The following is a 72,089-nucleotide window of genomic DNA, read 5'->3' as shown; positions in this document are numbered from 1 at the left end:
GATAACACAGCCAATGATTTCCGGTCTAACGAAATAACAATTCCGTCGTTAGCGAAGGCTGTGTACGTCAATCTAAAGACGCGAATAGATAAATTCACATTATTCCCACGATAGCTCATGGATGTAATTTCTGGTAATCTATCGCTCCCGTTAGTCGCCACAAGTAAGCGGACTCGATAAAGATACAACATACGAATGACTAAACATACCATCTGTGACTTCAGATCACTTTCACTTGAGTTATTCAGTCGCAAAGCGTTTATCACCACATAATATGATGTAAGTTGTTTGTCAGAACCAAAATTATTCATTCCTGTTTACAATATTACCGTTGAAATCAGAAACACAACAAAAAACCGTTCCTTAACGTTATACGATCGTGTGCCTCAGTACCGCAACTCCGCTTCCTTCAGTTCTAAACGAGACAGCTATCGTCGAGTTAATTAACATTAGAGGACGACAGGGAGTGGGAACCCTGTAGAGTGGGCCTATAAGAATGAAGAATTATTGACATCTGATACAGGTTCTAATCACAAGGGTCACAAACTTGCGGACGCTATGGACATCGGTTGCATTGTCTTGCACCACCTACATTTCAGTATAGCATTCATGGATAATCCTAATCCTAAAAAAAACGTTAAGTTCTTCTCAACCCGGAGGGTGGCTTGAACCTTTGAACTGACTTACCTAGTCATTTACGGGAGTGCCTACAGGTTGACGTGGACTTCGAACCATGGTGCAACTCGACATTTTTCACATTAATAAATAATAATTCACCGGAGATGGAAGTAGTGCTAAACGACATAAAAAATCCTTGGGACTGGGCTCAGGACATTTCTGTTTATAATTCGACCCTTACTAACTGGTTTTTCAACTTACATTTTATTAATTTTGGTACTTATACTTACACTGTTCCATTTTTATGACTAACTGTTAAAATACTGTTAAATTCGGTACCTAAAAATGTAGTGAGTAGATCCTTTTTACTAGTTTTGCAGCAGAAGGAAAAAGCTGACGCTTACAATATTTTGAATACATCAGGATACATCTTTAAGATGACACTGATTTCAAATGACTGAAAATAAGAACTGCCTATTAAGCTAAATGGTATGCAAAAACGTAATCGTGATTATTTCTGGGTACACAAAATAGAGAACTAAGATATTGCAGTGCCTGTATTGTTGAGAAGAATGATGCAGTTTTCATCGGACATGCATTCATGACATTGCATCATCCTCCTAACAACACTGGCACTTCAATATCGTATTTATCCGCCGATATCAGGTAGAGACTTTCAATTAAAATGTGCTCCCCTGTACGGGTATTACGCAATGTGTGTACGAGTGTAGGCTGCGACGCAGGAACGACGGCATATGGAAGTTTGGGTGTGGCCGTGAGACGTGCACGGATAGCGTAATGGCAAGGCAACTGACTGCTCGCGTAATCCGGGAAACTCTGGTTGGAGTCTTAGGGCACAAATTTCATTGTCGTTAATGCCTTATCCAGCTGATAGTTGTTCGTATTCGCAACGGCGAGTACATTTCATGAGCCAGAGCAATAGGACGTAGGCCTATGCCTTTTTTTCACAAAGCTATATGGAGAGTTCTTCTGGGATTACAGTTCATTTAATAAAGTACTTAGCAGCTCAGATATTTCTTACTACACAGTACAATGATCACCACACGTAGTGCCGGCCGCGGTGGTCTAGCGGTTCTAGGCGCTCAGTCCGGAATCGCTGGACTGCTACGGTCGCAGGTTCGAATCCTGCCTCGGGCATGGATGTGTGTGATGTCCTTAGGTTAGTTAGGTTTAAGTAGTTCTAAGTTCTAGGGGACTGGTGCCCACAGATGTTAAGTCCCATGGTGCTCAGAGCCATTTGAACCACACGTAGTTCTCGCACTTATCTGTCCTTGCTGTCTACAGTATTGTGTGGATGATGTTTTGTCGAAAATCTGATGATATGTCTCCTGACTCTTAGATTTTGCACTACATATGTAATAATCACTTGGATGCATTTTTTTCATTGATTTCAGATATTTTGAAGAAATGTTATCTGTCACTTCTGCCTTATTTGATTCTAACTCTTCCAAAGCTCTATTAAACTCTCACTTGATCCACACTTAAGCTATGCCAGTTGATATGACTTAATGGGTTTTCACTGTTAAGGGTCACAGTGATTGCCATTTTTCAAGGTCTGCTTTCCTCTCTTACGTGTCAATTTTTTTCTGCAAATACAACCGTACGTCGTCTTCCTGATGATAGTTCATTTCCAAATGCAGCCTCCTGCTCTTCTTCACTAGAATCATCCTTCAGACGCTTCTGACATCTGTCACATTCGTAACTCGTCTCCTTATTTCGAAAATGTAAAGAAAGATTGAATTTTTCATTGAAAATTTCTCTGTGAAACAGTTTCTTTGCTTTTTTGTCTGAAGTAACAGTATTTTCGTTACATTCTGTTACAAGCGCTCCGTACGCACACTGCCGGAAAACAGTTAGTATACCTGGAAAGACGACATCGATTTTGATCAGATGATAGCATATGCCACTTGGGGGATAGTACATGTGCTGGTAATGGTGTCAACGTCGTCCGCCCACAGATAGCGTAGTGACATAGCTGTCAGAGCACCATGTGTGTATACCTTTCAATAGGGAATGCTCACAGCCAAAGGCTCAGTGTGATGCAAAAGTGTAAAGCAACGAAGATGTATTCGTGCTTCCTATAGCCCACTGAGCGAGTTTGAAAGGGTTCAAATTGTTGTCCTTTCGGAGAATTGCCACACAAGCTCGACGTGCTGCGTCAGTTGCGCAACGATGCTGGTATCAGTGGTCACGTGAACATTCTCACACCCGTAGGCGAAGTTCTGAACGTCCACGCAGCACGGACCCCCACCAGGATCGTCGTATTGTAAGGGTAACAGTGGCAGATCGTACAGCTACCACAGTACAAGTAAGAGAGCTTGTGAGCCCAGACGTGTTAACATGAACTGTTGCGAACCAGTTATTATCACAGGTACTAAGGACACGAACACCTCTAGTCCGTCTTCAACTCACGCCACGGCATCGACATGCACGGCTGCACTGCTGCCATCAGAGGATCTCTTAGAAGGTGGAATGGCGCCCCGTGGTCTTCAGCGATGAAAGCAGATTCTGCCCGCACACAATTGATGGTCGTTTGTGCGTACGATGTAAACGTGGTGAGCGTTATCTCGTACAGTGCATTCGTTCATGACGCACTAGCCCCACTCCAGGTTTTACGGTCTGGAGTGCGATAGGCTACAACCCTCGTTCCCCTTTGAGGTGAGCCAACCAGCGCTCGGTACGTGCAGAATGTTGTTAGACCCGTTCTCTTGCCGTTCTTGCAAAAGGAAGGTGATATGTTGTTCCAGCAGGATAATGATGGCTTATACACTGCCCACGAAGCTCAATGTGCTCTGGAAGACGTGCAGCAACCATCCTGACCAGCACGATCTCAGGACTTGTCTTCAATCGAGGATGTGTGGAATATGATGGGACGATGAAACTTCCCCTTTGAATGCCAAGAAAGACTGTGCTGGTAAAACTTCTACGTTACTTGATTTTCAAACTCCAGAGTGAAACTGAACGTACTGAGACTTTTTTCTCTTTACTTATTCTGATCAACACTAAACTGACAAACAATATTTTTAGCGCAACGCTATCTGACTTTCAAAAATCTCTACAAATGAATGGTCCTGACTAACAATAACCTATGCCTTTCATGAATCACTTACCTCACAAAAATCTTAGTTACTCGAACTACTGCAATACAGCGAGCTCCAATACTGCCAGCTAAATAAAAGGCACAAACTACTGAAGACACTAACTACTGATAGGCATAGTTAGCAAATGAAAGATTTTTATAGAGAACAAACAATGTGTTTACCTTAATAGTGTTCAAAAGTCATAATATATATATATCAGTTCATGACATCCAGTCTTACAAATTTAATTTTTTTGATTGACACACGTCCAGATCATCCGCTCTAAAAACTCTGCCATCTCTCTCCCCACAACCACCACTGCTAGCGGCTCACCTACAACTGCCCAACACTACATTGGCGAATAAAGTTCCAACAACGAGTCCCACCAGCCACAGACTGCACACAGCGCAGTCAGCGATTTTAATAGAGAACGCTACGTGGCGTTACCAACATAAAAACGTAAACAGCCTACTTACATAGCCCCCATGCTCCCCACAAAAAATTTTACAAATTGTTTTGGGCAGTGGCCAATACTGATTTGATAAAATTTTTCGTATTAACAATAATAAACACATAAAATGCGCACACTCATTGATACACTGTTGGTCAAATTCAAAAATTGTCCTCATAGTCCATAAAGACAGTCCTGATCATTCATTACAGAAGTAATTACAGTTTTATGCACAAACTCTGAGCAGTAAAAGAAAATGCACATGGGAGTAGTGGATTTCCATGGAGTCTTGAAGAAGTAGTGTTGTCCTTCCAACGGAAAGACAGTGCTGACTCTTGACATGCAGATATGTAATGGGCCACAACAGAGCAAACCCACAGCAGAGTCATTTTAAGTTTTCAAGAATATTGGTAGGTAGATCATCACAGAGCAGCCCCACAGTATTTCTTGTAGAGATACTGTTATTAGTGGGCCACCACAGGTGCACACCCACTGTGGTCCTGGTAGAGATTATGGTATTGGTGGCCCACCAAAGGTGCAGACCCACTGTAGTCCTTGTAAAGATGGCCAACAGACATCCGTTGCGACTGTGCAGGTGCTCAATCACCACAGGAGAGTCTTGTGAATAATGTAGCAAGTCCATGAACCACCACTTATGCATTCACAAAAAAAGTATTTGAAATGTCCTTAGAACCAGCAATGCTGTAAACCAGTCCGTTGCTGAATTATCAACACACGTGCGAGCACTAACAGTGGTTTTTTTTTAGAGAACAAACAATGTATTTGCCTTAATAGTGTTCAAAATTCAGTTTAACAAATTTCCTTTTCCTGACGGACACACGTCCAGATCGTCCGCTCATATTCACATCTCAGAACTCTGGCATCTCTCTCCCCACATCCACCACTGCTGGCAGCTCACCTCCAACTGCCCAACACTGCACTGGCGAATGAACTTCCAACAACGAGTCCAACCAGCCACAGACTGCACATAGCGCAGTCAGCGATTTTAATAGAGAGCTCTACGTGGCGTTACCAACATAAAAGACTAAACAGTCTACTTACAACGAGAAGTGACTCGTGCGACTCGTCAGCCCATAACTCTTACAGAAACACGCGAAGAGGTCGAGCAGGCGTGGCATAACGTATCCCAGGACAGTATTCTCGCTATCTGTACGATCGACTGAATGCCAGAGTCAGCGCCTGCATTGTCGCCCGTGAAAGCTACAATACGTACTAATATGGATGTTTCAGACTGGGTTGATACCTGGTACCTCAAAACCGCTTGTGCAGTTGGTTTTTAGATGTAATCATCTCATATACTCCATATGCACTATCGTAACAGTAAATCTTCAGTGAAATGGAAACCTCTAAAAAGGGAATACTAAATTTTTTTCCAGGAGTGTAGTTTAGACGTTAAAGCTAAGGACCAATGTATCGTGCCATTTCTCTGGAATAGTGACTCTCATACTGTGGATCTTTTTAAATTTGAGATTTCGCGGACTCAGTTACTGATTTGGGTATTTTGTTACATGTTTCAGTTTTCCTCTTTGATCAAAGATTACAATATTTTGATGTTCTTTGTAAAACCAGTCTTGTGCAACGTATCAAATATGTTCAAAAACATTATTCTGCACACTCGAATCTACATCACACCTACATCAATAATCCGCAAGTCGCCTGACAGTGTCTGGCTGAGAGCACTTCTGTCGCCATTAACTGATCCCCCCTTCCCTGTTCCATTCGCCAATGTCGTATGGGAAGAATGATTGACGGCAAGCCTTTGTTCAAAAATGGTTCAAATGGCTCTGAGCACTACGGGACTTAACATCTGTGGTCGTCAGTCCCCTAGAACTTACAACTAATTAAACTTAACTAACATAAGGACATCACACACATCCATGCCCGAGGCAGCATTCGAACCTGCGACCGTAGCGGTCACGCGGTTCAGACTGAAGCGCCTAGAACCGCACGGCCACGGCGGCCGGCTAAGCCTTTGTATCGGCTGTAATTTCTCGAATGTTCTCGTGGCTGTTTCGCGAGATGTATGTGGGAGGAAGTAACATGTTGTACGACTCTTTACGGAAAGTGCTCTCTCGTAATTTCAATAGTAAACCTCCCTGCGATGCCGAACGCCTCTCTTGTAGCGTCTGCCATTGGAGTTGGTTGAGCATCTCTGAGACACTCTCGAGACAACAAAATGATTCCCTGACGAAACGCGTCACTCTTCGTTAGATCTTCTCTGTCTCCCTCTTTCTCTCTTTTCGCTCCCTTCCATCAGTCCTAACTGGTAAGAATCCCAGACTGATGAACAATACTCAAAAATCGGCCGAACAAGCGCCTTGTAAGGCACTTATTTCGTGGATGAGTTATATTTCCTTAAGATTCTTCCTATGGTTCCTGTAGGGTATCCGCTGCCGTTTCAAGATCAGCCCTGAGTGTGGGTAAGTTAGTCACTGTTCTTCACTCGTTGTTTTCCTTAGGCGGTTTTGTCTGTTTTTTAGTAATTCTTTTTCTGAGCTCACGATTACTTGACCGTTTGGTCTATACTTAATGAGATGTTGCAAAAATCATTAGCACAGACCTGTTTTTCATTTGCGGTTACCATGACACTACACTTCGTCCTAAATTCATCATGTAAGCACATGGAGCTGAGCAGGAAAGTGCCTCTATCTTTACTAGTGACTGGGAACTAGCACAGTCAGCGATGTGGTCTCTTATCTTTAGTATATTGTCGTTCCCGGCGGGATGGATTATAAATTCCTTCCCTTGACGTCTCCCATTATCTTCTTCTTAGCCTTTTGAGTAAATGTCGCAACACGCATCACTATGTAGCAACGAAGATAGCTAGTAGTGGTGTGTGTGTGTGTGTGTGTGTGTGTGTGTGTGTGTGTGTGTGTGTGTGTGTGTGAAGTATTATATCAGATCCGCAGCTAAGTAGTATAAGAAAAGGAGTAGCGGCTGTTTCCAAAAAAAATTAATAAATGTTTTTCTCCTAAACTCTACATATTATAAAAATTTATGGATGTATGTAGGTACGTTCAACATTTTCTAAACCACTGGATGTACTTCAGCGAAGCTTGGTATGCGTATCATGTGTTATCTGGAAAGAAGCGCCGCAGCTGTACCTCAAAGGGCTGGGGTTGGGGGTGAAAAGGATGTTAATGCACCGCGTGCAAGTACCCATACATCTCTCATCCTGTTTTTGAGAATGAGGGCACTTAACGACTTACAACAAACTTGAAACACATTTTCTAGACCTTTTCAATCTGCAGCTCGTGGTCTTGCGGTAGCGTTCTCGCTTCCCGAGCACGGGATCCCGGGTTCGATTCCCGGCAGGGTTAGGGATTTTTTCCTGCCTCGAGATGACTGGGTGTCATTCATCCCCGTTACGGTCGTAGGAAGGCAATGGCAAACCACCTCCACTAGGACCTTGCCTAGTACAGCGATGCAGGTCTCTCGCATTGTCCCCCTATGCTCCTCGGAATATGGGAGCTCATCATCATCATCTTACCTTTTCAAAAGTTTCTCTCACTAACATGCTTAATGTCAAATATTAACACATTACCTCATTTTCAAAGCAATTAGAAGTTCGATTCTTTAAAGAATCAGGGGCCTATTGGTAACTTACCATGTGGAAAGAAGCACTGTGGGGTTAAGTGCCACCCACATCCCATGGAGGTGGGACTGAAAAGAGGGATGACACTGAAGATGACGCAGCACTTGAAGCAATTTCATCCAAATCTGTTAGGTACATGACTATTATTTGTATAAAAATAGAGTAAAAGTAAGATTCCCCATTACCACTAGGGGTGAGGGTGGACAAGAAGGGGTGACTTAAAAATGTTCGAAAAAGACTCGATTGTATTTATTTCCTATATTTAGTTGACTTGGAATACTTTTAATGCTGTTCGATGTGTCTCCAGACGCGTCTTCGACCTGGAGTCTCATTGACTGGAGTAGAATTGTCTTCAGTGCTGAGTCCCGCTTCGAACTGAGCTCCTATGATCAGCGAAGTCATGTCTGGGGACGCCTCGGACAGAAATGGGATACCAATTTGATTGTCGCCCGCCATACGGCCCGACAACCAGGAGTGTTGGTCTGGGGTGCCACTTCATTTCACAGCAGGACCCCTTTGGTTGTCATACGTGTCACCCTTGTAGCGCAACGATACATCGACCATATTCTACGCCCTGTTTACTTGTCCTTGATGGCAAGCCCATCCTGGGCTTACATTTATGTAAGGTAATTCCCGCCCTCACACTGCGAGACTTTTTACTGCTTGGCTTCGTGTTTGTCAAATCCTAATTTGGTCAGCGAAGTCGGCTTATCTCTTCCCAACTGGGATCGTTTGGAGCATTATGGGCAAGGTCCCCCAACCAGCTATGGATTTTGATGATCTAACGCGCCAATTGGACAGAATTCGGCACGATATTCCTCAGGAAGACATCCAACAATTCTATCAATAGACGTCAAGCCGAATAACTTCTTGAATAAGGCCATAGGTGGACCAACACGTTACTGACTGCTCAATTTGAGAAGTTCTTTCTCCTTAATAAATCATCCAATTTTCCTGAAATTGTAATCATTTGTTTGTCTGTAGTGTACGTCACATCCCGAGTTCCGTCCTTTTCGGAATTTCCTTTGTGGTACGTCGTTTTTTTGTCTTGGAGTGCACCAGGGCAACACGGGGTTTCTCAGCTGATATATACGTACATAAAGTAATCCAGAAATATTTCCGAGAATTTTCAGGGTGAAATACTCTTATTGTTGTCAGTAACTTTAGAGAATTAGTCAGCAATGATTGACTCTGTCTGTTAATTTATAACTTTACTCTTTCCATATCCCTGAAGATTCTCCTTCATAATGAGATTTACAGAAAGTGGTGTGTGAAAGAATAAATGGAAGTCTGAATCAATATCTAACAGAGAAAGTGTATATCAAGTGATACATGCAGTTATTGTACGACGTAGATCTCTTTTAGGTGAATTCAATTTGTCTAACGCTCTTCGAATCATTAAAATATCATTTCTGATGTGCAGTTCTGGATGAACATGAATGTCTATTGTAATACTTAGGTTCGTACACGTGTCAGGTTGGTATCTGAAAAATGTGTAAAACTTATTTTGATGCCGAAATATTGAAATCCCAGTACAGGCAGCAGAATTATGTGAAAATTCAAACATTGTGGAATATTCCCGCTTCAGCCCTCATAGTTTCATGAAGCTCCGATAGGTGACGGCGCTATATGTAGCCTCCCAAATTGGGGTGCGTTCCAAGCACAGTGCTGTCATTGAATTTCTTTTGGTGGAAACCAGAGCATCGCCGATATTCATAGGTGCTTCCAGAATGTCTACGGATACCTGGGAATGAACAAAAGTACGGTGAGTCGTTGGGCGAGGCGTCTGTCATCATGGCAACAAGGTCGCGCAAACCTGTCCGGTCTCTCGCGCCCCTGCCGGCCGCACACAGCTGGGACTCTTGCAATGTTGGGACGTGCGGACACTCTCATTCGAGGTGTCTGCCTGCTTAGCACAGTGGTAACGTATTTTCCTACCACGCAGTGGGCTCGGGTCTGATTCCCAGCCGGGTTGTAGATTTTTCTCCGCTCGTGACTGGGTGTTGTGTTGTCCTTACCATCATCTCACTATCACCGACACGCGAGTCGCCAAACGTCGCATCACCTGAAATAAGACTTACAACCCGGCGGTCGAACTTCCTCGAAGGAGGCCTCCTGGCCATCAATGCCTCACTATCATTTAATTTCATTTTTTCTCACTGGAGGTGATCGACGGATCACAATCCAACCCGTCGCTCTCAACTGGACGTCTCTGTTGGCAGTGCTGACACACTCGGCCACCAGCTGGGGCGTTCAAAGATGTGTGCCCGCCGGGTTCCTCGCCGCATAACGGAAGACCGTAAGGAACAACGAAGGAGGATCTGCTTGCGTGTTACGAGGCTTGTCGAGACAGTTTTCTGTCGAAACATCGTCACAGGTGATGAAACATGGGTTAATCATTTCGAACCGGAAACAAAAGTGCAATTCATGTAGTGGCGCCACACCACTTCTCTGACTAGTGTCCTTGGCCGGTGAAGTCGTGGCGACGGCCTTCTGGAACTCTGAAGGGGTTATTCTGGTTGGTCTCCTCCCTAATGGAGCAACGGTCAACTCTGAAGTGAACTGTGCTATCCTCAGGAAATTAAAGAAACCACTTCAGCGTGTTCGTCGACACAAAAATGAAAATGAACTTCTTGTCTACGATAACGCAAGACCTCACACAAGTCTGCACACCCGATAGTTCACAATACTTCATTGCGCTATTTTCCTCACCCGCCCTACAGCCCAGATCTCGCACGTTCGGACTTCCGTCTGTTTGGCCCAATGAAAGAGCCCAATCAAAAATGTTTCAAATGGCTCTGAACACTATGGGACTTAACATCTGAGGTCATCAGTCCCCTAGAACTTAGAACTACTTAAACCTAACTAACCTCAGGACATCACACACATCCATGACCGAGGCAGGATTCGAACCTGCGACCATAGCGGTCGCGCGGTTCCAGACTGAAGCGCCTAGAACCGCTCGGCCACGACGGCCGGCGAAAGAGCCCAATCAAAGATGCACTCTACGGGAAGAAGCACGTGGGTGATAGGGAGGTTATTGATCAGTAGAGTGGTACTATGCGGGCAGGCCCTCGTAGTAAGGTAGCGTAAGGCCGTCACATTTAAATGTGATTATGTCGACAAATAGGGTTTTGTAGCCAAAAGAGTGAGAAATAATATGGCGTATTAGAATCATAAGCGAAACCAGGCTGCTTTCAGAAAAAAAAAATGTGTTGCGTTATTTATTGAATGAGCCTCGTACATTACGCCAGTGTGAGAACTGTCGCACTGTTTCATTTCCTCGTGTGTTTAGCTTTAGAAACACATTCCGGGAAGAGATGGGCAACATATTACTACCGCCCACATATATCTCGCGTAATGATCACAACGAAAAGATCCGAGAAATTAGAGCAAATACGGAGACTTACAAGCAGTCGTTCTTCCCACGCACAATTCGTGAATGGAACAGGGAAGGGGGGATCAGATAGTGGTACAATAAGTACCCTCCGCCACACACCGTAAGGTGGCTCGCGGAGTATAGATGTAGATGTAGATGTAGATGTAGAAACGCTCCAGACCTGCGTGACGGTTCTATAAGCGCTTCTTGTCACGCGCCTCTCCCTAGTGGAACTTTCCGTATAAAAATACCATTCTTCCCGGCCTTCACCTCATACCGCGCGGCCTCTGCTTCCCAGCGCCTGGTATTTTTGGCAGACCTATCCACCCAATCTGCAGCTGTCTCACTAGGTGTTCCATCAGTTTTCAGACAGAAAAACATTTTTACTACGTAATAATCATATTTGATGTGTTTGCTCCACACCTTTGTAAACTACTTAGAAACCGCACCTGATATTCAACCATGATTCAGTTTACTGTTTCCGAATCGAGACTTGGTCTTATTTCCATTGCAGACCACGTTCTCTGGTGTACTGTGTGTCCTGTAACTGGAGACTATCGATACTTTTACAGCAATAAATGTTAAATTCATAAGAAACATCAGTTTAGAAAACCTTTAAACCTCAGAAACATGTCCAGTCACAACTAGAGATCAACTTATCGTGATTATTTCTTATCATTACAGAATATTGCAGCCAGTTTTACTGCATACAGTTAGACTTAGCGAATAGCGTCACTGGCTGGCATGTTGTGGGTCGCCACTTCAAACCCGATCTGCACAAATATTTAGTAGTATTTATAGGTTCTCGAAGGTTCTTGAAATGTCTTATTCTCGAAATGTTTGTATATTATCAAATATTCGATTTATGTAAAAATAGCAGGAGTTCAGTTCTGTCCTGGCTAATGCTGGTGAACGTAATAAAAGTGCTAAGTGATATACTTCTTTGAGGACCCTGCTTTCGGACTTAGGCTTAAGTGTGGTTAACACGTGCCAATATTATTATTGTTTGGTTTGCAGAAAAAGCTTTACAAGCGTCATAGATTGCTTTTATGAAGTACGCCGTGTAATGTACTTTTTCTAGGGGATGTAGCGTTATCGGTAACTCCTACGCTATACCTGCCAACTGGGTACGGTGCTTCACACTTATCGCAGCCGTGAAGCTCTCTGCGACGAATGGATGAGGGCTCCTCGAAATCGGTTAAGAGACTCGTGTAGTCTTACTACTAGGCCTGTTACGAATACAATAACAAAATAAGCATTACTGGCTGAATAGACAAAAATCACCGACCTTGAAGAAAATTAATGAGAATTTTTTGTTAATCATTACGAACCTTTTTTACCTGGTAGCAAAGGCAGTAGGGCCATACTTGCTCAGTGATAAATATGAGGCCCTGAAGATTGACTAGCGCCGAGGATGCTAGCAACAACGGAAATGTGATTTTCTCCAGCTGCATACTGTCTCAGAGAGAGTTTTGTTGCATATGTAGCACCATTCCACAGGGAACGGCTCTCGCAAAACTTCATTAATAAAGGAAGAACTGACAATAAAAGAATGAAAGTCTTGTGAGTCGAAAATAATACTAAATACTGAATGAACGAAACTCGTTTTTCTTACAAAAAAGTTTAAAGAAACGTTAACTGCTATACAAAGAACTTTTTATAGTGTTTATGGACAAACAAATCGCGAGCCTCAGAAGATGGCAAATGAGTGTCGAAACAAGTTCGGGTAGATAGAAAAAAAGGATTGTACACTGAAAAGCCAAGGAAACTGGTACACCTGCCTAATATCGTGTGGGGCCCCCGCGAGCACGAAGAAGAGCCGCTAGACAACGTGGCATGGACTCAACGAATGTCTGAAGCAGTGCTGGAGGGAACTGACACCATGAATCCTGCAGGGCTGTTCATAAATCCGTAACAGTACGAGCGGGTGGAGATCTCTTCCGAGCAGCACGTTGCAAGGCATCCCAGATATGCTCAATAAAGTTCATGTCTAGGGAGTTTTGTGGCCAGCGGAAGTGTTTAAACACGGAATAGTGTTCCTGGGGCCACTCTGTAGCAATTCTGGACATGTGAGGTGTCACATTGTCCCGCTGGAATGCACAATGGACATTAATGGATGCAGGTGATCAGAGAGGTTGCTTACGTACGTGTCACCTGTCAGAGTCATATCTATACGTATCAGGGGTGCCACACCACTCCAACTGCTCACGCCCCACAGCATTACAGAGCCTCCACCAGCTTGAAGAGTCCACTGCTGACATGCAGGGTCGACGGATTCGTGAGGTTGTCTCCATACCCGTACACGTCCATCCGCTCGATGCAATTTGAAACGAGACTAGTCCGACAAGGCAACATCTTTCTAGTCACCGCCGGCCGGAGTGGCCGTGCGGTTCTAGGCGCTACAGTCTGGAGCCGAGCGACGGCCACGGTCGCAGGTTCGAATCCTGCCTCGGGCATGGATGTGTGTGATGTCCTTAGGTTAGTTAGGTTTAATTAGTTCTAAGTTCTAGGCGACTGATGACCTCAGAAGTTAAGTCGCATAGTGCTCAGAGCCATTTTTTCTAGTCACCAACAGTCCAATGTCGGTGTTGACGGGCCCAGGCGAGGCGTAAAGCTTTGTGTCCTGCAGTCAGCAAGGGTTCATGAGTGGGCCTTCGGCTCCGAAAGCCCATAGCGATGATGTTTCGTTGTATGGTTCACAGGCTGACACTTGTTGTTGGCCCAACATTTAAGTTTGCAGATATTTGCGGAAGGGTTGCACTTCCGTTACTTTGAATGATTCTTTTCAGTCGTCGTTGGTCCCCTTCTTGCACGATCTTTTTCCGTCCGCAGCGATTTCGGAGATTTGATGTTTTACCAGGTACCTGATATTCACGGAACAGTCGAGAAATGGTCTTACGGGAAAATCCCCACTGCATTGCTACCTTGCAGATGTGTGTCCCATCGCTCGTGCGCCGACAATGATACCACATTCAAATTCACTTAACCCTTCATTACCTGCCACGGTAGCAGCAGTGACCGATCTAACAACTGCGCCAGACGTTTGTTGTCCTAGATAGGCGTTGTTGACCGCAGCGCCGCATTCTGTCTCTTTGTATATCTCTGTATTTCAATACGCATGCCTACACCAGTTTCTTTGGCGCTTCAGTGTATACTGCTGGTGGTGGAGTTTAAAAACACAAATTCTCCCTATATCCCACTGTGCTTAAGCAAAAAATGTTGTATTCGACCTATAATACCTGAGTAATGCTCTGCTTACCACTCCTGTGACTAGTAACAATTAAAGGGTCACTTTTTCGAAACCCCGTAATTGTCTGCCACCGCGACATATCAATTTGAAATTTCGCTCGAAGGTGCCAAGAGCATTCCTGTGCAACGATCGCACCTCTTTGGAGCGCAGTGCGGCCGCAATTTATTGCTCTCGTGCACAGGTTTTCAGGGACCGTTCAAAACTATTCGGCGAAATTTAAACGTGATAACGTGATCCGAAGCAACAAAGGCTGTTTATACATTTTCAGCCATCCTGTGGCGTGACGACGGGGACGGAAGAGGAAGTCGTTAACACACGCGCGAATAAAATGGCAATGGGGCCCTCAGAGATCTCCCAATTCGACAACATATACGAGCCCACTTGCACACACTTATTGAGAACGAGTTTAGTGCCCGCTGCTTCACTCATGTAGACTGTATAGTCTGCTTTTTTATCGAATTTTTGTGTTGTACATAGACTGCAACATGTTGTAAACTTTTCATGCTAATTAAGGCCATAGAAGCATGGTCTTTTCAGAATGTACTTCTGATCAAAAAGCGGTTCTGGTACATGGAGTCTGAGGTCTTTATTAATCCTGCCTTTTGAGTTCATATTATGAGAATCCTGCTTGCATAGAAACTTTCGTCCCTCAGCACGTACAGTATTTCTTCAGAAGTCGAAAACCAGTTTTCGTAGACTTAGCTTGTAAGAGGTCCGAGCAGATGTAATTTCGATGTATTGCTCATGTGCTGCCTGCGATATGCAAGGTCTCTGACCAGAGAGCAGTGTTGACTACAGTAGGAACTGTGTAGCTGTAGCAGTAAGTTGTTGCTAGTCTGCAGTCTGCTCTGGTCTGGTGTATCGTGTTGGGTGGCCAGTCGCGGTGCAGCGATGCCGGAGCCTGAGTATTATTGTATAAGGTAAAAAGCAGCCTCGCGCATATGTAGTAATGCCATCTCAAGTCCCATGTAAATGTTTTAAAAATTTCGTAATAATAATCTTTCTCATAAAAAGTAACTTTTAACAACCATTCATTTCAATTTAAAGAATTTACTAATTTCTCCCATCCATGATCATCCCGATTGTTGCAAAAGAAAAATCAGTTGCTTCTTTCATAAATGACTGATAGGTCGGCCAGCATTGCACAGAGCTGGCCGGAAAAATTTATTGTAGGAGCAGATATATCCGGCGACTTCATTGAGGTAAGAATTTTTCCTTTTTTTATTCAGAATGATCTTTCAGGGCCATGACGCAGCACTGCTGTCGTCCAAAATTTACCAGGTTAAATTCACAGTGAATTACTGAAAAGTCGTAAGTGAGCGACAATTTAATTGAGAGGTTAGTTACATTGTTTTATTACCAGGTTACTGAATTTATTTTTTCATTGGGACGTTACACTGAATGTGAACGACATAATTATAATTTTTACTGTTGAGAGGTTTAGGAATTTTTCTGTTGTGAGGTTACGCTAAATGTGAATGAATTTTGAGCTTAGATTAAATCAGAAAGAATTTTGTGTGGAGGTTAAATGTGAATGAATTTCTGTAGGGAGGTTATAAATGGGAACGAATTTTGTGGGGAGGTTACACTGTGAAAGAATTTTGTTTTGAGGTTACACTAAATTAGAATCTTATTCATATTATTTATTTATTTATTTATTTATTTTGTGGGGAGGTTACAAGCTTCATAAATGTTTTAAGATAACGAAATATAAGAATTTTTAACATCGTGTAGCCCCATCAGCAACTGTGATAATTAAACACATAACACGTCAGCCTCAGTTGCAAATAGAAACCAATCTTTACCTAGGTTTTAGCCAAAATAATTTGGCCTTCTTCAGAAGCTATGCAATAGTTTAGTGTCAATGACTTCTGAAGAAGGCCAAATTATTCTGGCTGAAACCTAGGTAAAGATTGGTTTCTATTTGCAACTGAGGGTGACGTGTTATAGGTATAACGAAATATTTTCATAAAAGTTTTCATTCCCTATTTCACCACCCTTGGGGGTTTAATTTCCAAAAAAACTCTCAAAGATACATTTTTCATTTCTGACCGAAAAGTTAAATACCGATTTTCATAGCTGCAGCTTCAAAAACGTTTTAGCAGTACTTCAATAATGATTTGTTTTAAAAAAATTTCACTCGCTACTTTACCTCCTTAATGGCTGAATTTCCGAAAATGCAGAAGCACGTATTTTTTATTTCTGACTAAGAAACCAAATACCAGTTTTCGTAGTTCTACTACAAAATTGCCTTAATAGCTACATAGTCTTAAAAAAGATTTCGTCCCCTTCTTCACCCCGTTATTGGTGGAATTTCGTACAATCCCTTACTAAACGATGCCTATAGTATAAGATCAACACTGTCTTCAAATTTCAAGTCTCTGTCTTTAGCGGCTTGTCTTGGCGATTATGAGTTAGTCAGGACATTTTCTTTCATGTACAGAGATTTTAAAAATGTGACTGGGAGGGTTTCCAGGACGTTGCCTAGCGGTTCCAACATGTACACGAGAGCAATAATTGCGGTCGCGCTGCACTCCGTAGGGGCGCGATCACGTTCAATGGGGATGCGGTCCCACAGAGTCCTCAGAGAAGGGTTGAATCGTCGGCGGGTGTCCTCAGTGTCAAAGGCTGTCAAAACGCGGTCCTGTCGCCCATCGCAATGCGAACTGTCGGTTTCGACCGCGAAATGTGTGGAAATCAAGGCCCCAAGGAAAGGGGTATTTTTTAAAAAATGGTTCAAATGGCTCTGAGCACTATGGGACTTAACATCTAAGGTCATCAGTCCCCTAGAACTTAGAACTACTTAAACCTAACTAACCTAAGGACATCACACACATCCATGCCCGAGGCAGGAATCGAACCTGCGACCGTAGCAGTCGCGCGGTTCCGTACTGAAGCGCCTAGAACCACTCGGCCACCACGGCCGACGGGTATTTTATTTGACGCCCTTTATGTGTGCCCCTGAGGACTTTGCGTGTCGAACCCTTGCGGCGGTGCGTCTGAAATGTTTTTTTTTTTTCGGTCACGCTTAAGAAACCAGTGTGATTTCAACGCTGGGTGTCGCTGCTCTGACCTCCATCGCAGAGCCGTCAAAAGAAGAGGTGAACTGACGGTAACATGGGCTGAAACAATCTTCCCATCGTGTGTCACGTCGACGGTGGCGCTGGGCACAATCGTGGTGAAATCTGGTACCAATGTGACATCCTCAACCCACCTTACACCGCCAGGAACTTATGATTTCTGGCCTTTTCTTCGCTTGTGTCGGCACCTTGCTGTTTGAAGGTCATCGGGCCAGAGGGTGACGTCGCAGGACGCCACACTTTTGCACCGTTGCAGAACACTATTATAGGTACCTTTGAGGCAAATTTCACTCTGATGCTTCGCAGTGGGATACAGTTTTAGGGCTTAGAAAAAGTGATCTTATAGCTGTCTTGCACAGTGCCATTAACTCGTCTAGGTGTCGAGACTTCATTTGACATCTCGTAGTAATGGCAATGAGCGGATATAGTCAAAATACACACTTTCTCTAGAATCTGTCTGTAAATATAATTTGTTCCCCTAAATCCTTTGATCGCACAATATGGAGTACAGATTCCGTCTCTTGTATTCAAATACATTATCCACTATGGAATCTTGTTTAGTAAAATAATAATATTTTCTCAAATCTTTGGCCAGCCGCGGTGGTCTCGCGGTTCTAGGCGCTCAGTCCAGAACCGCGCGACTACTACGGTCGCAGGTTCGAATCCTGCCTCGGGCATGGATGTGTGTGATGTCCTTATGTTAGTTAGGTTTAAGTAGTTCTAAGTTCTAGGGGACTGATAACCACAGATGTTAAGTCCCATAGTGCATAATGTTTAACATGACTTTCCGTCTTAGGAAGCCTTTCCCTAAAGTGTTTGTCTGGAGTGTAGCATCGAATGAAAGTGAGACGTGGGCGATAAGCAGAAAAGACCAGAACAGAACAGGAGCTTTTGCAGTATTGTGCTACACTTGAGTCCTGAAGAACAGTTGGGTAACGAGGAGGAACTGGATCTAATTGTGTAGAAAAGAAATTAAGGCACAATTTGACTAAAAGAACGGATCTGTTGATAGGATTCATCGTGGATCGTGAAGCATCAAGTAAACGCCAATTCATCAATGGAGAGAACTGTAAAAACAAGAAAGGGGGGATAAGAATTGCAGAGGGAGATACAGGCGTGCTGGCATGGACGTAGTTTGCACTTTTTACACAGAGATGAAGAGGCTTGAATAGAACAGGCTAGTGTGGAGAGCTGCAGCATCCAGTCTTTGGGCTGAAAATATTTGCAAAATCGTCTTTACAGTGCGTAGACGGAATAATTCCAAAAAAAAATACTGCTCGTCTCGTGTTTCATGCGACGACCAGTTTCAATGGATAGCGCCGGTTTATTACTCGTTGCAAATAAAATGTTTCTCACATTGAAGTTTAATGTACCAATTCGATAGAGTGCACCCAGAATAATCTAGCGCAATGTTCAGTTCAACAGCGTGTGCAAGGACAGCAAAACGTGAAGAAAAATGCAAATTCCAGCAACAAATGAGTATCGCCCTCGAAAGCAGGCAGCGTGAGGTGTTCGGACGGGAAAATGTGGAAAATGAGAGAAATAATCAGCGGCCGTTGGCGGAGCAGCGATTCGTTGTATGAAGGTCAACTTACTGCGATCCTTGCGTAGTAACACGAGCAGTCTTTTCTCAAATATAGCTGCAATATATAATTATGATTTTTTTGTTTTGAGTAATCAGTCTTCTGACTGGTTTGATGCGGCCCACCACGAATTCCTCTCCTCCCCTAACCTCTTCATCTCAGAGTACGGCTTGCAACCCACACCCTCAATTATTTGTTGGATGTATTCCAGTCTCTGTCCTCCCGCACAGTTTTTACCCTCTAAAGCTCCCTCCAGTACCACGGAGTTTATTCTCTGATAACTCGTAAATAATGACAATTTCTGCTCAAGCAATAGCTCAGTTTCGTTGGAACACGAACTTGCAACCTTTCGGATACCACGTCATAACTTTAAAGCGAACTATTCCTTTATTTGATTACTGGTTTCAGGCAAAGCCAATTTCACCAGATGCAATTAGGTTATATAACCAACGAAATAGGTTTTTGTCTGATTTGATTATAAAATACAAAACACAATGTATTACGTAACCAAATTGTACACACATCAAAAATTGTTTTGTTTTAACCCGGTTCCCAGAACTGAAGATAGACAATGACCGTGGATATTGTATCACAGACACAGTCCATTTGATTGTTCAGAGGTGTCACTAAACCCGGCCAAAGAAGTAAACAACTATGCGGGAGCAGCGCCTATTACACGGAGGGTGTCCGACAGCCGATCAGTTCCAGTCATTCCACCAGGAAGGAGGTACACGGCTCGTGTTGTCTGTAGTTCAACCGTGCCTATACGGCCAATATTGCGGTTCGATCGCGTCCGCATTGTTACCGCCAGAAAGGGCTCTCAACAAGCGAAGTGTCCAGGCGTTTCGGAGTGAACCAAAGCGATGTTGTTCAGACATGGAGGAGATACAGAGAGACAAGAACTGTCGATGACACGCCTCGCTCAGGCCGCCCAGGGGCTACTACTGCAGTGGCTGACCGCTACCTACGGATTATGGCTCGGAGGAATCCTGACAGCAAAGCCACCATGTCGAATAGTGCATTTCGTGCAGCCACAGGACGTCGTATTACTACCCAAACTGTGCGCAATAGGCTGCATGATGCGCAACTTCACTCCCGACGTCCATGGCGAGGTCCATCTTTGCAACCACGACACCATGCAGCGCGGTACAGATGGGCCCGACAACATGCCGAATGGACCGCTCAAAATTGGCATCACGCTCTCTTCACCGATGAGTGTCGCATATGCCATAAACCAGACAATGGCCGGAGAAGTGTTTGTAGGCAATCCGGTGAGGCTGACCGCCTTAAACACACTGTGCTGCGAATGCAGCAAGGTGGAGGTTCCCTGTTGTTTTGGGTTGGCATTATGTGGGACCGACGTACGCCTCTGGTGGTTATGGAAGGCGCCGTAACGGCTGTACGATACGTGAATGGCATCCTCCGACCGATAGTGCAACCATATCGGCAGCATATTGGCGAGGCATTCGTCTTCATGGACGACAACTCGCGCCCCCATCGCGCACATCTTGTGAGTGACGTCCTTCAGAATAACGACATAACTCGACTAGTGTGGCCAGCGTGTTCTCCAGACAGGAACCCTATCGAACATGCCTGGGATAGATTGAAAAGGGCTGTTTATAGAAGACGTGATACCAATCACTCTGAGAGATCTACGCCGAATTGCCGTTGAGGAGTGGGACAATCTGGACCAACTATGGCTTGATGAACTTGTGGATACTATGTCATGACGAATACAGGCATGCATCAATGAAAGCGGACAAGCTACTGGGTATTAGAGATACCGGTGTATACAGCAATCTGGACCACCACCTCTAAAGGACTCGCTGTATGGTGGTACAACATGCAATGTGTGGTTTTCATGAGCAATAGTCGGCCGCGGTGGCCGAGCGGTTCTAGGCGCTTGTCCGGAACCGCACGACTGCTGCGGTCGCAGGTTCGAATCCTGCCTCGGGCATGGATGTGTGTGATGTCCTTAGGTTAGTTGGGTTTAAGTATGTAACCTCCCCACAAAAAAATGAAAATGTGAGCCAAGAGTAACCTTCCCACAAAATATTAATAACTTACAATTAAATGAATTTTTAAATATTGTAACCTCTGAACAAAACTGATTTTAATGTAACCTCTGAACAAAATTGGCTCCCATTTATAGTCTCTGAGCAAAGAATGCATTCACACTTAATATTCCCACAAAATTCTTTTCTCATTTAATATCAAGTTCGAAACAGTAAAAAATTCCTAAACAGCAAATTAGTAACCTGATAAATTTTATGAGGACAGCAGCGCTGGCCTTCGGCCCTGTATTCTGAATAAAAAAGCAAAAATTCTTACCTCAATAAAAACCGCAATTATATCTGCTCTTAAGTTGGAATTTCTCGACACAGCTTCGTGCAATGCTGGCGTATATTTTTTTTTTATTATTGAAAGGAATGATCATGCATTTGAAATATTCTTTAAATTGAAATGAGTGCTTTTCTTTAAAAGAGTTACTTTATATTAAAAAATTATTATTAGGGCATTTCTTTGAACAAATTAAATTACAATTAACATACATTATTAAATATGCGCAAGGCTGATTCTTCACCTTCTACAACAATACTCATCCACCAGAGTCCTGACCAGAGTCGCGAGCAGAGCACACAGCCGACGCATGCCGACTCCCGCCGACTAGCACAGACAACTACCACTGTCGACTCGCGCGGTCAAGCGCAGACTAGCAACAGCTAACGATAAACTACTCTCTGGTCAGAGATTCTGTCATGCCTCGCCCATCGCCGGCAATGTATACGTCTTTCAAGTAGTTCTAAGTTCTAGGGGACTGATGACCTCAGATGTTAAGTCCCATAGTGCTCAGAGCCATGAGCGATAAAAAGGGCGGAAATGATGTTTACGTTGATCTCTATTCCAATTTTCTGTGCAGGTTCCGGAACTCTCGGATACGAGGTGATGCAAAACGTTTTTTGATGTGTGTATGAAGATAAGCTAACAATTGGGCGAAATATTTAGTCAACAAAGTACATCATATATTATATTATCTACCTTGTTTTTACTATATATACCGGGAGAGTAGTCAGGCGCATCTTTTCTGATGTTCAGCAAACATTAGCAATTTGATTTTGCAATGTGCAGCTGGAGTCAGCACAAACAAATGCTGCTCATCTCGTCTTTCATGCGACATCCTGTCGACGGAAAACGTCTGTTTATTTCAAGTTGCAAATAAAATTATTTTAGAGCGGAATTTTACGCGTCCATACGACAGAGGTGTCCCAAATTAGTATAGTACGATATCTATGTTGCCGATGTGTATCAAAAGGGAGAGGGAAACGCAAGGAGTAACCAGTACTCTATCTAGCACCAACTGAAAGCGCTCCTGCATGACGGTAGCAGTCAGTGCGGGCCAGGGCCGTGCTGTCGATGCTGCAGCACTGGTTATGAAGCGGTATATGCGGCGTAATTTTTCTTGGATGATTGTATTTATCGCATTCTATTAGCATATGTACAATGTCCTGTTCGACGAGGCAGGAATCACAGCTTGGATAGGGTATTAATTTTAACAACTGTTTCGTTTTACTAGTATTTGTGTTGTCTACTCTTAGTCTGTTAATCGTAACATTTTTCTTATGTATGGGTTCTTCCATTACTTCTTGGTAGAACAACTTCAAATTTAAACTGAATAGCAAGTACCTACTGTTTTTGTTCTACTGATTTTTCTTTGTTTCAAACTAGTTTTCGGCTTATTGAACCATCTTCATGAAAATGGCACAATAAACCGAAAACTAATTTGAAATAAACAAAAATCAGTGTAACTTTTTTCTATTCTCGTGAGCGCCGAGATCAGAAACCGAGGGCAACGTGAAATTTTTCAGCCGAACCGCCGAATACGATGTTACGGTTCCTGTCCACTATCATATTGACCATTCCGATTTCGCTTGACTGACGAGTATGTTAGGTAAATCAGTGTCTGGTAGGGATGTACCAGTTGGAAGTATAGCTGTAGCATTTTCTACAGCTGGTCTGCACGTTCTTTGCTCCTAATAGTAACATGACCGGGAATCCATTGTACATGAATCAACTGGCGCAGCACCTTTGCACTAGTGAGACTTATCAGTACATCTTGTACCAAGGGACTTACAGTTTTAAGGCGAACTTGGGGTTCAGTGTGCGTCGAGTGCAGTAGCCGATCGGTCCGCGGTGGACGCACATTCCTGCGCCCCGACAGTTGCCTCCTTCGGCGAGCGGCACCGCCTTCCGCGTCTGTGACGTTTGCCAGCCCGCCAGTCCTTACGTAACGCCGCGAAACATTTCCAGTTACCGGCACAGGTTGGCCTCGCGTGCGGGCGCCTGTCGTTCGCTTCGCACGCAGCCAGTGGAAAAGCCGTCCGTTCTGCCCGCCGAGAACGCTAACCATTAGTCCTGCGAGGGAGTGTTGTGGGACCGCTACTGTCGGGAGCGCGGGATGCTTCAAAAACATTCGTCCGACTTCACAAGACTACGAAGGGTAGTGATGAACTGTTACGAACGTATTTAAAAAATTATCCGCGATTTAATTATACCTTTCCTTCCAATACAAATACGACACGTATGTTAACATCGTTTTGCAGTAAAGTCCCCTCGCTTTTCAACGTGCTTGGTCCGTCGTTGCACAAGCTACCTGATGCCCTCGGAAAATAAGGTTTTCGGCTGGGCAGCGAGCCACGCATGCTCCGCTTCCTTCACTTCTTCCGAGGTGAATCGACGGCCCCTTAATGCCTCTTCGATTGGGCCAAACAAGTGGCAGTTGGAAGGGGCAAGATCTGGAGTATACGGAGGATGAGCGAGCCCTTTTTTGCACACTCTCGTCACCAGTTTTGTAAAGCCTCGTCGGTACTGCTGTAGACGCCGAGTTAGTCAATTCGTGAAACGGCTGTGGTGCAGTACACCGCTAAGACAGTTTGTCCCTGCCACTATTACGCAGCTATGCCCCAGGGTCAGGTAACAGTTTAGGCGAACAAAGGTTCCACAACACTCCAACAAATTAGTAACAAAGTCACACAAATGAGTTAAATAGGTTTACTTATCTTTGTGACTCTTCTAATGATTAAGTCTGTAAGACTGCATGTAATATAACAAAAAATGCCCTCAATGGCTAAGTGAATATAATTGTAGATAAACTTCACAATAGATAGCAAATGCAATTTACAACTGCCTGTTCACTTCTGAGAGGTCACTAAACGACGTTCCCTGTCTAATCAGCTTTGGACGACGATCTATAGCCAAGTGGGCAAGAGCCGCTCTTCTGTCTTCCGAGTAGGCTTCTGCCCGATGTTGTCCAGTCATTGGCGGATTGTACTCGGCCAGCAATTGGCCGAGTCGAAATAGGTATCTTCATCCTCAGCGCCGCCCATGACGCTGGTGTAGCTCGCGTAAGTGGCGAGTCTCTATGGCACTGACACCAGCTCGCATCTTTGCGCCTGTGGTGCTATTTCCCTGGCTGTGTCGTGTTCGGGCGACACAGCACCCTTATTTCAAACTTAAGTTTCCGGAGTGTTTCAGCAGTTGGGCAGAGGTACGTGGACGATCATTGTCGTGCAACAACACCACACCTATCGACAGTAGTCCTCTGCCTTTGCTCTGCATTGCTGGCTGTAAAAATTAAATTTGTGGTAAGTACTATGGTACCAAACTGCAGAGGTCATCGGTCCCTAAGCTTACACACTACTTAATCTAACTTTAACGTACACTAAGGACAACACACACACCCTTGCCCGATCGTGGACTAGAACCTCCAACGGGAGGAGCCCCGCGAACCGTGACAAGACGTGCTGGCTTTAGCCTGCCAGCAAGCATGTAACTGTAAGGGGCACTGTTTAGTCTTGTATCACTCACCTGATAATGGTTCTGTGCAGGGCCTTCTGCGTCCCACAAAACGATAAGCATCAGTTTTCCTGTAGATGGCTGTGCTTTGAAATTCTTCCTGCTGGGCGACTGTGAATGTCTGCATTCTATACTGTGCCCTTTACTCTCTGGTTCGTAGTGGCGGATCCGTGTTTCGTCACCAGTGACGATTTCGCCTGAGGAGTCGTCACCTTCGTTACAGTAGCGATCCAAATGTTTTTGGGCGATGTCCAAGCGCGTTTTTTTATGCAGAAATGTGAATCGAATTGTTTCGGGACCCATCTTGCACGGACTTTATGAAACCCAAGTCTGTTGTGGATGATTTAGAAGACAGAACCATGACTAATTTGCAGACGATGTGCCACTTTGTCAACACTCAGGTCTTCTGTCTACCAGAACCATGCCACGTGCACGTTCATTGCTGTCATCGTTTGTGGCCACGCATGGTCGCCCGCCTCCTTCCTCAAGCATAGTGCTTGTGCCACTATTTTTGAATTTTGCAGTCCATCCGTTGACACTACCATGCGGCAAGACACTGTTACCGTATTCTGTCGAAAATCTTCGATGGATTGCGACCCCCCGATTCACCTACCGATCACAAAAACAGGATCACCGCTCGCTCCTTTTCGTGCACACTTCTAAACGAAGCGCCATGGTCTCTCGGCAACAAAAGTAAGACAAATATAGGAATTAGAATCAAACTTTCATAGCAGGACCACAACAGCATAACAATAAAATAAACGAGGACAGAGATCAGTATGAACAATTCCTTCCCTTTCTTCCCCTCTCCACTTGCAGTTTACATACACTGCAGTCCAAAATTAAAGTAACAAACGGAAATTTTACAAGCTAGCGTTTATTTCGCCCCAAAACAATGTAAGCAGGTGATAGCGTAGTAGACATAATGCAAAGAATACAGAACGCACACAACTGCAACATGAATAACGATAGACAAAAATGTTCTTTGTTTTTTCCAACTTAACGGATCTACACACACATTCCGACAACTGGTTAATGTGCTCAGCATGGGGTATCAACACGTCTGCTTGCAACACAGGCCTGACAATGGCGGAGCATGCTGTAGTGATGTCATGAGTCTCATGTTGAGGCAATAACGCCCATTCTCCCTGCAGAGCTGCTCGCAAGTCTTGGACAGTGATTGATGGATGCTGACGTGATGCAACCCGTCTCCCTAACGCATCCTAGACATTGCTCTGTGAGATTCATATCGGGAGAGCGAGGAGGCCCCGCCGTCCAGTGGATGCTGCTAGGTCAACTGCCAGTTGCCGTGCAGTACCAAGGAGTTACCGTCGTGCCCTTACGGCCAATAACGGTCCTCCATTTTTGATATCACACACGGTCGGACTTGCCCTGGTTTTCGGTATATTGTTTCGGCTTCTATAAATTTCGCTACGTCCCACAAACAACAGAACGACTCACACTGAGCCTGACCTGCTTTCGTTGTTCTTACGGTCCTCCACCGCAGACAGCCTGGAAGGCGTCTTCTCTGTGCCACACTGCACCGGCTGTGGCTGTATAAACCGCGATTGTGGGTGTGGGACTACCTGCAAACGCTACCTCCATTGATTGGTGCCCTGACGTCATCGTTTACATGTTTGTCCGTTGGCCGGAATGCGATCTTTCGTGCAGAACCCGACTGCACGGACATTTGTTGGTATTTTGTATGACTATACCGTGATTCAGACACAACACGGGGAAATAACGGTTTGTTGCTTTAATTTTGGTCACCAGTGTATAATGTCCAACCGGATTCTGCGTGTATTTGTTCTTTCGGACATGTCCGAGAGAACAGACATCACGCGTTCATATAATGCAAGATGATTTGCCTCAACATTGCGAGTAATTTTGGACTTACACTCGAAATTATCATCTCGAAAAAATAAAAAAAAATTACGCGAATAATTTTTCTGTTTGTTTGCAGGTGCATGTTTGCAGTCCTGCTACAAAATGAAGTCCCGCACTACAGTGACGTAGCGCACCGTTAGAGACAAACGAAAACAGAACAACCCTTTGATGAGTGGAATATCATGTGGTAATTCGTTTTCTGCATTTGAAGTGGAATCACGCTGTAACAACCACTGCTGAGTTAGTTATTGTACGGAGTCGTGGTTAGGCAGTACTCAGGCTTAAAATGTTGTGGACCGCCCGTCTGTGTGGCCGAGCGGTTCTAGGCGCTTCAGTCTGGAACCGCGCGACCGCTACGGTCGCAGGTTCGAATCCTGCCTCGGGCATGGATGTGTGTGCTGTCCTTAGGTTAGTTAGGTTTAAGTAGTTCTAAGTTCTAGGGGACTGATGACATCAGATGTTAAGTCCCGTAGTGCACTGAGCCATTTGACCCATTTTTGAACAGAATTTAGTCCCTCGCACACACATCTCATTATTTACCCAAAAACAATTTAAATGGTGCGTCTTTCTATTAACTTGGGACTTCATAAGTCTGTAAAACAGGATACTCGGATTAATCTAATACCAGGAAGGAACCATACGTAAGTGTATGATTCGGATGAAACAACAGGATGAACCAGTTTCTTTAAAGTTCAAGAATGATTATTCACTAATAAAACACAGTTTAAATTAATACGAAAAAAAATCTTATCTGGTGGCTGTAGGATTGCGTGTGGCAAACAGTTATGACGGCTACACTACCCACAGTACGGCCTGGCAGTATCTTGCTATATGGGCTCAATTTCTGTTTTTGGTGTCATTCAGTTTTTACATACAGTACCCCAACAACTAGCAGCTATGCCATTTGCACGCTTCATCCGAGGCATTTTTGTGCAAATTTGCAGGCAAAGCTTCTCCTGCTCCACAACGGTGTTGCCTCAATGACTGCTGCCTATAGATTGTGTGACTTACTTCCTGCACTTGCTCTAGGTTGCGCACCAATTCGCCCTTGCCACGTTTGCCACTCCCCAGAGCCAATTTCGTTTCAAACAAAAGCACACTGGCTTTTGCATAACATCAAATACAAAATGTCATCAGAAAATTATTTAACGTGATAAACAGTTTACATAGTATTTTACATATATTACTCCCATACAATGCAAAGATCGTCAACCTCCAGTATAGCACAATTTACTTTACAAATACAGAAAATATAGTACCAATACGCGAAAATTTTAAAGCAAAAAATTTTAAAAATTTAGATGAACCATAAACAGTGTTATAGAGGCATACCTTCTGTACTGACGGACAGGGACCGTCGAGCATTGCGTAGAGTGGTCATGAAAAACAGCACTAAATCACCGGAAGGAATCGCTCGAGAGAGTTCCAAAGTTCTACCAGCAGTTCAGCTAGCACAGTGTCTGTAATACTGGTCGACCAGCTCCGCATAAGCCACACATTTTTGTAATTAGTGCCGAGCGATGCTTGAGATGGAGTAGCGATCGACGTCACTGGACAGTCGGAAACGAATGATTTGGAGCGATGGATCACGTGGTACACTGTGTCAGTCCGATTAGAGGATTTGAATTTGGCGAACGCCTGAAGAGCGTTACCTGCTATCTGTATAGTGCCAACACTGAAGTACAGAGAATGTGCTGTAACTGTGTAGGGTTGTTTTCCGTGGTTGGGGCATGGTCCCATTACTGTGCTTCAGAAAACGCTAAATGCGGGAAGATATGAACATATCTGACAGCACCTGCGTATAGTAGAGAAACTGACCAGAGACGACCATTATTTATGTAAGCACGACAATGCAATCTTTGATAAGGCAACATCTGTGGAGCAATTGTCTGTTGACAATAACATGCCTGAAGTGCAGTGGCCTGTCCTGAGTGCCGTTCTGAAACCTATGGAACGCTTTTGGATTGAGTCAGGACGTCGATTTCGCTCCAAATCCCAGTGTCTAACATCACTACCTTCTCAGGTTTGCCGTGCGGAATGCCCATGCGGTTTGAGGTGCCACGCCACAGACTGCGCGGCCCCTCCCGCCAGAGGTTCGAGTCCTCCCTCGGGCCTGGGTGTGTGTATTGTTCTTAGCATAAGTTCGTTTAAGTAGTGTGTAAGTCTAGGGACCGATGACCTCAGCAGTTTGTTCCCTTAAGAATTCACCCACACACATTCTCAGGTTTTGGCTCGTGAGGAAGAATGGGCTTCCATTCATCCACAGACATCGAGACACCTCACTGAAAGTGTCCTCATCCCCCTGCAAGCCGTCGTAAAAAGGCGAAGATTGGCCACGTCTCTTATGAATGTCAACTAATAAGTGTCCAGATACTTTTGATCAGACAGTGTATTAACATGAAATTCCGGGCTGAAGAGACTCAGACAAAGAGCGGCTTTAAATATTTCGAAAAGAACGACACTATTTTAATTATTTTAGCATTATATATATATATATATATATATATATATATATATATATATATATATATATATATATATCTTTCCTCCTTGTCATGAGACTCATTGTTGTCCATTTCCGTTATAATGAAAACTTCTAAATGATAACATCTCCTTTCTTAAATGCTGGAATTTATTAATTAAATTACTCAATTTATAAACATTTACCAACATCAAGCACTGTGTGCCATTCTGCCACTCATCCCCGGCCTCGCTACCGAGCTACCTCTCTCTCTACCCACTCACACCCGACTTCCACCCACGGACTCCAACACTCGACTACTGCTTACTAGACTTGGCCACTGTTTCTATGTTTCGATACAGTGTATCGATACGTGGAACTGTTTCAGTGTTTCGGAACGGCTGCGGTTCACTGTTTCGAAACAGTGGTGTTTCATTCCGCCCCTGTCTCGGATAACCGCACCAGATTCGATCTCGAGCCGGACACAGAAACTGTATCGTTGTTTCAAAATAAGGCTGTTTCAGTCCACCTGCGCTTGGAACGGACTAATTGTATCGAAACAGTGATGTTTCATTCCGCTCTGTGTCGTACGAGACTCGGGCTCGTCACAGACACTGAAACACAACATAACACCTAATGAAACACTTTCAAGAGTGGCGAAATATTTTTGACAAGCAATGGAATGAAGCTTAAGATATCCGAAAATAAAGCTTCGTTTCTAGCTGACTGTCCTATTACGAAATGGCGTAACATCTGCTTTATAAACACTAACTAAACAATGAAACAACGCATGCTATTCACATTCAAAATAATAAATATGTGAAAATCATTCGGTTAAATTACACTTTTTTTATAACATACGCTTCTCTTTTCATGTACAGTAATCGTATTAAGAAACGCAAGTAAGCCTACAACATTCTGAATAAAAAAAAGGCGTAGAGTGACAGTTATTAGATATATACATAAATTTGATCTAGGTATAATTGCAAGCAATCTGTTTGACATATCACTGATAGTACAGTGGTGAACGGGGAGGGCTGGGAAACATGGTGACTTTATAGTAACGGTTCGAAACACCTTGAAAGGCAAAATTTTTTCTGTTATATTTTGTTACTTATTCGAATTATTTGGTGTTATCTGTGAGTCTATAGTCACTGTGCCTATTATCCACAATGATTCCCTTTGTGTGCATGGAAATTAGCAGGATGGGTATATTACCCATACTAACTGAATGTGGGAATCCCAGTAGCATATCCGTTGTTTCTGCAGTTTGCTCCCACCTCCAGTTCCGTTCGTGGTGGTTCTTCTGTCTTCAGCTATGGCTGTCCTCAGCCAATTGAAAAGTATGTAAGTCACACAACACGAAAGCAGCGCATTTGCTGCAGGAAATACGAAACTGCCAAGACTCCCAAGTGATAGTTTCATACTTTCTGCGGAATGATTAGCGCTCTCGCATCTCATTTGTGTTTATATGGACATACTTATACAGTAGACATTCAAGATGATAAAATGTGTAGGTTTATTAGATTACAAAACACGAACTGTTTCACTGTTTCGAAACAGCGTATCGAAACATTACATTGTACTGTTTCATTTGTTTCGAAACAGTTAAGTGTTTCAGTTCGTCCATCTCTACTGCTTACCCACTCGCACATTGGTGACTGCACTGCAGTCTTTGCTTAAACCATGTATGATCTCTACATAGTGCATAATCGATACTACGTAAAGGTACTGTACCCTTACAAGTCGAATTGGAGATACAAAGTGATTATTGTTTGTTTTGAAAATAATTTAGTCCTCCACAATCACAACAATGTCGAAACGACGACTGGTTTCGGCCGTCATTTACCATCCTCAGTTCATAAAACAGATGCTCTGGTTCAGTTCCACCACTACGGAAATTACATTTTACATATTTTTCGTGTAAACAAACCATATTTTCCACTTTTAATCCGTGCGTTTGTCATGCTGTGGCACATAAAAAGTCTTTTCTGGCACTTAACCTCAGTTTCAGCGGTGAAAATTCTTATGTGAAAAAATGCGAAAGAGCAACATGATTCGCTTTCTACCTTCAAACGCATGCAAGGAAAACTGTTCTCGGGTGGAGGAAGCCAACTTAACGTGACATGACGTTCATCAATGGTCGTTGTTGAAAGACATCTTCCTCTACAGTAATTTTGTGAACTGTTTTACAGTGAAGAAACATGGAGAAACAAACAACTGACCACCTTGTAAAATGGACTCTACACGCCGTGAAATCCTTCAATGGCGAGCCCTCGGGAGTCATCAGACAAAAGTTGCCCGCTAGTCGCTTCAGCTGTTTCCATTCAAAACCCAGCATTGCGCAATCACTTTAGCGTAACAGTTGCGTAACTCGTGTGCAGTACGTGCCAGGCCCGGTCCTATTACGCACACAGTGAGGCAGTCCTGTTGCAACTGTTACATCACAGTCTCTCTAAAAGTGTACGGCGGTATGCTTTTGTCTGCAGTTTACTGCTCTGCGAAACGATTACTTCTTGTTCCTCTCATAGTGTATTAGTATTAGCAATTACGACTCGTGGAAGACAGTGTGCTCCACGACCGAGGCACCTTGCCTGACAAAAAAGTAGTGGACGGTTGTATAATGTATTATACGAATTAAAGGTGTTGACGGAAGCGTAAAGTATTCCAAGACAGAATCGTCACAGAATCAAAGACCGACAAGGCTAATCTTTCACTTGTAAAGACAGCATAGCGGGAATACCTGAAGTGCAACTACTGATACGATTCAAGAGTGGGTTAAAAATATTATCTGCTAACAAAATCTGTTATTGCGATATGCCATTAGCTATTATATGCTCTGTGTCTACTTGCAAAGTAAATTAACTTTATTCGTGGGGTGTACCACCTACAAAATACGGCGCTGAATGCAAATGCCAAATGTTCATAGAATAAATTTAAAAAAAATTTTAAAACATGTTCTCATTGTCGAACAGGCGACATTTCAAATTGGCTTTGAGTACGGTAAAAGAAGTACATGCGATGTGCCTGATCTTTCACTTGTAAAGACAGCATAGCGGGAATACCTGAAGTGCAACTACTGATACGATTCAAGAGTGGGTTAAAAATATTATCTGCTAACAAAATCTGTTATTGCGATATGCCATTAGCTATTATATGCTCTGTGTCTACTTGCAAAGTAAATTAACTTTATTCGTGGGGTGTACCACCTACAAAATACGGCGCTGAATGCAAATGCCAAATGTTCATAGAATAAATTTAAAAAAAAATTTAAAACATGTTCTCATTGTCGAACAGGCGACATTTCAAATTGGCTTTGAGTACGGTAAAAGAAGTACATGCGATGTGCCTGATCTCAAAAAAGGAAATACATTTAAATGCGCATTTGAACAAAATCATTCGGTAACGAAGACTGCAATGTGACAAGCAACATTGTTGTGATGCAACGTACAGTTTGACCCAACGCCTCGCAAACTGCAGAAGAGGAAAATAATTTCTAGCAAGAATTCACAGAACAGTGGTGGTTGCAATACAAAGATTCCGCGTGTAGGATGATAGTGGAAAAATACGGCCATTTATTTCATTCTAAATTGACTGATTCTTGTGTTATACAGTGAGTTGGTGATGTAGAACGTTGCTGCCGGCTTTGAAGTTCCGTTTGACAACAGCATTAAAAAGTTATAGATTCTTCCTCGCTTATATATCTACCCTAGAAGAAGCTGCAATAACTTCAGAGGCGCAACAAAACACAAAAACAATTTTTCTCCGTTTACTCTCTTTCTTTTTAACCTGAAGGCATTTTTCCATATAATCTTTGCACGTAGCGTAGACGTAAGACTACTAATTGCGGAACATGGTATTTATACTTGTGACAGTAAATGTAATCTGCGTACTAAGAGATAATCATACAATTTTATTATACGAGTATACCACAATGAAACTTTCATTAAACGAATAAAAGGGCATGAATTTCAACCTGTGGTAGTGCCACGCTCCAGTGAGATATACTTGAACACAGTCGAACAATAAAGGTGACACAGTGGTAACACGCTGGATCCTCATTTGGGAGGACCGCGTTTCAAATCTCTGCCGGTCCATCTACATTTAAAGTCTCAGGATTTCCATACGTCGCTTAAGGCAAATCTGAGATGGTTGCTCTGTGAAGTTAACGGCCAATTCCCTTGCACATCTGACACAGAGCTATTTTAATACTAATATCCTGTCTTTTTCTGTCTGTAATGGATAAGATGACTACACCACAGTTGACTCTTGACCACTTACCCAAATTGTTTTTCTTCTCCTATTCTTCAATCCCGAGGCTAGCGGAAAGCATGATGGCGTTTCAGCCGCTTTCTCTGCAGTTGAATCTTCTTAGGTTGATGGTATGACCGTGCTTCTTTCATGACGTCCATAAACTGGTCTCGAGGTCTTCTTCTTGCTCTTTTTCCTTCAATTTTCCATTCAATAATTTCAGTGCTGCACTCGGAGCGATGCAGAACGTGACTAATGAAGTCACCTTTCCTTCCTTTAATCTTCCCGCAAAACTTTTTAATTCTTTCTAAAACTGTGGTGTCACCGCCAGACACCACACTTGCTAGGTGGTAGCTTAAATCGGCCGCGGTCCATTAGTACATGTCGGACCCGCGTGTCGCCACTGTTAGTACTTGCAGACCTAGCGCCACCACATGGCAGGTCTAGAAAGACGGACTAGCACTCGCCCCAGTTGTACGGACGACATTGCTAGCGACTAGTCGTACGAAGCATCGCTCATTAGCCGAGCAGATAGTTAGAATAGCCTTCAGCTAAGTCCATGGCTACGACCTAGCAAGGCGCCATTAGCCTTAAATAGCAATTGATAATTATCGTCTAAAGTATGTCTCAACAAGAACGATGTATACCAAAGGATGGATTAAAGTTAAGTATTTCCAAAGCAACGTACTTTTCTTATTAGCATTCATTGAGCTTCCTGTTTCAGACTTCACGATATTCTGGGTGAGCTTATAGCGTGCCTATTCGGCCCCTTCAAAATAACACTGTGTCGGCACTTCTGTCGACACATAACAAAAACCTCTTTATTTCCCATGGTGTCCGTTCATGATATCCGCAGTGCTCGCAGCTACTGCATTTCAAAAGCTTCCAATTCAGTTATTTTATATTCCATCTGGTCCATGACTCTGAGCAGTAGCTTACTATACTCCACACACGGCTTCCCCACTCCTGTTTATGTTGCATTGGATGTTACCAGGAAAGAGTCTCTTCTTATTAAGTGCTTCGAAGGCTCTGAGCACTATGGCACTCAACTTCTGCGGTCATCAGTCCCCTAGAACTTAGAACTACTTAAACCTAACTAACCTAAGGACATCATCACACACATCCATGCCCGAGGCAGGATTCGAACCTGCGACCGTAGCGGTCGCGCGGCTCCAGACTGTAGCGCCTAGAACCGCTCGGCCACTCCGGCCGGCTATTAAGTGCTTCAATGACTTTACCAGTTCCTGATGTTATCTCTCGCTTGCATCTTTCACATGAAGAGATAATGCTCCACAGCGATCTGAAATCCATTACTTGGGTGAGTTTTATACACTCCAAGACAAAGAAAACGACACACCATGAAGGGCCGGCCGGGGTGGCCGAGCCGTTCTAGGCGCTACAGTCTGGAACCGCGCGACCGCTACGGTCGCAGGTTCGAATCCTGCCTCGGGCATGGATGTGTGTGATGTCCTTAGGTTAGTTAGGTTTAAGTAGTTCTAAGTACTAGGGGACTGATGACCTCAGGTCCCATAGTGCTCAGAGCCATTTGAACACCATGAATGGAACGGAAATCGGTAGACGTGATGCACTGTACGTGTACAGACACCTCGCGGAGTGGCCGCTCGGTTTTTTGGCGCCATGTCACGGACTGCGCGGCCCCTCCCGCCAGAGGTTCGAGTCCTCCCTCGGGCATGGGTGTGTGTGTTGTTCTTAGCATAGGCTAGTTTCAGTTAGCGTAAGTAGTGAGTAAGTCTAGGGACCGATGACAGCAGTTTTGTCGCTTAGGAATTCACACACACACACACACACACACATTACATTTACAGACAAACAAATGATTACAATTTCAGAAAAACTAAGCAAATCGATAATGGACTGGTCCATCTCTGGCCCCTATGCAGACAGTTACTCGGCTTGGCACTGATTAATAGAGATATTGGACCTCATTCTGACGGATATCGGCTAAATTCTGGCCAACTGGCGCGTTAGATCGTCACAATAACGAACTGATGGAGGGCCTTGCCCAAAATACCCCATTCTTTCTCAGATGGAAAGAGATCCGTCAACGGTGTTGGCCGAGTTAGGATTTGACAGGCACGTAGACAAGCAGTAGAAACTCTCGCCGTATGCGGGCGGGCATTATCTTGCTGAAATTTAAGCATGCGATGGCTTGCGTGAAGGGCAAGAAACGGGGCGTAGAATGTCGTCGACATACCGTCGTGCTGAATGGGTGCCGCGGATGACGACCAAACGGGTCCAGCTATGAATAGGAATACAGCCCAGACTATCATTCCTGGTTGCCAGGCCGTACGGTGGGTACAGTTATGCTGGTGTCCTACCTCCGTGCGGAGCGTCTCCAGAAAGAGTTTCGGCTTGGAATTGAGTAGAATGGTTTTCAGTGACGAGTACTGCTTCTAAATGAGCCCAGATTACCGGCGAAGACGTGTCTGGAGACGCCCCGACAGCGGTGGGATACCAACCTGGCTGTCGTCCGTCATATGATTCGACAACAAGGTGTGATGGTCTGGGGTGTCATTTCTTTTCATAGCAGGACCCCTTTGATCGTCATCCACGGCACCGATTCAACACGGCGGTATGTCGACGACATTCTAGCTCCTGTGTTGTTGCCCTTCATGGCGAGCCATTCTGGGCTTACATTTCAGCAAGATAATGCCCGCCCTCACACAGTGAGAATTTCTCCTGCATGTCTTCGTGTTTTCCAAACCCTAGTCATCAAGCTCGATGAATCTGTCCCCAATTGAAAACGTTCGGAGCATTATGGGCAGAGCCCTCCTACCAGCTGGGGATTTTAACTATCTAACCCGCCAGTTGGACTGAACTTGGCACGGTATCCCTCAGGAGAACATCGAACAGTTCTGTCATTCAATGCCAAGCCAACCAAATAACTGCTTTCGTAAGGGCCAGAGGTTGACGACCGCTTTACTAACTTGTTCAGTTCGTGAAGGTCTTTCTCTTCAACAAATTACCAATTTTTCTGAAATTGTAATCATTTGTTTGTCTGTACATGTGCAACACATCTACCGATTTTCGTACCATTCGGATAATTTCTTCGTGGTGCGTTGCGATATTTTTTTTCATTTTTTTCTTAGAGTGTATATCCCAGAGTGATCTGTAGTTTTTTTCAAAATCTGTCTCTAGAGAATCTCATAATGTTCTTTTAGTCTCGTTTACTTTCAACTTTAATTTGACTTGTAGTAATTCATTCAATTTTTCCGGTGAGCCGTATAATTCTTCATTCGACTGTAATCACAATGTCATATGCGAATTTGCTAACGTTGTGCAATTTTTTTCCATAAGTGTGTCGTCTGGAACTCTTTAATTGTCTCTGATATGCAGAATAGGAGTGGTGAGAACCTTTGCATTTATTTTTATTTGTCTATAATTGCTGTTTGGTTTTTTTATACAAAGGGTAAACAAATGAAAACGAGACAGATGGAAAAAAGCAAATAAACTGCTTATTCCTTTGAAAGTAATCGCCACAGTTGTTAATATATGATCACAGTGTGCGAGAAGAGGTCAGTGCCTTCATGGAAAAACCATCTACTCTGACCATCACCACCCTCTTGTCACCCAAAGTTGATTTATTAATTTTTGTAGTACGTTACTACTTTGGGCGGCTGACCACATTTTCACAGCACTTGCCACTCTGCCACACTGCAGCGAGAGTTAGTGACGGTCGAATTTAAGTAATCAGTTTCCTTAAGAATATTCATTTTTTTATTTTTTGCTCTTCTTTGTTGTGAGTTGATGGCTCGATATCCATTTCCTTTCTTTGGTTTAGATTTTATGATCGTCTAGAGGATGATTGGGTTGCTTCTACGAAAATTATGTGTACACTAGTGGACTTTCTGGAGAATTACACATATATTTTCAGTCATTTCACTTCACAATACAAATGATTAAAACATACACAACTTGTACTCCATTCTCTCACTTCAAACTCGTACAACCAACTGAACTAAAAACTTGCTTCTAACAGGTAACAAAGAAATTACTATCATATATTGATTATTTATGCAAAATCATCTTTGGAAAATACGTTTCATACATAAAATAAAAATAATTGTTTATCTTTTTTAAGAAGACCAAAATCATTGTTGTAACTATATTAAATGTCTATAAAAGGTGACATTTAAACATTTTCGCATAGCTATGTAGTAGGGGGCATTTAAACATTTTCGCTTATCTATGTAGTAGCGGTTTATGGTTTTTTACGTTTACAATATGGTATCAGTCGTTTCATATGATCCAGAATCGGTTAGTACATTTATCTCACCATAACCAGTTTTATTACACTACGAAACCATGATAGCATCCAGTCGTGCACCTCATCGTCCGAAGCAAGTCGACGGCCACGAATGTCTCTTTTTCTGGGTTCCATAAATACGGAAATCGCATGGAGACTGTATGGAGGATGTGTAAGGGCTCCCCAGCGAAACATTGCAGCGCAGCGAAACAACCTTGGCAGAATGGGTGCGGACATGATCCTGGAACAGAATGATGCCGTCTGTGCCGGCCGCTGTGACCGAGCTGTTCTAGGCGCTTCAGTCTGGAACCGAGCGACCGCTACGGTCGCAGGTTCGAATCCTGCCTCGGGCACGGATGTGTGTGATGTCCTTAGGTTAGTTAGGTTTAAGTAGTTCTAAGTTCTAGTGGACTGATGACCTCAGGTGTTAAGTCCCATAGCGGTCAGAGCCATTTGAACCATTTTTGATGCCGTCTGTCAGCATTCCTGGGTGTTTGGACTTGATAGCGCGCTTCAGTCTTTGCACGGTTCCCACTTACTGCGTTAATTGTGGCGGCGTGATCCAGAAATGCAGTGAGCAGCGGTCCCTTGCAGTCGAAGAAAAAGGTCATCCTGACCTTCCCGGATCTGGCGCGCCTGTTGTTTCGACTACGCTGCGGAATTCTCTTACAGTGGCATTAACATGTTACCGGTTATGACAATTGTTTTTGAAATAATAAGACACTTAATTTACTTTTTCCACCTGTCTCGTTTTCATTTGAATGGCCTTTGTTGCCTTCAGCCCAAAAACTGTTATGTTGCAGCTCTCTATGCTAGTCTAGGCCTTTATTTCTGAGTAATTATTGCAACCTACACCCACTTCACCCTGCTTACTGTAATCAAGGATTGGTCTCCCTCTAGAATTTTACCCCCACACTTCCCTCCATTACCAGATTCACATTCCTTGATGCCCCAGGATGTGTCCGATCAATTGATCACTTCTTTTAGGCGAGTTGTGCAGCAAATTTTTTTTATCTTCAATACGGTTCAGAACCACATCATTACTAATCTGATCTACCCATACGCTATTGAATTAGTCTTTGGTCCCTGTTGTTCATTTAAGGTTTTTGAGCACCAGAAGAACGACATGTCGATTTACATTGTCAAACGCGTAATACTTTGTAAAAGTAGGATAACATGATTAAAATGTTCTTCACAGTTTTGTTCAACATTGTTTTGAGGGAGTAATTTTTAAATGACACGTTTGCTGGTACACAGATCAAATACGACTGTTTCCACTGTCTCTGTTGAATGTATGTCCGAAACAAGTAGCCGGAAATGAGGCCTTTGTGCCAAATCCGGAAGTAAATACCGTATAAGTGGGTCAGCGCATAGAAGGTCAATACATTCTGCAGTAGAGGTCACGGGCTAGACTGAGAGACGATGCCCATCAAATTTCGGCGAGTTGCGCAACAGGTTGCAGCGCTCTTGCGGAAAGCGGCACTTGAGTCATGCAACTTCTGTCCGGATATATAGATACCAACGCCGCCGCTAACGGTACCCATTCCTCTCTGAGCACTTGGAGAGGAGCACCAGCGCCGCAGCCCGGTCAGCAATGGGATGGATATACGTGCCCCGTCAACAGCAGCGTCAACGACGCCGCAAGAACCGTAAGTCCGCCAAGCCGGCTCTGCATCCGTAACCTAATTGTAAGGGTCGCCGACTCCCACCGAAGGACAGCCGTGTCGCAGGTCTCCACTGCCTAGGCTAGGCGGTTCATGGCGCGACTTGCTGTTATGATTTGTTAGGCCAGACTCGCATAGTCGGACTTGTTACGTATGCCTGCTTCTGCAGTCAGTTTTGCAATATAGCGCGCAGCGAACTTCGACTTCCGCGTTATCTTCTAATATCGATTTCACAGGCTGGCTATGGAGTTTAAGTGCTTTCGCTTTTGTTTACATGTCTCGCTTTTGTGAGTCGTGTTTCCGTTGACAACGACTATCAGTCCACCTATGTTTAAGGACTCTCCTTTGACTACAGCGCTGCCCTGAATTGATTGGAGCACAAATCAAAAGCTTTCTATTACCTTCCCGTTCCAGTACAGTGTTTTCTAAACAGCTACAGTCACAAACACCACACGCTATCACCGCTTCGGCTGTAGATTGCATCCGTCTTCAGATCTAAAACAGAGAGGAAAATATATTCTAAACTTAATTGAAATATAACTGTCATATATTTTCTTGTTTACACGAAAACAAGGTGTCGGATGACTATTAAATTTTGTTTTGTTTACATGACATTTCCATTTTCTTATTTACATGTCAGTCGCATTTTAATCATGTTTATATCTGAAGACTGTGACAGTGCATCGCTTAAACTGGTCATAGAAGTTCGCTACCTTGTTATTATTACCGATAAACAAACAACATACAAATATTGCGAAAATTACGCATCTTTGGTTCTTTTTACAATCATATTGTTGTTGTCGTGGTCTTCACTCCTGATTCAATTCAATTCAATTTATTAGCGTCCTTGTAGTACATCATCAAAATGACATAGGACTTGTCAATAAACATTACAATTTAAAATACATGTACATGAAAATTTATAATTGAATTTACTTGTCACTTAGACATTACAATTTTAATAGAACTATAAGAACATTAACATAAAAATATACAAGTAGGATAACAACGTACAAAAAAAAAGCTAGTGATTCTCACATCAAAGATTATTTCCATTCTTACATTAACACTGTTTCACACTTTCATAGAAACAGCAAGTATTTAAATGTGAGCAATTACACATATTTATTATGTCAGGGAAATATTAACTGCACTTTTATTGTCAACAATTCATAAACTCTTCAATACTGTAAAAACTATTGCTCAATAACATGTTTTTTAATTCTCTTTTAAATATGTGTAGTTTTGGTATTATTTTTAGTTCTTTGGGGAGAGCACTGTAGAGGATTTTGGGTTGGTATAGTACACTTTTGTGATACATAGCTGTTTTATGAATTTCTCTGTGGAAATCATTCCTATTCCTTGTTTCGTTGTTGTGAAATTCTCTGTTTAATGTAGAAAATTCCTCGTGTTCTTTTAAGAAACATATGCTTTCATATATGTATAAGGATGGTAGTGTCATGATTTTTAATTCTTTGAAATCATGCCTACAAGAGTCTCTATATCCTATACCTATTATTATTCTGACTGCCTTCTTTTGTAGTCTAAATGAATGTTTTGTTAGACTGTTGTTCCCCATAAAACTGTACACCATATCTTAATAAACTGTTCATGAATGAGAAATAAACACATTACACTGTTTTAATACTACGTGAGCTTTTAAGCATTCTAATTATATAACATGTTTGACTTAATTTTTTGTTCAATGATATTATATGCTTTTCCCATCTTAAGTGTTCATCAAACCATACTCCCAAGAATTTAGTGTATGATGCTTGTTCAACCTTACACTTACCCAGTTATACCGTAAGGTTAGTTTTGATGCAGCTCTCAGTGCTACTCTATCCTGTGCAAGCTTCTTCATCTCCCAGTACCTATCGCAACCTACATCCTTCTGAATCTGCTTAGTGTATTCATCTCTTGGTCTCCCTCTACGATTTTTACCCTCCACGCTGCCCTCAAATACTAAATTGGTGATCTCTTGATGTCTGAGAACATGTCCTACCAACCGATCCCTTATTCTAGTCAAGTTGTGCCACAAACTCCTCCCCAATTCTGTTCAATGCCTCCTCATTAGTTATGTGATCTACCCATTTAATCTTCAGCATTCTTCTGTAGCACCACATTTCGAAAGCTTCTATTCTCTTCTTGTCCGAACTATTTATCGTCCATGTTTCACATGGCTACACTCCATACAAATACGATCAGAAACGACTTCCTGACACTTAAATCTACACTCGATGTTAACAAATTTCTCTTCTTCAGAAACGCTTTCCTTGCCATTGCCAGTTTACATTATATATTCTCTTTACTTCGACCATTATCAGTTATTTTGCTCCCCAATAGCAAAACTCCTTTACTACTTTAAGTGTCTCATTTCCTAATCTAATTCCCTCAGAATCACCCGATTTAATTCGACTACACTGCATTATCCTCGTTTTGCTTTTGTTGATGTTCATCTTATATCCTCCTTTCAAGACATTGTCCATTCCGTTCAACTGCTCTTCCAAGTCCTTTGCTGTCTCTTCAAATTCGTTTTCAGTAGGAGAAGCCATACGACCTTGGCTTGAATAATAATCAGGCGCTACCTGAAATCAGCTGCAGTGGAACATAATTAAGTTTCACAAATGTGTTAGCGTGACTACTGTTGCAATCCTTTTATGAAAGCATTCATATTTTCATCGCATCACGGAATTCAATGATCCACTTGCTGAAATGAGTTTTTGTTGTTGCTGTCATCAATCTGAAGACTGGTTTGATCTAACTCTCCACGATAGTCTCGTCCAAGTCTACATAAGTACGAGAACACCGAGCGAGGTGGCGCAGTTGTTAGCCCACTGGACCCACATTCGGGAGGACGACGTTTCAATCCTGATTTAGGTTTTCCGTGATTTCCCTAAATCGCTCCAGGCAAATGCCGAGATGGTTGCTTTGAAAGGGCACAGCCAACTTCCTTCCCCGTCCTTCCCTAATCCGATGAAACCGATGATCTCGCTGTCTGGTCTCCTCCCCCAAACAACTCCAACCCAATTACGAGACTACTGCAACCTTAAAGCAAAATCAAAGTTTTTGCGTTGTTCGTCGTCACACAGAGCTTGTGTAGTGTGTAAAGCACAGGACCTGCATCCACGAGAAGTTTGATTCGAAATCCTGGCTTAGTCCTTCTGTGTTTCCCTTACCTCAGATTAGTTCTGGCTAGTGTTAAGTTGAATATGTAACGTCTCGGCATATTCTTATTAGGCTAAGCAAGTGATCTGTTCTAAAGACATCGAAGTTGACGCGACGTTAGTCTGTGACCCCTTTTCACTATGCCATATATCAGCTACTGGATTCGTATCCATCCTGGTCGCATATCCTATGCAGTTACGATAAAGCTTTTGTGCTATGTTGGCAGTTACCATTAAGGGATATATCATTGTGCATGTTGAGCACCTATACCTTCGGTGTCTGCTATGGAGCAAAAAAAGAAAAAAGGAATTCAGTCACCGTAATATGTCACGAATCTTGGCTATTCTGCCAGAACCTTCATTTGCCCTCACTGCCAGTTTTTCACTATGCCATATATCAGCTACTGGATTCGTATCCATCCTGGTCGCATATCCTATGCAGTTACGATAAAGCTTTTGTGCTATGTTGGCAGTTACCATTAAGGGATATATCATTGTGCATGTTGAGCACCTATACCTTCGGTGTCTGCTATGGAGCAAAAAAAGAAAAAAGGAATTCAGTCACCGTAATATGTCACGAATCTTGGCTATTCTGCCAGAACCTTCATTTGCCCTCACTGCCAGTTTCTAGTGAAAGTACTAGGTCATTGACCGCCCTAGCTTTCGGGGATCAGTAGTCTAACGGTAATCAGTGGTTACGTGGTGCAGTACAGTGTCTGCGATTTTGCAAGTGACTGACGTTGCTTCGCGAGGAAGGAACTACGAGCCAACAAGGCACTTCCTATAGCCGCTGCCCGAAGAACGAGTCAGCAACCAAATCGTCCATTGACTGTACTCTATATAAATTCCTGAGACGTTCGGAATTTAATACTGGAGATTGTTGTACAACCTCGTGTTCATAAAAAGGGGTTCCAAACCTTCTCTTCGCCTTAGTTCCCAAATTCCGGCAACAGAAATCCCTGCAACAATAGAAGCGTCTCTTCTCGCATAGGCGACAGCAGGTTAGCAATTTCGGCCACTTCAACGTCGCTAAAAAATTGTTGCTACAGCTCACTTCAGAAATAGCGCCGCGCGCGGCTGCGCCTTGACACGGTTCGCGCGGTTCCCCTTGTCGGAGGTTCGAGTCCTTCCACGGGCATGGGTGTGTGTCTTGTCCTTAGCGTTAAGCTAGTTTAAGGTAGATTAAGTAGTGTGTAAGCTTAGGGACCGATGACCTCAGCAGTTTGGTCCCATAGGTACTTACCACAAATTTCCAAAATTTCAGAAATAGCAATGTCAGGGGACTGATGACCATAGATGTTAAGTCCCATAGTGCTCAGAGCCATAGCAATGTCAAGTTCTGGTAAATACACGTAAACAAGTCGCAAGGTAACCTCCACTGATATGTGCATTCAGGAACTCCGTGAATGTTATCAACAAAGAGATAGACGAAATCAACGTCACAGAGTACAGTGAGCTTCAGAAACATATTTTGCCTTGCACGTAATGACATCTCAGACAAAGTGCGCGATAAGCAAGCTACGTCCGCTATTCGCCGAAAAATTTCTTACGCGAGCTGTTGAGAAACAATGAATTGTGATAAGCGTTGTTCTAAAGACTTGGCGAGATTTGCACACACCCTACTGATAAGCTACGTCACTTTTGAAAAGGTCAGATTGGGATTTACGAAATGTCACTTACAACTATGTGCTATATCTTCTTTTTATTGCCGCCACAGATTCTAGCTAAACAAAGATTTTCATAAACTGAACGGCATTTTAAGAATCGCTGATAACGTACATAAAAAGTATGAATTGCTAAAACAGTTTGTTTGTAAAACGTTTTTCATGTTCAGTTTGGAATACCATAGCACAGAATTAGAAATTTTCTCACTGATTGTCAGTGATTCATTAATGCAACTCTATTATGACTCTGCCTGTGTGTTTTGATATTTCAATATTAAAATCGCGCTTATTGGAAGAATCCTGACGAAACGCCCCGTTCTTTCTTCATCTTTTCTGTTAGTCCTGCCGAGTAAGTGTCCCAGAATGAGTAGTAACTCTTAACAACCGGTCAAACGAGTGTTTTCTAAGCCACCCGTTTTGTGAATCAGTTACGTTTCTCAGGACTTAGGACTCTTCTAATAAATCTCTGCCTGGAATCTGCTTTTCCAGTCCCTGGTCATTTTGCTTAAGGTCATTCCGGACGCTTACTACTAGATATTTTACGGCAGGTGCTATTCCTTGTGATTTATAGCCAACTGCACAATGGCACATTAATGGATCTCCCTGCCCATTTAAGTGCATTACTATACACTCTTTTACGATGAATCTCAACTGCAGGGCCCTGCAGCAAACAGCAATCCTCTGCAGATCATTCTCCAACGCGCTGCAGTCACCTGGCGATGTGACAGCCTCCTGTCAGTTTAGTTGCCTGCATGTTCCATGAGCCATAACTGCGCTTTAGCGTTATGTTACGCGTAGGGTTTGTTTAGAATTATAGTACATTTTCTTAGTGAAAAAAACATGCTGAGCATCTAAGTTATTCTCTGAAGTTACTTTTTGGCATACAGTGTTTTACACACTTAATGTGTTCAACATCTCTCTCTCTCTCTCTCTGTCTCTCTCTCTCTCTCTCTCTCTCTCTCTCTCTCTCTCTCTCTCGCTTACACACACACACACACAAACGCGCTCGCGCGCGCACCTACATATACAGATATATACGCACACACACACACCATTCCGTTGATATACATTAGAAAGTCTTCTACGGAGTAGCTCCGATTATAATATATACCCAGTTCACAAAAAACTGAAAAACAAGGTAACAGGTGCCAGTGCTGCCTAAAACCATCACCTATGGAATAATAACTGTTGTGTTTGCCAAAACTTATCGTATCTGTTGTGCATTTCCCCTTAAGACTCGCGGTTCATAATAAAGAGTATCGTTGCTCTTCTTGGTAATGACGTCACACACAACATGGCCGACATTTGTTTACAAGACATTGTATGTGGTAAGGACGTATCTGGCGTTTTTTTATTGTGAGTTTTTAATTAAATTATAGAGTTTGATATATCAGATGAATGCTGTGATTGCCGGCCAGTGTGGCCGAGCGGTTGTAGGCGCTTCAGTCTGGTACCGCGCGACGGCTACAGTCGCAGGTTCGAATCCTGCCTCGGGCATGGATGTGTGTGATGTCCTTAGATTAGTTAGGTTTAAGTAGTTCTGAGTTCTCATGATGACCTCAGATGTTAAGTCCCATAGTGCTCAGACCCTGTGATTCACCAACAGAAACTGAAAGTCCATTAGAAAATTGTCGCGAGACAAAATAAGCACTCAAAAAATGCTAGTGTTAGGCCTCAAATTAGTTGTGAACATGTCAGTGGTTTCTGCAATGCTTCCCGTTTGTTACCGACTGAATTTCAAGAGAGTTTTAATTTTCATGTTTATAATATCAATATCTTTCAAAAATTTACACAGGAACGAAAGTCAAAGCATACATGTAGGAAACGGATGTTGTGATAATGTCAATCTCCTTATGGATGATAGATGTTCGTGGATTACCTCCTTCTCACCTGCAGACTTTGTTGTAGAGTAGGTCTTTAATATTGTTCTGCGTGGTGATGACATTGCTGCAAAAGTGCAAGGGAATGCCATTTAGGCCATTGTTCAGATTGTGTGTAAGTGAAAATAACGAGTAAAGTATTTTGCGAAATAAATATATACTCACTAATTTGCCTTGCAATATTTCGAAACTTTGAAGTCAGTAACAGTTCAAAGTAAGCCTTGAAGAGTGTAAACTGCAGTACAGAACACTGCAAATTAAATACTCAACTATATTCTACTGTTTGTAGTAATATAAAGTAACTCCAGAACAACAGTAACCAAAAGTAACGCAATTTTCTGTCAGAAGGCACCAAATCAATTTAGACTTGGCGTAATGTGTCCCAACATCTGTCTGAATATAACAACAAAGCTACAAAACGTATTCTGACGCTACTGTAGTTGTAAAACTTTTTGTCTCTACTGTTAAGATTTTGTGGATACGGTACCTTTTACCGTTTGCAAATGAACTTTTCATATGTGGTCTGCTCCACAGAAGACTTGCTAATACGCTAGGTGTGCGAGAAAAGTAATGAGATTGACAAAACTCCGAGCGATCTGCCAACACTGTGTTGTTCTGCTTGTGTAGACCGTTATGTTCATTCCCTCCAGATGCTCAGTCCGAGTTTCAGGTCTGCACAGCCGTCACGTGATTTTTGGGAGCTCCTCCAATGAAGTTATGTTTTTGTTGTGTGTTACGAAAATGGAACAGCAGAATTTAAGGCAATGTTATGCAATCAAGCTTTATGTCAACCCGCGAGTGTGACATTTCAAAAGTTGAAACAGGCCTTAGGGGAACATTCCTTATCAAGAGTACAAGTTTCTTTGACGGAGACAATACTATTGTTTGAGAAAAATAAAAACGGTGGTAGATAAAAAATATTCTCATTACTTTTCTCACACACCATGTACAAGATAGAGAAAGAGAGAAAGAAACTGAACAGTTGTCAGATGGATATTACTTCAGTTTGTGTACGTATAGACAACATCGTCACCGATGAGCCTCATGAAATTATGATTATTTTTTTGTTATTTTCAGACACGCGTCTACATGGCTAGAACACATTGAAATTCCCGCTCCTCACTACCTCAACACATCGCTAGGGGTGACAAAACAGCAGCTCGTCTCCGCTTAATCAGTCTTCTTCTCCCTTATTGTTTTGGCACCCCTGACGATGTATTGCGGTACTATGGAGCGGGAATTTCAATGTGTACTAGTAGTGTAGTCGTGTAGTCGCAAACTAATAAACAATTGATTTTGGAACTTAAGGTTTTCGAGATGATAATTAAAACTTTATGACTATTCCTCGTAAGGAATGAGTGGGACGCTTAATGGAAAACTGATCAGTCATTTTTGTTCGTTTCATTTGCGCAACTATAGTGAATGTAGTCCGTGTAGAGAGCGGTGTTCCGACTGGAACGCCCACTCGCTCGTGCGGTCTGATGCGTGTACACTTGTGACGTAACTGGGAACAGCCGATGACTCACGTTGTGCAATGCGCTGCGTCCCCGTGTGGCAGATACCACGAAAGCGGAAACTGCACGCAACGTCACAGCAGTCAGCTGACTGGCAGAACTTCTCTGGCGCCATTCACGAGGCTGCATTTGTACACACGTCGTGTTGGTAGTTGCGCCGTCAGCGCGGCAGATTGCTAACCGAAGGGGCACGGATTCGATTCCCGGCCGGGCCGAAGCGTTTCTCCCTTCGGGGAGTGGATGTTGTGTTGTCCTTAAGTTTATATCGACATAAAGCCAATAACTTAAGAACAAACAAACAAACAAACAAAAAACAACACATTGATGGAGGGTCTTCAGGGATACAGACCGAGACAAACCACACACGAACAGGCAGAAGCAGTCCCGGCAGGCTGCTTCTCTAAAGTATACTATCAAAAAATTCTAATTAGTGCTACTCTGCTACCAAGGATCATTCTGGGAATTACTTCTATATACATACAATACACATGTTAGGAAGTAAGCAGCTATTTTAAGAAAAGTCATTACTCATCGTAATAAAACACCGGGCTGCTGTTTTTATCTCCTATTCCAAACGACACTTTTATGCAACAAGACAGAACACTTATCAGTTATCAGTGTACTGGGATAATCAAATTCCGTTTAATACCAACATTACAGTTACCCGAAATTTCATATCTGAGTCCAAATATTCTGACAAATTACGGAAGGAGCATTGAAATGGTTCTCTTATTCTTTCTGTTTAAATATGTGGAGTTTTCACGTTTAAATATGTGGAGTTTTCACGTCACCTGTCGGATGTCTATCGGTACTGTACCAGAATGTAAAATTCAATTTTGAACATGAGACAATCATGCATAGCCTATGTGGAAACTGTAGTAACTGCTGGTGCTGTGATTGTGAATTCCACAATACATACTAAAATCAGCCCTATTATTAACCACAAATAAACAGCATCACTTTATTGCCGCAATATACGTTCTATATTCCTGTTACTCGAACTCATTATACTGAGCCCTCAGAGCACCACCGTCCTTTGTCATGGGAGAGCAGTGAAAGAAATGTAACAGTCTCGTCTTTTAACAGAAAGTGAATTAAAAATGCTTGACGTTCTCATAATGTTCTCACTGATTAGACATACCGAGCGACCCGAGCAGACACTAAATACATTTTTTTAAAGACATCGAATTCGCTGTTGATTGCAGAAATTATTTATTTCGCAATTGCAGTTTCGGTCTTTCGGCCATTTTCAAGTGATACAGCAAAAGGTTTTGCTTCAGCACATATGAGACTTTAAAATTCTCCGACATGTTTATATGTCATCGTCAAAAATAGGGCTTTTCGCCTTAGAAATACAGTAACATCAGACCAGTGCGGACCTCTGTACATCGTGAAATGTTGCGAATGTTAACATCGTTCACGCAAATCGTTACAAATAAATGTTGTAGCACACTTTTTACAAGTAAACTAAGGCCTTTTGTAAGCAACATTCCTATTAACGCGAAATTTGTCGATATAAAAATCTCACATCTTATCAAGGCTATCGGTAACGATCAATTCAAGACACAACGCCTGTATAAGCGTAGAAGATTATTTTAATAGCACAGTCGAGGTGGTACACCCATATTATCCGGTCAGCTAGAGGAGGACCCTTAGTTTGATGTGGACTACGAACTACAGTGTAACGCGCCATTTTTCACAGTAGAAAGTCATTGTCAGAGTGTAAGAAGTGGTAAATGACAGGAAACATGCTATGATAGACTGGAAATCGAACTCTAAATATTTGGAATGGCAGTCTGACATTCAATTTTATCGTATTCGTTGCAATCAACTCAATCCCTTGAACGACGCAATCCCATTTTTTTTGTATAATTTTACTGTATGAGTGGCTATTCAAACAATGTTAAATACAGAATAACAAATAATCGTTTTACGTAACACAATAAGAACAAAATAGGTTTCTAATATTGACAAGACGTACACTATCTTATCACAAATATCCGGACACCCCTATGTCATGCGGAACTGACCACTAGCAATGTGACCCAGCAATATGAAAATAGGTTATTGTGCTGGCAATGGAGAAGCATTAACAACAGGATCGTTCAGTGGTGTCGAACGTGGAGTAGCCATTGGATGTCACGTGAGAAACAAATCCACCAGGGACATTTTCCACCCTTTCGAAGTTGCCCAAGTCCACTGTTAGTGACGTGACTGTGAAGTGGAAACGCGAAGAAACAACCACAGCGAAACCAAGACCATGTGCTGACGGACGGGAATAGTCGAGCTTCGCGAAAGGTGGTTGTAAAAAATGGCATCAAATCGGCAGAGGGTATAACTCCTGAGTTCTAAAGTGCTAACGGCTAACACAGGGACTGTGGGTAAGGAGTAAAGAAGAATTGGGTTCGATAGTCGGACAGCTTCTCGTAATCCGCACATTCTGTAGTCAACGCTAAACGAAGTCTGATGTGGGGTAAATCGCGACGGTCCTGGACAGTAGAGTACTGGAAACGGATGATTTGTAGTGATGAATCCGATGGAAAATTTGGGTTTGGCGAATGTCTGCAGAACGTTACCTGCCGTCACGTATAGCGACAACATTGAAATACGGATGATGTGGTGTTACGGTATGGGGATGTTTTTCGTGGTTACGATGCGGTCCCCTTATTGCGCTGATTAAAATGGTAAGTGCGGAAAGATATAAACACGTTTGACAGTGTTGTGAAATGATACAGTAGAGGAACAGATCAGAGAAGATGGTTTGTTTGTCTCAGGCCGACAACGCATCCTGTCATAAAGCAGCATCTGTGAAGCAATGGTTATGGACAGGAAATGGACTGGCCAGGCCTGATTCGCGACGTGAACCCAAAGGAAAAGTTTTGTAATGAGCCACAATGTCGACTTCCCTCCAGACCCCGCTGTCCAACATCATTAACTTCTCTGGTTTTGGGTCTTGAGGAAGAAGGAGCTGCCATTCCTCCACAGACCTTCAGTCATGCCGTTGGAAGTATCCCCAGCAGAGTTCAAGCATCATAAGGGTGAAGGGTGGAAACACAGCATATTAATGTCCACAAATAGGTGTCCGAAAGATTGTGAGCACATAATGTATGTAATTAGGCTGCTAAATACAATGATCTGCCAAGCGAAACATAAAGTACATGGAAGAAATAAAGACATAGCATACTAACTTGATGATACCTTTTGATACAAACTGTCTTGCCATGTGTACGGTACGAGTTCCGTATTCAAGTGCAGACGTCATTTATCAGATCGCTGTAACCACATTGTTTCTCACGTTTCTTTATGTTTTGAAAACATAGTAATTCGGCAGATTCTTCCATTTTTGAGGAACTGATAGTAATGATGTGACTGAGTATTTTAATATACTATAAATCAATAAGGATCTTGCCTCTGACTGGTAATGAGATAGCATGTTAATAACAAAAGGTATCAACTGCGTATGATTCAACGAAAACGTAAAATTTACCTGGCCTCCAGTCTATCTGCGAAGCCGGCTCTGCATCAGTAACTATATCTGGCGTAAATATATGGAGGTTTTGAATAACTCATTTGTCACTCTCAAGAAGCTCTTAACGTTAGTTGACATTTCTGGATTCGGTTGCTGGTTGGTAGATCTGGTCCCAATTGAGAAAATCAGTAAGGGATTTCCTGTTTCGGCTTTTGCCTACAACAATGGTAAACCTGCTGAAAACCTCTGTCCGAACAGAGTGATTAAAAATAATTTCTGGAAAAATAGTCTCAGACTAAAATATAAAGACGCAGAGCGCCGGGTTTTTGTCTTTTTTTGTCGTTTTGCGACTGGGTTGTTCCGGCCCACCACGAATTCCTGTCCTGTGGCAAGCCCTTCATCTCAGCGTAGCATTTGAACACATATGTCCTCCATTATTTATTGGATATACTCCAATCTGTCTTCCACAACAGTTTTTGCGCTTGACAGCTCCCTCTAGTACCATGGAAGTTATTTCCTGGTGTCTTAACACATGTCCTATCATCCTGTCCTTTCATCTCGTCAATCTTTTCCACATGTTCCATTTCCCGTTGATTCTGCGGAGAACCAATTCGTTTCTTATCTTACCATTCCACCAAATTTCCAACATACTTCTACAGCACCACCTCTCAAACGTTTCGAGTCTGTTCTTCTCAGATTTTCACACAGTCCATTTGCATTCAATGCTGTGGTTCTCACGTACATTCTCAGAAATTCCTCTCTCAAAGTAAGGCCGATTTTTGATATTAGTATAATTTCGTTGATCAGAAATGACCTCTTTGCCTGTGTCAGTCCGCTTTTTATGTGCCACTTGCTTCGTCCATCATGTATTATTTTGCTTCCAAAGCACCAGAATTCCTTCAATTTGTCTGTTTCGCGACCTGCCAATTTGAATATTAAATTTATCACTAATCTCATTTCTGCTAATCCTCATTGCTTTCGTCCGTCTTCGGTTTACTCTCAACCACAATGTGTGCTCATTAGGTTGTTTATTCCATTCGACACGTCCTGCAATAATTTCTCTCTTTCACTGATGACAGCAATGTAATCAGCGACTTTCGTCGTTGACATTCTTTCACCCTGGTTTGTAATGCTACCCCTGACCTTGTCCTTAAATTCCATCATTTCTTTTCGATATATAGATTGAACAGTAGGTATGAAAGATCACATCTCTGTGTTATATCCTTTCTTTGAATATCTGTTTATTCGTGTAAGAGAGTAAAGTCGATGAGTCGCTCTGTGTGTGCAGTGTTCCTGACAGTGAAAATGGGAGGGGTATGAAGTACGATGTAACGACAAATGCTTTTGCGATTTCTCCTTTATTTTTAAGAACTGTGTTCAGCAGAAAAGTTAACAGTATTTTTTCCTTTTATTTTCAGGTGCCTTAGCCATCGGCGAGGCGGAAGGAAGAGGAGCGTTTCACACAGGTTGGTCTCCACACTGAACCCCTGAACTTCTAAGTTTGTATGTCGACATGTGAAACGAGATACCGGGGAAAGTGGCCTTTTATCGTGTACTGTTTTTAAATTTAAGACTGCCAATAAATTAGCTTTCTTTAAATTAAGGAAAATGAGCTATACTTTTAGTAGCGAATATTTAAATACTACCTTTGCAAAAAATCTTCTGGATATTTTCTTGTTCTGTAATAACAGAACAAAGAAATAAAACGTGTAATCTTTTCCTCCGGAAAATATGGTTCCTAATTTCGAGATTTTGAGTTTCCTTATTACTGGTGGTAACTAAACACTAAAATTTAACGACGAAATGTTTGTTTCGGAAGTAAATCGTGCTGCATAGTTGTCGGTTGCACTGCAGACGTTTGAGCCACAACAAGAAAAATGTTTAGTCCTTGTACTTTTTGATATACTCGTAGATGATGCATTTAAAATCTTTCCAAGCATCATCGTCGACACCTGCACAAAGCTCATAACACCAGCGAAAGCAACCGATGCATTTAACCCACGACTCTTTAGATGTACAATTGGTCGCAGTAAAAGCACCCCTCGTCCTCTTCATATTCAGATTGCGAGTCTTTTAGTATGATTTCATCAGCGCTTGAATCGGAGTGATCCTGCTTCTTCGTGACCGTCTGGTTCTTTCTTACGAGGAGCTTCCTTTTGGTAGTCCCAGATGTCGAACGACTATCAGATGCACCACATGAAGCTCTTGGCGTAAATTATGTTGAAGGTGGTGTACTTGCCTTCTTTTTTCCTTTACCCAGGGACTGCTCGAAAGCGTATTTAAAAGGAGATGACGTCAAAACAGCTTTTTTACCTGCTCTTTATGATGGGTTTGATGGTGGAAGCAGAGGAGGCGTGTTGATTTCAAAAGTGGAAACCACTGTCTCTTCCATTCCACCAACTGTTGTCGACAGTGGCCGTGCTGCAGCTTCTAAGATCTCATCACCATATGTTGAAGATTGCTGAGGAGGAAAATCCATAGACGAAAAAAGCAGGGAGTCACAAGGATAGAGCCCACATATTTTGAAACTATTTGCAGCCTCTTCTATTGCTGCGGCTCTGCAATATGCCCAACCCATCAATGGCCCACTGTCTTTGTATCTGAAACACAGGAAAGGTGGCATCTGGAATAAAATTCAGAACATGAGTTTGTATAAACTCATCACAAATTTCGTGTAAGCGAAATAGTGCAACCTTTTACTACACGGTATTAGGGACCATCCCTTAAGTCCATTTAGGCACAACCTGACCCTTAAGCGAACTGCAGACGACACTTTTATAGACTAGCTAAGTGAGAGCATGCTTCAAACTACTGTCTCATATGAAATGCTTTGAAAGTACGTCTTACCTGGCTGGAGGAAGGACTTCCAATTGAATTCTGTACAAAATTTTTATGTTGACCACTATCCAAAAATAGGTGTGATGAACGAAACGTGAACAGCACCGGTACTAAACTCACAATGGCGTTTAAGAATGACCTTCGATGCTGACTGTCAGAGAGAGCTACAGAGTGCTACGCCAAGCAAGGGGGCTATCCAGACTACCCAGAATTAGGCAACCACCCGGAAAAATGGTTCAAATGCCTCTGAGCACTATGGGACTTAACTTCTAACCACCCCGAAATATGGATGCTTTACCCTACTGCGCAGCGCTGTCGAAGTCTTTTGAGAAATTCTGATGATACGTAATAGTAATCTAGTTTATTATTGAGGAATCTGATAACGATAGAGAGCTGACGATTAGCTGCTAGTGTCGTGGACAAACTCTTAGAGTAGGTGGCCCCGTCATTGCTTTTCTCCAAACAGTTAATGATGTGACAATGCGGTAACTCTGCGCCCCCTTGCTGCCTGCTAAATAAAAGCCTGTTACTGGAACATGATTTTCAAAAGGTATCCTGCTGTGTGAGAGGCGGTTCCTCCCGGCTGCTATTCATAAGCGCGACACACTTTTCCGCCAGAAGCTCGGTGAGAGGGAAACCTGTGCTTATCGGCCTGTGCCGGGAACAGAGAAAGTGCGGGTGGCCACTTCCCAGCTGGCGGCGTGAACAGCGGACCCCGTGTAGTAATGCCGTCATATCAAGGCCGCGGCAGCACAACGTGGTCCAGATCTGATCGGAGGCAGGTTGGGCCGGAGCGGATGCAAGCAGCCACTGGCAGTTCTAACAACTTCGCCACTGATTCCGTGGCCACAGTGGAGTATCAGTGCTAATGAAACGAAGAAAACCAGTTCACTCTCTTATGAAACTAATAGTTATTTTCCTGCTCTGGAATTCTGAAGTTCCCAGGCATAAAATACATGTAATGGAATATGATTTATATCTTGAACAAAAATCAGTCTGCAACTGTAAGTCGAGAGACACGAAAAGGAGGCGGTAGTCGAGAGGAGATGATGCACGGGTGTAGTCTATTCTCATCGTTATTCAGTCTGTACAATCAGCAAGCAGAAAAGTAAATTGAGGAGAAATTTGAGAGCCAATTAAAGTTCAGGGAGAAAAAATGGAAACTTTAACGTTTGCTAATAACACTGTAATTCCACCAAAGAGGACAAAGGACTTTGGGAGATCAACTGACAGAGAAATGGATAGCGTCTAACGGAAGTAAAGGGAATATACAGACTGACAACAGCAACAAAATCTTTTTCTAAAACGAGGAAACTGCTGATGTCGAAAAAAAATGTAGATGTTAGGAAGTCTTTTCTGGAGGTATTTGTTTGAAGAGAGGCCTTTTTTGGAATCAGAATACGGACGATAAATAGTAAAGATAAGAAGAGAATAGTAGCGTTTTAAATGTAGTGCTACAAAAGAATGTTGAAGATTAGTTGGACAGATCGAGCAACTAATGAAGAGCAATGTAACCGAATAGGGGAGTAAAGTGTTTTCAGGTACAGACTGATAGGGCACCTCCCATAAAGAAACAGTTAATGTGTTAATCGAAGGGATGTAGGGGCAGAAATTGTAGAGCAGGAAGAAGACAAGCAGACTCAAATGGATGTAAAGTGCAGTAGTCATGCAAATACCAAGACTTTCAAAAATCTTGGAGAGCCGCATGTAACCACTATTCGAATCAATGGCGACATCATCTTGTTTTCCCGATCCACTTTTAAACTCAGAGAAGGCCGCATTCACTGCTGTATCAAGAACCATACATGGTCCTCTGGGTCTAGCATTCTTACCAAGGCCCCCACCTCCCCTTTTCTAGTAAAACTACATTTCTGCCATTTTTTATGTCAGCTTCTACTCCACGTTCCTTGGGAACTAGCGGAAAAAACGAGCTCGGAATGGATGGGGTTTGCATAATGATTCCACGATAATTTTCCATGACCCTTGACACATGACTATTTCTACTTTCTTCCCAGAGAATTTATAAGATCGGAACGCAACAGTTCCCAGGTTAATTATTTAAAACCAATTTTTGGCGGATTTAAGCAAGTTTATGATTTTGTAAGCTGGTTTAATAAGTGTAAAGCATTATTGAATAATAACTACCCAATGAGATTTCATACAGGAACTACATGGACTAAACGTGTGAGAAACCAAGCGCACTGTTGCTACATAAACCATATTAGCTATAGACGTCTGTACGTAAATAAGCCTAGTTGTTTGTCTGTTGGGCCACTTCAGACGAAATGGCACTACAGAAATGGCATTGTGATGACAATGTACGTTTACAGTCTCGAGCCGAGAGGAAAACTTCTTACCGTAGGCATGAGTGGCAGGAGAACTCATGTACCTCCCTCGGTTGGCTTTAAAACAGTCTTTTTTGTTGTTGTTTTTTTCGATCAGTTTCAGCGTACCCTCAGCGACTACGTTCTTCGAGGGAGCCTATCTCACCATCCCCTCGATACGCCTCTGACTGTACCATCAGTATGGAGCGTCCTTGTATGCTATGCGAAATTATAACTTGCCCAAAAGGTACGATATTGCAGTCCCTGTGTCGTTCAGAAGGGCGATACGATGTTCCTTCGGTCATGCATACACATCTGAAGGAACTGGCGCTGCAGCGGCTTCAGCCGTTATGGATCAAAAGAAATGCATTCTCGGTTGCGAATGTGGACAATCATCAGCTGTGTAAGGGAATGACGACAGTGAAAATTTCTGCCCCAACGGGATTCGAACTCGGATTTCCCACTTATACCGCTTAACCAAGGAAGGAAATAGGCGTAATCCGTTGAATTAACAGGTTCACATCGCGAGCGATGCCTTACCTTAGGCCATCCGTGCACCCTTCAAGGCCAGATACAAACTACCATTTGTCGTCAACCACGTGTCGACAACCTGCACTCGTACATCCATTATGTTCATTCCGTAACAGGGGAGATATTTTAATCGAAAGTCGCTTGCCCAGTGTCGGCGTGCAGTGCATGTATCGTTCAGATGTACGATGCAATGTTCCTTCGAACATATTTGCAAAGTAAGAACAGCGCTTAAGTCCCAGTGGTCGCTCAGTATTAACGTACCCCCTTAGTAGCGAATTGTTCTCCGTGCCTCGTCGTTGGACCGTTCGAGCGCCCTAACACACCATCAGGCACAAGTGCTGCGAGCGCAGACGGGCAAACAAATAAGCTGTCACTATGTACCGCATCAAGGTTATGACCACATTGATTTTTTTCTCCCGTAACACTCGGTGCTTCTTTTATCGCCACTGAAACCTATGTTATCTAACAAACAAATTTCTCTTTTAATAATAAGCTGGTAGCGTTTAAAAAGGCGTATTTTAAGCCGTATGCACAGTATGTACTGTTTTACTGGATGGCGTTGAAACCAATCCTCAGACGTATTTTCTCGAACGAAGTATATTACTAACAAAAGACCTTATTTTCTCGAACGAAGTATATTACTAACAAAAGACCTTTTTACTTCCCTTTCGTATGTCTGCAACGTGACCAACAACGAAAACAAGGATACGTTTCATATTGAAATACACATCAATCAATGCGTATCTACTGTTCACGCGGATGAAGATTGCAATAGTAACAGGAGCGATAGATGGAAAAAAATAAAAAAAAGTAGCAGTATCTTCACAATAATCTTGCAGTAGCATGTGCCATCGTTGACTCGACTTATAGCCATACGCGAACATTTTTGCCTCTAGCGCCTGGAACATTTCGAACGTGGATGTATGTTGTTGCGCTGAATACTGTGTAAAAGTTGTGCAATACCGGCGCGTATCTGTTAAATCGCTGAGCTGAACTTCAGCGGCTGAATTTGCGGTATGTTTTACCAGCTTCTGAAGCAATAGCGAAACGTTTAGTGCTTCAAACAGTCCTTCTAATGACGCTAATAAGAACGCAATTACGGCTTCACTTTGGGAACAGCTTCTGAAGGCCCTTGGAAACTAGTGTAGACAAGCTCAAAGGAAGCACTGAATAAAGGCAAGGCCTCCGGTCCAGATTGTGTACCAGTCAGGTTTCTTTCAGAGAGTGCTGTTGCAATAGATCCATACTAAGCAATCATATACAACCGCCCGCTCGTCGAAAGAACTGCACGTAAGGATTGGAATGTTGCACAAGTCACATCAATAACAAAAGAAAGGACGTAGAAGTAATCCGCTGAATTACAGGTCCACATCGCTAGTGTGAATTTGCAGTAGGATTTTTGAACATATACTCTGTTCGAACGTTATGAATTACCTCGAAGAAAAAGATTTTTTGACAAACAGTCGACGCGGATTCAGAAAATATCGTTCTTGCAAATACAACTAGCTCTTTATCCACCCGAAGTCATGAGTGCTATCGACATAGGATGTCCAATTTATTCCATATTTTTAGATTTCCAGAAGGCTTGTGACACCGTTCCTCACGGGCGACATCTAACCACAATGCATGCCTATGGAATGTCGTCTCAGTTATGCGACTAGATAGATGATTTCCTGTCGGAAAGGTCACATTCGTAGTAATTGGCAGACAGTCATCGAGCAAAACAGAAGTAATCTCTGGCGTTCCTGAAGGAAGTGTTATTGGCCCTCTGCCATTAATAATCTATATAAACGATTTTAGAGACAATCTGAGCAGCCCTCTTAGATTTTTTGCAGACGATGCTGTCATTTACCGTCCGGTAAAGTCTTCAGATGATCAAAACCACCTGCAAAATGATTTAGGCAAGGTATCTGTATGGTGCCGAAAGTGACAAATAACTCTAAATAATGAAAAGCGTGAAGTCATCAACCTAAGTACTAAAAGGGATCCGCTAAATTTCGGTTACACGCTAAATCACACAAATCTAATGGCTGTAAATTCAACAATATACTCAGGGATTACAATTACGAATAACTTACACTGGAAGGATCACATAGAAAATAATATTATGGAGAAAGCAAGCCAAAGATTACTATTTCATGTAGAACACTTAGAAAATGCAACAAGTCTACAAAAGAGACTACCTGCATTACGCTTCTCCGCCCATTTCTGGAATGTTGCTGTGCGGTGTGGCATCCGCATCAAAGGCGACTGACGGAGAAAAAGTACAAAGAAAGGGAGCTAGTTTCGTATTATCAAGAAATAAGGGAGGTAGTGCCACAGACGTGATACGCGAATTGGGGCTGCAATCATTAAAACAAAGATTTTTTCATTGCGGCAGGATCTTATCATTAAATTTCAATCACCGGCTTTCTCCTCAAAGCGTGAAAATATTTTTTTGATGCCACCTACACGGGCAGAAATGACCATCATCATAAAATATGAGAAATCAGAGCTCGTACGGAAAGATTTAAGTGTTCGTGTTTCCCGCGCGCTAGTCGAGAATGGAACGGCAGGGAAATAGCTTGAAGGAGGTTCAATGAACACTTAATTGTGAATTGCAGAATAATCATATACACAGAGATGTAGATGTAGATGTAGATGTACAGAATAACACTATGACAGTTCTACGTGACGCCTTGAATATGATTGTTTCAACTTTATTGCCAGAGATTTTATAAGGTCAGATCATAACTGTTCCCACGCTAATAATTCAGAAGCCATTATTGGCGCTTATCTCGGGATTTGACGTTATCAAAAAGACATAATTTTAGTACCTTTATCACTGATCATTAACTCGGAACAGTGTCAAGTCTCAAACTCATATTTCTTTTATCTTCTACCTGCAACAGACCTCAGTCAATGTTACACAGCTAACACAGGACATTGCAATCTTCAAATCCCTCATCCGCCACTTCTCACACTGTGGAGATAAACCAAATGAGCAGAGAAAGGCGTCACATAAATCGTGGAAGATAACAGATAATTGGTATCAACGACACATTGTTTTTTTTTCCTTTATTGCAATTTCCATTCCTCACCAGGGGCGGGCTGGCAACAGCATAAGCGCTGCTCTTCAGCCAAGAGACATAAATAGACAGGAAGACTTGTAAAACATGGCCGAATAAAGAAACAAAAAAGGTGGAACAGAAGAAAAGAAAGCATACAAAGCGGTGACTGTAAATCAGAGAAAAAATCTAAAAAAAGTATGTCACACAAAAAACATACACTAGATTAAAAGGCACCAGGCAAAGTACGGCCAGAGCATAAAAGTCGTAGAACGATGAAAACAGCCACAGGATGGACGGCGTAGCATGGAACAGTCATGGACAATAAACAGGTTGTGCACACAATTAAAACCACATCACTAGCTGACACTGTATAACGGCACTGAAACGCAACACTAACGCAGCACACTGATAATAAAAACCTATGAGGATCTGCTGAGGGGGGGGGGGCGGGGGGGGGGGACAAGGTAAAAGGGAAAAGGGAAAAGGAAGCGAGGAGGAGGGGTGAGAAAGGGGGATGAGGTGGGGATTGCGCCGAAGGAGGGCTGGGAAGGAAAGGGGGAAGAGGAAAACAACCGAGGAGGGGGTGCAAGGACTCAGGGAGGGAAGGAGGAAAATCTGCTCTGGGAGAAGGAGGGGTGAGGAAAAAGGGGGCCCTGGAGAGAGGGGTAACCTGGCCAGGTTACATTTGGTAGGAAGGGTATATGTCATGGCGATGTTCAACATCCAGGAGGGGGAGGTACTGGAAATTGCACTGATGAAGGAGATGGAGGGTGTGGAGGTGCAGAGAGGGAGGGATACAGCGATAGAGGCGCAGCAACGGGCGTGGGATGGAGAGGAAGGAGGAAACCAGGGGGTCAGGGGATCAAGCCTGCAGACAATGTAAAGGATTTGGAGATGTTAGAGGAAAAGGAGGAAGTGGGGGAAGGAGATGAGGTCATACAGGAATCATGTAGGGGAAGGAAGGCAGATGTGAAAGGCAAGGCAGAGCACATGGCATTCGAGGATTTGGAGGGCCTTGCCTTGTAAAAGCAGGGGGGGGGGGAGGGCGGAGATCCAGGAAACACTGGCATAACAGAGGATAGGACGGATGAGGGATTTGTAGGTGTGGAGTATGGTGGAAGGCTGCAATCCCCATGTCCGGCCAGACGAGTTTCAGGAGGTGGAGGGCGACACATTGGTCATTGGTTGTGTTGAAATAAGCTTAATTTATTATACTCCAGGATGTAAAAAGAAGAGTGCGTAAAATGTTATTAGTGAGGTAAGTATCCTATAACAGGGGTTTTCGAACAGTGTGTGTCATTTCCCTGAGGCATCGAGGCCTTACAATAGGAACGTCGTGGTGGTCTTCATAAAAATAATAATTTGGTTTATCTGCTTTGTGACTAAAGAAACAACGTGTACGCTAGTAGTGATATCTAGTGGGCTGCACAGTAAGCGTAAGCATGGTAAATGACAGCCTAGTTAGATTCTAGAGATATACACTACGTTTTCCCTGCTATTCACACGTTTTTAGAAGACAATGACTTTCCGTTAAGTGAATAGCTGAAGTCTGTGTTTGTCGGTTGTTTAACTGAACTCAGTGATTACTTTCTGGAGTAGTTTCCAGAAGTCGAATAGCACTACGTGATCAAAGATGTTTTCAATACAGAACTTTCACCAACATGTACCACTGAAGAACAAGAGCAATTTATTGATTGCTCCTCGGACTCCACAATGACATCGAAGTTCATTTACTCATCGCTGCTTGAGTTTTGGAGCTTGGTGAAGCAGGTCAATATCCACAAGTAGGGAACAAAGTCCTACGAGTTTTCATAACTTTTCAAATCCCCTGCGTATGTGAGATGGGTTTTTCAACATTTACACAAATGTGGAGAAAGAGACGTGAGTAGCAATTTGCCATCTTGTCCCGAGATTTGAAGAACTGATGATGAAGAAGCAAATTCATCCATCCCATTGAGTGCATTGTAGGAATAAAATGTGATGACGGATAAAGTTGGTGACAATGGGTTACGTCAATAATTAATAAAGAAATAACTACTATTTTTTGTTTTTTTTTTTTTTAAACTTAGATTTATTTGCCCCACACTTCGCGTCGGATGTCATGTGCGAAAGAATCCGCGGATGTTTATGAGCTTCAGTCAAGGGACCCGTGGATCCAAAAAGTTTGAAAACCACTGTGCTATACCTTACTTCAGTTATAATCATAACGAGTTTGTCCCAACAATTACATCAGCTCTCAGTAATTCCGGTTGCAGTACTTTTAGATAAGAGAATTTAAAAATATTTAATGTTGAATAACACATAAGGGTGGCCCAATAAGGGGAAAACTATTAGAAATAAACAAAAATCAACAGAACAAAAAAAGTGTACTTGTTGTTCAACCTTAAATATGGAAATGTTCTACCAAGAAGTGATTGAGGAATACACAAATCAAATTTAAAAATATTTTCCATATTAATGACTCACGTTAGGTGTTACGATTTAGATGAAACGTATGCAATCTGATATCTGTTTTTTTTTTTTTTTTTTTTTGCTTTTCAAGATTGCACGACCTATTCTATTACTTGTTGGTTCGTACTCCTCTGCGGTTTAAAATAGCCTTCGTTAACTTATACTTAATTTTTCTTCCTTTTTAACGTCTTTTTGTATTTTTCTTCTTTGTTGGGTACATCTCCTGTGGGCTATTCACCATTAGTTAAAGAACCAAAATTGTGAGATTTACTGGTCGACCCTGGCCGTCTTAATTCTTTCATGCACAGGGCATTAAGCTTAATACGAGAACAGACATGTTGCTCGACACAAGTACGACCATCGTCGTCCAGAGTAGATACTCATGAAATGAAATGTGCGTGTGACATTTATGGCAGGGAGGTATCATCTGGGTTGCTCGACCGCCTGGTGCGTCTCTTTATTTGACGTCACTTCGGCGACTTGCGCGTCCATGAGGATGAAATGATGATGATAACAAACACACACACACACACACACACACACACACACACGAACACACACACACACACACACACACACAGTCATGAGTGAAGAACATCCATGATCTGGCCCGGATCCGAAGCCGGGGCTCTGCGATTGAGAATCGGCAACGCTAACAACAAGATCACGGACTGCTGAAAAGGATACACTCATACATAGAACACGTTCTTTCCCTCTCTCTCTCACTCTCTCTCTCTCTCTCTCTCTCTCTCTCTCTCCCTCACACACAGACACACACACACACACATGGGCGTGGACAACATTGTCACAGAAATAGATTAAACGTAGTTCCAATCACTCGGTTCCGCTCCAGATTTTCGGTAGGGTTCCCTTCATTTCAACGCAAATGCCAGAACTGACAGCTCCCCTCATTTATACCCAATTCGGAACTTCCTTACACCATTGCCAACTCGCCTGGTACTTGGGTGAGAAGAAACTAGGCTCTGCAATGGGTTGGACGTCAAAACAGTCCGTACTGTCTCTTTGAGCAGAGAATTTTTAAAGAAAGGTAAAAAGAAAAAGGCTGCCTGTCAATGTTATCGAGCGAATTGTACAAGGAAAAGAAACTGCCGAAAAGTGAATGATTGCAGTACTTTCAGTCTTTTGGACTGACACTGAGTGAAGTGTTAACAAATTCCAGTTACAACACAGGGTCGTACGGAGGGTGTGGCAAGATTGGTCCTCGGCAACGGTGCAGGCACAGAGGGGGTACAAAAACTGACCAGAAAAAAAGGAATAAAGAAAGACTCTTCATAATTAACAGGGAGAGGTATTTTAGTTTTCAACCTACGACAAGAAGCCTTTTCCTCGGTCCGCGACTGTAAATGCACTCTGTTGCCACAGTGCCGTTTCATCCAAGCACCATAATAAAGAAACAATTACTACCGAACAGACGTCTACAGCTAACGTAGCTTATCGTTTACGTGACAAGTGCGCTGGGTACATACATCTACCGCCTACACTACTCGGTCATAGAGTTCTGTCTGCTGTTTCGCTATTACATAGAAATCTGTACAGTCGGCGCGTAGGTGTTAAAGCAAACTGCTGTTTGACCGAAGGCTTCCGATTTTTGCCGACTGAGGACTGGCGCGAAACTGTTCGAGCTAGTGTGCTTCCAAGTATTTAACAGAGTAATATCTTATCTAGGGAAATTGTGCGGCTGTTTTTCGTGCCAAATATAGAAGATTATTGATACAGCTGAACTAGTGGACCGAAACAGCTGCTTTCAACTTTCAGGAGAAAGAGCTAATTAAGATCATTTCCATTTGAATATACTGAAAGTTTTTCATTCTGCTTTTTTTTTCTTTATTTTTTTTTTTTAGTGTGCTTACCCAGACAACAGAATAACTTTGAGAATATTTACGACAGTATCAGTGAACGCAGCCTTTGCAAATTAAAGAGGATAAAAACTACGTGAGTTCGAGTAGCAGACTTTTACATTTAGTTATCTTGTCGATAGAATATGGCATAGCTGCCAAACTTGACTTCGATCACATAATCAACGAGTTTGCTTCCCCCAGAGCAAGGAAATATAAAGTAAAATCATGCAGTAATAAAAACACAGTTCCTAAAAAGGAATGATTTCTCAGCTCTTCATTATAACCCTTTTATTTCTAATTAGTAATTTATGTATTGTTAGAAATTTATGAGGAAGAAATGTAGTCTGTTCTTTGTTATATATCAAACTAAAATTTGCAGAAAGGTAGTTTTACAGTAGGGGAGGAGCAGGAGGAGGGGGGGGGGCGGGAGGTGCCGCTTTGGCAGTTCTGTCAAGGGCGCAGGAACACCTCGGTACAAAGTTGGAGAATAAATTGGAAATGCAGACCATCCCGTGACACGTAACGCCATCGGTTATCCAAGATCTTTTTTTTTTTAAGGTAACGCAGCGTATGATAAAGATCTCCGGTGACAAGGTCGTTAAAAGATAACGACTTGACATCAAAAGATCGAACCAGAATTACATAAGATAATACGTTAGTTCTACTGGGGGGTAAAGTAATGGAACGCACGCTCATATTTGGCTTCCATATATCGCGTAAAACAAATACTGGGATGGTTCTGTCGAAAAGGTTATGGCCGATTTCCGTCACCATTCCTGCCTAATAGGAGCATGTACTCCGCTAAGGATTTTGTCGTCGACAGGACTTTAAATTTTGAACTACTTTCTTTCTTCTTTTACGTATTCATGCAATGAAATATAGGGGAAGACGAAGTGCAGAAATTGGAGCCTTCGCCCTTCGTTGTGCTTCGCAATAATTGCAGGTAAAAAAGAAGCTGTTCTGCATGACATATATGTTAGAAGACAACAGAAGCAATCAGACGGCAATCTGGAAAACCTGAAGCCACCACAGCATTTACCGAGCTAGACGACAAAGCGGTTAACGCAAATACTTGCACCCGGATTCCAGTCCGGCAGTCCAAATCCAAATCAGGTTCACAGTGATTTCACTAAATCCCTTAAGGTGAATGCTGGAGCAGTTTCATCGAAAAGGCACTTTCAATTTCCTTTCCCATCCTTCCCCAATTCCGACCTTGTGCTCCGTCTCTAATGAGGTCAGTGTCGAGGGGGCGTAGGGCTGATCTTCGTTCGTTCCTTTCTTCCTTCGTTCGAGAGAACGGCGTTCAAATTACCGTCCGCTCACCCCCGTTCAAGTTTTCCGGTGTTCCTTCAAATGAAATAAGGCGACTGTAGTATAGAACCTTTGAAGAGGACACGACAGTCCATATCCACGCTCCGCAAGCCACGTCGTTGTGTGTGGCGGAGAGTCTTTCACTTCCTCCCTTCCCTGTTCCTTTCTCGAGTACTGCGTGGAAAGAGCGACTCTCGGTAAGCCTCTCTATGAGTTATAATTTCTGATTTTCCCGTCACGATCACTTCGTGAGATGTATGCGCAAGAAATTAATAACCTATTGCCTTACTCTACTTGGAACTCTAGTGGCTAGCGTTGCTGCCTCAGGGTCCCGGGGTCCTGGTTCGATTCCCGGCCGGGTTGGGGAGTTTCTCTGCCTGGAAACTGAGTGTTTGTGTTGTCCTCATCACTTCATCATCATAATCATTCGTGACAATGTCTATACTGGACTGTGGGAAAAAAATTGGACTGCGTAAAAATTGGGACTTCGTACGGGCGCTGATGACCGTGCAGTTGAGCGCCCCACAAAGCAAACATCATCATCTACTCGGAACTTTCTCTCTCGAAATTGTAGCAGTCTGCTTCTCCGCCAAGCACGGTCTCTGTCTCAGTCTCTGGAGCTCTATGAACGTCTCCATAACATTCTTGTCGTTATTAAACGTATTCGTGACGAAACGGGCCGTACTTCTCTGGATCGTTTCTGTTAAACCCTTCTGGCAAGAATCCCTCATTAAACAGCAATAATCAAGGAGCGGACGAACGAGTGTTTTGTAAACTACTCCTCTTATGGATGAACTACATTCTCTTAGTATTTTTCCAGTAGATCTCAGCGTGGGATCTCTTTCTCCTACTATTAGTTTTCGGTGGTCATTGTAATTTAAGTCACTCCGGACGATTATTCGCGCGTATTTGGTAGTATTTTGTCACCAATATTGTAATGTAGCAGCAGTAGCTCTCTTCGCCTGTTTACACGCCGTACGTTACATTTATTTACCGTGAGGCTTCAAGAGCCAAACTATCCAACAATCGTTGACCCTGCGCAGACCTTCCTGCATTTTTCTAGTTTTATGGTCTTGTAACTTCTTTACAGACAACAGAATTATCCGTAAACAGCCACACAGATCTTCCGACGTTATCCGCTAGAGTTCATTTACGCTTGTTGTAAACAGCAACATCCCCGTAAGACTCATTTGTGGTGTTTCCGAAGTTGTCTTTACGTCTGACTATATCGTCCCATTAAGAACTACGTTGAATCCTGTCTGCGAGGAAGTCGTGAATCCAGTCACAAATTTGACGCGATATTTGGTATTCTCGAATTCTGTTTAATAAGCTGCAAGTACGATTGCTATGCATAACTGGACGCGACTTTCTATTCTGAGGAAAAAGAATAGAATTTCAAATCGACGTACGGAGGTCAATGTTTTTATCAAACTTCTCAACTCACGAAGGAATTTCATAACAGCGTCATGAACTGATGACAGGTTTCTCCTTTATAGGCATCGATACTTCAATGTATCACTGTGTCAAACACTTGGACAATCATAGTGACTGTCTTGAAAAGCAGTAACTACCAGAGCAAGACTACAGTGTGTCAGTATGTGTTCTGTATGATAATCTTAGTTTCTAAGCATCATTGTTACTCGAACCGTGGTAGTAGATACGCTCTCTATAGAAAGATGCTAATGCAAAGTGAGATACATGTTCATAGGGACTGTTATGTTTGTTCGGTGACTCCTATTCGCTGGTGATGTGGGCCCAAGTATTGAGACTAGCGCACGTTCTCTGCATGATCATTTTACACTCCTGGAAATGGAAAACAGAACACATTGACACCGGTGTGTCAGACCCACCATACTTGCTCCGGACACTGCGAGAGGGCTGTACAAGCAATGATCACACGCACGGCACAGCGGACACACCAGGAACCGCGGTGTTGGCCGTCGAATGGCGCTAGCTGCGCAGCATTTGTGCACCGCCGCCGTCAGTGTCAGCCAGTTTGCCGTGGCATACGGAGCTCCATCGCAGTCTTTAACACTGGTAGCATGCCGCGACAGCGTGGACGTGAACCGTATGTGCAGTTGACGGACTTTGAGCGAGGGCGTATAGTGGGCATGCGGGAGGCCGGGTGGACGTACCGCCGAATTGCTCAACACGTGGGGCGTGAGGTCTCCACAGTACATCGATGTTGTCGCCAGTGGTCGGCGGAAGGTGCACGTGCCCGTCGACCTGGGACCGGACCGCAGCGACACACGGATGCACGCCAAGACCGTAGGATCCTACGCAGTGCCGTAGGGGACCGCACCGCCACTTCCCAGCAAATTAGGGACACTGTTGCTCCTGGGGTATCGGCGAGGACCATTCGCAACCGTCTCCATGCAGCTGGGCTACGGTCCCGCACACCGTTAGGCCGTCTTCCGCTCACGCCCCAACATCGTGCAGCCCGCCTCCAGTGGTGTCGCGACAGGCGTGAATGGAGGGACGAATGGAGACGTGTCGTCTTCAGCGATGAGAGTCGCTTCTGCCTTGGTGCCAATGATGGTCGTATGCGTGTTTGGCGCCGTGCAGGTGAGCGCCACAATCAGGACTGCATACGACCAAGGCACACAGGGCCAACACCCGGCATCATGGTGTGGGGAGCGATCTCCTACACTGGCCGTACACCACTGGTGATCGTCGAGGGGACACTGAATAGTGCACGGTACATCCAAACCGTCATCGAACCCATCGTTCTACCATTCCTAGACCGGCAAGGGAACTTGCTGTTCCAACAGGACAATGCACGTCCGCATGTATCCCGTGCCACCCAACGTGCTCTAGAAGGTGTAAGTCAACTACCCTGGCCAGCAAGATCTCCGGATCTGTCCCCCATTGAGCATGTTTGGGACTGGATGAAGCGTTGTCTCACGCGGTCTGCACGTCCAGCACGAACGCTGGTCCAACTGAGGCGCCAGGTGGAAATGGCATGGCAAGCCGTTCCACAGGACTACATCCAGCATCTCTACGATCGTCTGCATGGGAGAATAGCAGCCTGCATTGCTGCGAAAGGTGGATATACACTGTACTAGTGCCGACATTGTGCATGCTCTGTTGCCTGTGTCTATGTGCCTGTGGTTCTGTCAGTGTGATCATGTGATGTATCTGACCCCAGGAATGTGTCAATAAAGTTTCCCCTTCCTGGGACAATGAATTCACGGTGTTCTTATTTCAATTTCCTGGAGTGTATTTCAATAATAACGCCGCTAAGACTGCTGACACATTTACTCTCTTACTAGAAGTGGCTCTCAAATAATCCTGATAGTGGAAACCCTAATTGATAATAGTTATTAGACCATTGCGAATACCCAAGCTCGGAGGGTGATCAAAATCAGAGAAAGGCTGATTTCGTCGCATGGTGTAATCGATTATTTAGTTTAGCGTGTATCATTCAAATAACGCTGTTACGAATGAGATTATTTCACATACAGCAGTGTGATTTTCACACGTCTGGCTCATTTTATTGACAGGGTTGTGAACTGCTGGTTTACGTTGCAACAACAGCTGTGAAATTCGCCATTGTTTATATGTGATGTACAATTTAGTCAGCTGTTGTTGAGGTTTTTGTACTGTCTTATGTTTCAGGAACGGAGGATACGTGGAGTGAGTGTAATATGTCACAAGAAGACTACGCAGAGTACGCCGAAAATTGGGACCGTAAGATGAGGATGGCTGGTTTTATAGGTAAGTGATCGTTAAGAGTGATTCGTGGATAAAATCTTGGAAATTTGTGGTAAGGTCTTATGGGACCAAACTGCAGAGGTCGTCGGTCCATAACTTAAACTAACTTACGCTAAGAACAACACACACAGACACCCATGCCCGAGGGAGGACTCGAACCTCCGACGGGGGGAGCCACGCGGACCGTGACAAGACGCCCAGACCACGCGGCAACCCCGCGCGGCGATTCGTGGACAACAGAAGTAGATTTTCGATAGTCCGTTTCAGTAACATTAAACATCAATGAACAGTTAACAGTATTACGACATCTCTTCAGCAAATCCATGGCAAGCAAAAAACAAAACTAACCGCAATTAACCTGGCGCAGTTTTAGGGCCGATCTAGCCTATGCTTGAATTAGCCCTGAGTAAGCATTCAGATGCTCCGAACAGAAGTGTGCCTCCAAAGTCATGTGACACTGATACAGTGTAAGGTTTGCCCGTAAACGCATTACGGATTTCGGATGTCATTCTATCGCTAGCACAGACAGATCCCGTTCAAAAATACTGTGTATTTTGCACTCACGTTCCATAAATGTCACAATATTTTGATTTTACTACATGGCATGGACTTGGCTCAAGAAATAAATGGGCATTCCACTTGTTAAAGAGAAGTGTCACAGTTCAGATGCCGCTATTTCTTTTATTGAGGGACAGCAACCGCTATTTTGTAAGAATTTGTACCACACGTGATTATATTACCGTCTCTATTTCAATTAAGTATGCTCCAGCGACATTGCGAAATGGCTTCCCCGTTCGCCAATGTGAAAGTGTCCCAAACAAAGTCGAATTTCCAGCTATAATACGCAGCAAATTAACGATTTGTCAGACTGTGAAATTTTTTAGCGACAAAATTCTTGCATATTTTTCTGGCACAATATGTTTAATATTCGTCATCTTCTGGAAAATTTAAAATATTAATCGTACATATTCGTCATGTACGTCTTAGATACTTTATTACACTTTCTTATTGTGACAACAGTAAAATAATCTGAATGGTATTGTGAGGAAATGTCTCAGATTGTCACATATATAAATCTTATCTGCATATGATAATTGCTTGAAATGTGTATATATTTAACAGACTGACTGGCAGCATACATTCGCCCTACTGAACTGACATTGACCAGCCAAATTTTTTTTTTTTTTTAATTTACTGGCTTCGGGACGTGCCCATACACCCATATCAGTAGTGGAATGTCAGTTATGATGCTCCAGACGTAAGAACAATACAACGCGCAATCCATATGCGGAGAAAAATCTCCGACCCGGCCGGGAACCGAACCCGCGCCCCTTCGGTTAGCAGCCCGACACGCTGGCCGTGCAGCTAGCGAGGTGGACGGCCGAATGTATGACCACCTGTTTAGTATCGTATTGATACAAGTTTGGAACGCAATACAGTACCGATTCAGCATGGCGTGGATTCTGTAAGTCTTTAGCTTTCCTTCAGTTTGCGGCGCCAGATGTCACGCAATGCCTGTAAATTATGGGCTGGTGGTTTGTGGGCGGGAAACTAGTACCTGATAGCGTACCAGATGTGTTCCATCAACGTGAGTTCGCTGTCATGCTGCTCAAACCACTAAAGCAGTATTCTGGTCTTGTGACATGGACAATTATACTGTTGTAAGATACCATCGCCGTCGGAGAAGACCTTCGAGCACGAGCACGGAGGGATGCAGTTTGTTCACAGTAATGTTCATGTACACTGAGGAAACAAAAGCCATGATATACCTTCCAAAATCGTATCGGACCTCCTTTTGCCCGGCAGTAGCTCGAAGTGGAATGGGCTCAATAAATCGTTGGACATTCCCTGCAGAAATATTGAGCCATGCTGCCGTGTATATATATATTAACAAACATTGATTAATTTAACTATGCAATGGATGCCCAAAAATTAGCAACATCCAGTGCACATTGTATAGCATTTACAAGACCTTCCATAGTGCACACAGTTGAAGGTAATAATGTGCATTGTAGTAGATGTGATGATGTCTGCACGGCAGCTCCGCAGTCACACTTGAGAGAGTCCACCTGGGAGCCCACCTCTGCAGGTTGCTCCTCGATCTTGTGATACAGGAACGTAGGCGATTAAGTGATTTCCGTGTGGACCATTTCTGTGTGTGGCCTGGGGGAAGAGCTTCTTGTGGAATCAGCCATTCCTCCAGATGCTGTTATCTTGCCTGCCATCTTTCCTCTCCGTGTTGGTGTGGAGTTCAGCGAGTGCTGAGAAGAAAGCTCTTTCTAGACAGAAGTCTTTACTGTGCCAGTTGATGACCACGTAGTGGATGAGCTTTAGGACAACCCGTGATGTCGTTCAGTGCAACATCAACTTTCTTGGTATGTGTGGATCTGCATTTGTGGTTATTTCACACAGTATTGCTTGTCTGTTAGCAGTGACAACTATATGCTAAGCTCGGTCGTTCAGTGCCGTCGGCCACTGCATTGTTCGTGGTGAGACGTAATGCCTGAAATTTGGTATTCTCGGCACACTCTTGACGCTGTGGATCTCGAAATATTGAATTCCCTAACGATTTTCGAAATGGAATGTCCCATTATTGCCGGCCGTTGTGGCCAAGCGGTTCTAGGCGCTTCAGTCCGGAACCGCGCGACTGCTACAGTCGCAGGTTCGAATCCTGCCTCGGGCATGGACGTGTGTGATGTCCTTAGGTTAGTTAGGTTTAAGTAGTTCTAAGTTCTAGGGGACTGATGACCTACAATGTTAAGTCCCATAGTGCTGAGAGCCATTTGAACCATTTGTCCCATTATTCTAGCTCCAACTACCATTCTGTTTTTAAAGCCTTTTAATTCCAGTCGTGCG

General features: G+C 43.2%; 1 long non-coding RNA gene across 1 annotated transcript; it reads left to right on the top strand.

The window, feature by feature from the left end:
* The first annotated feature begins 39,340 nt into the window (after positions 1-39,340).
* LOC126161806 (uncharacterized) lies at positions 39,341-69,237 on the top strand. The gene is made up of 3 exons (XR_007534961.1): positions 39,341-39,446; positions 52,574-52,621; positions 69,138-69,237. It is a non-coding gene; the product is annotated as an uncharacterized LOC126161806 (long non-coding RNA).
* Positions 69,238-72,089: the final 2,852 nt, after the last annotated feature.

This window comes from Schistocerca cancellata, chromosome 1 (assembly GCF_023864275.1).
Source record: "Schistocerca cancellata isolate TAMUIC-IGC-003103 chromosome 1, iqSchCanc2.1, whole genome shotgun sequence".
NCBI classification, from domain to species: domain Eukaryota; kingdom Metazoa; phylum Arthropoda; class Insecta; order Orthoptera; family Acrididae; genus Schistocerca; species Schistocerca cancellata.
The sequence above is the reverse complement of the archived record's forward strand: the minus strand, read 5'-3'. Positions and strand labels throughout refer to the sequence as shown.